General features: G+C 40.5%; 2 protein-coding genes across 4 annotated transcripts in view; one reads left to right on the top strand and one right to left on the bottom strand.

Moving 5' to 3' along the window:
* Positions 1–1,485, bottom strand: part of MGST1 (microsomal glutathione S-transferase 1) — a 5,465-nt gene extending 3,980 nt beyond the window's left edge. Inside the window, exon 1 of the mRNA XM_040062139.2 lies at positions 1,378–1,485. The gene's annotated coding sequence lies outside the window, so the exon portion shown is untranslated. The remainder of the gene's footprint in view (positions 1–1,377) is intronic.
* A 25,718-nt stretch (positions 1,486–27,203) lies between these two features.
* Positions 27,204–58,577, top strand: SLC15A5 (solute carrier family 15 member 5). 3 transcript variants are annotated; one of them, XM_040062345.2, is made up of 10 exons: positions 27,204–27,356; positions 28,985–29,493; positions 31,106–31,328; positions 35,386–35,555; positions 37,414–37,634; positions 40,099–40,285; positions 43,869–44,057; positions 48,218–48,349; positions 56,265–56,373; positions 58,090–58,577. In XM_040062345.2, exons 2-10 carry the CDS (start codon positions 29,178–29,180, stop codon positions 58,232–58,234), a joined length of 1,692 nt encoding a protein of 563 aa, XP_039918279.1. In that variant the 5' UTR covers positions 27,204–27,356; positions 28,985–29,177; the 3' UTR covers positions 58,235–58,577. The 3 variants fall into 3 exon arrangements, with proteins under 3 accessions (XP_039918279.1, XP_039918280.1, XP_039918281.1); XM_040062346.2 differs by having other exon boundaries at positions 27,210–27,356; positions 29,121–29,493; XM_040062347.2 differs by having other exon boundaries at positions 27,216–27,356; positions 28,991–29,493.
* The last annotated feature ends 3,877 nt before the right edge of the window (positions 58,578–62,454 follow it).

Genomic DNA, 62,454 nt, shown 5'->3' on the forward strand with positions numbered 1-62,454 from the left:
TTTTACCACCACCAGAAAGTTAAGAGGTGCTGAGGAACGAATGCAGGTGAAAAAAAACCAAGCACATTCAATTTTTGTCCCACATAGACTCCAGCTTTTGCCTCACGAAATGCTTCAACCATGCATGCAGTAGGAATCCATACAGCTAGGATGCCTTAGCTAAGTCTGAATAAGTCACTAAGACTGATTTTTTTTTTTTTTGTTACAGCCAACTTACTTCCTGCGATATAATTTTAACAATAGTAATAAAAATGTTAATATTCACTTGATTGCAGTTTTAACAACCTCTCATCTTGCTTTCAGCACAGTCAGCTATTGCCAAACAAGGGGAACTTGATGAGCAAAGAGCAGAAGACTTGCTCTCAAGGCACGTCCTCGGTGAGGAAGTGGGCAGGATGGAGGTACGCAGAGGTTTGCTCAATGAAAACAAACCCAGCCTTGCCTGGACCTGTCTGCTGTGGTGATGGGATCCTGCTCCCTTTTTATCCTTCCTAAAACACTGCTGGGGTCGCTGGGCCTAGCACAGGGTCTGTGGACCACGGGAATTTAATTCAGTATAACTCTCCCTCCTCTCTCATCATAGCACAGCTCCCAAGATAAACAGCGACCGCTTTTCCCAGAAATGGACACTAACTGTTTCTATTCGTTACAACAATCTTGTTTAAAACGATGTAACAGAACTGTCCTGCTACTTTTATCTTTGTCTCACAGCACAAAAAGCACGCAGCGTTTCACACAACAAAAATAAAGTAAATCCACGGCGTCAGAGCATTCTTCCCTAAGCTACGCTGAAAATACATCCAAGAAAGACGCCAGGTCACTGGCATGGGACACTGTTCAGCAGCAGCTTCGGCCGCATTTTTACCACTTTCCCCGGCTGCCCTGTGACCTCTCCGAGCTCCCAGAATGCCCAGGACCCGCCGTCAGAACAAAATGGATGGGAACCGGCAAACTCGCGATTTCAGCACCAGCAGAGCTGCTAAAAACAAACCCCAAACGCGCGAACAGCGCGGGGCTTTAAGGCAGATATGTGCTCATCACTCTTACAAACAGCCTGATATACATGTGTAACAATAACGGAGTGGCTCTGCAAGCCCGCCGCGGGGGCTCGGACCCTCCCGCCGGCCCCGCCACGCGTGTCCCGGCACCGCCGGGGCCACTCGTCTGTGCGTGTTTCAAACGCGATTTCTCCGAGCGCCGTCTCCCCGCAGGCTCCGCTCCCAATCCAGCTGCTGATTCCCGGCCCGGCCCCGCGGGCGGTGCCGCCGCCGCTCCGGGTCCCCCCCCTCCCCGCGCCCCCTCACACGGAGCTCCCCGCTCCCGCACCCGCGGCGGCTTCGGCTCCCGGGCCCCGCCGCCCCCTCGCAGCGCCCGCACCTCGGCCGTGCCCACGGCGATCCGAAGCCCGCCGCTCCCCCGCCGGCACTGCGCCTAGGCCCGGCCCGGCCCCGCCTCGCCCCGCCGGCCGCGGAGGCGGGTCCCGCCCGGGCCGCCCTCACGGAGCGCCGCGGGCTCGGGGCGGACACGCGGGAGCGGCGGGGCAGGCCCGGAGCCCCTCAAAGCAGGCGGAACGAGGAGGAGAACGAGTGAAAACCAGCGAGAAAAAAGCCCTGCTGTCTGAACGCCCTCGGGCAGGGGGAAACCAAAGGCTGTGGCCCAGACAGGCGCTCGTAGTGATAACCAAGGGCAGCGGTGGTGCAAATTCCCAAGAGGGCTCGAAGCTTACCTGAAAGACTCAGTATTTCGTCCCCTCCCTTGTTTTGTGGGCCTTAACTTGGAAGACTCCGTATTTCCTCCCCTTCCTTGTTTTGTGGGCCTTAACTTTTACCAAGGGGCAAGAAAATTGAACGTGCTTGTATTGCCGAGCCGTCAGCGCCGTTCCAATAGATAAGCATCATGCAAAGTGAAACAGAAAATTAAGGAACGCCGCAACCGGCCACAGGCTTCTCCTACCAGCGTGCTACAAAGTGATGAAAGGGGGGAGCCTGGTGTCCGAGCTTCCCGGGGGCTTTTCAGGGAGAATTACGCTATTCCCGCAGCACTCCTTATCATCATGCTTGTGACTAAGCAGCTCATGATAAACAAGACAGAAAAAGATAGAAATAAATGTACTCAGATGCCCAGCAAAGGTTTCAAAACTAGTCCTGAAGAAGTGTGCACAGTCAGAAAGGGATGCAGTTTTTAAAGCTTCATCCTTATGGAAAAATCTCTACTCTTGGGTAGATATATTCAGCGTTCACTGATGTTACTTCTGTGCTTCGTGTCGTCTCCTGTCATGTCATGTCCAATTCCTGTGTAACTCTTCTTAAAAAGTCATAAAACACAGGAAAACTCATTTGAGCAAGGACTGTAGTATCAGAACCCTTTTGAAATGTTAGTAGGAGTTGGGTTCAGCAACCTTCGTTCTCACTAAGAACACGGCAAATAGTGTTTCTGCTGAAGTCAACAAAAAACTCACTGGGGCATGGGTCCATCCCAGGGAATGGGTTTATTTCAAAAAACATGCAAGAATTTCTGCAGCTCATGTCTCAGTTCAAGGCAGGAATTGTATCTTCGTAGTTTCTTTACCACATCTAACACATATCATAATCACATGGTGTGACTGAAATAAAACTGTAATTATCTTCTATTACCAGCTTTTTGCTTGTTTGACATCCCAATCTTTATCTGCAGTCAGTTTAAAAAGCAGATAAACCTATTAAGTTAACAGTAAAACTAAACACACATTATTATACTTGAGAAGAAAAGCTGGTAATTGATTTACACAAGTTCTCAGAACTACATTCAGAAACAGCCAAAAAAAAAAAAAAAAACAACAAAAAACACCAAAAAAAACACAACAGGGAAAATGTGGTTTTCATTCATTGTAAGATATAAAAAGAAGCATAAATGTATGTAGGAATTCTACTGTTTCCATGCTTTACTTTGGATTTTACATTCCAGTTTTTCAGATTCTGGAAATTTAGATGGATTTATGTGACTTTAAAAAAACCACTTCTGAAACTGGGAAAGCTGCTATATACCCATTCTTTGAATTTTGAGACAAACACCTGGTTAATTTTTTTCCTATCCTGTTTGAATACCCCTGATTCTGAGAAAGAAGTTGAGGAGGAAGGGAGAAGGACAGGAAGGGATAAAAAAGAGGAAAGAAGGGGAAAAGAGAAAGAAATTTGTTTTTTAAAATAAAGCAAGGTAGGGAAGGCAACAGAAGATAATAAAAAGGAGAAAAAATAAAGATCAAAGAAAAGAGAGAATAAAAAATAAAAAATATTAGAAAAGGAAATAAAATCAGGGGAGGGAAGAAAAGAAAAGAAAGAAAAAAAAAAAAAAAAAAGGAAACTCCAAAGGAGAAATTAAAAGGAAGACTGAAATAAAGGGGGAAAAAGGAAAGAAATGAGAGAAGCCAAGACTTGCAGATCCTGAACCACTTAAAAGGTTCAGGTTCTTAGAGGGGAGACTCTTCGAGGGCAGAGAATATGAAGAGCGCCAAAGTGGGGGCCGTAATCTGTAAAGCACAAGTGAACTTGTGCCCAAGGTCTGTTTTCTTCTCTGCAGCACAAAGTGCCTGTAGAACATTTGGAAACTGCTGTGATCCGAGTGAGGTTGGATACATAACCGTGGTGATAGTTGCTCCTGAGGGGCCCATTCCCACGGTTCTTACTCATGTGAATTGTCCCTTGGATGCTAATGGGATTGCTCTTGTAAATCAGAGGTGCCATATCAGCCCAGAGCCCAGGGTTATACTCATCATGAAGGGCTTGATCTTGCAAACCTCATTCATGTGAGCAACCCGTTTTCATGACAATTTTCCCATCGACTTGAAGAACTATCCGTGTAGTCAGAGACAGTAGAATCGGGACATGAGTTTAGGGTCAGCATAAAAGTTGGAATAAAAGAGTTTTTCATTTAACCTCCAGCAAGGAATGGATACTCCCCAAGAAGCCCAGATAAGTGCAGTCATTCTCTTTTAACTGCAGGGAGGGCAAAAGACAGGCAAGTATTGATCAGACTTGTTCTGTCCTGTCTCCTTCTCTGGCTCCATTTAGTCACCATAATTAGAGTGGTAAAGAAGGTAGCAACTAAGTACATTTTCACCACACCTCAAGCTTTTGTTCATCACCCCCTTGAAAATATAAATCAGGTTTTTTTCTTCAAGTAAAACTGGCAGATTATTTCTGCTTCATGAAATAAACCAGCATTTTACAGAGTAAAACAGATTGTGAACACTAACATTCAATCCATATTTTAACTTAAAATCTGAAATGCTGTTTAAATACCATGAGAAAAGTGTTGCAAAAATGTTTAGTATGACCTACCAGAGTCATTTTTTGTGCTGCTCTATTAAAACCTGCACCTTCTGGTTAGGAAGCACTTTCACTATATCAAACGTTGACACCTCTGTAATTTCGCTGTGATTCACACACTTCCTCTTCTTCATAAGACCTCAAGCTGCTGTCTGGTTTCTCCAGGGAACGGTTTCAAAAACAGCAAGAAGGGATCATTGTTCCTTTGGGAATGCTTCCTGCTGGATATAGCTCAGTGAAGGCTTCTCTACCTTTTGGTAGAGCTTCTAATACGGAAGGAGCAGTGTCCATCCAGTCTTTTATCCATGCCACTGTTTAGAGGACAACGGTCCTCAATATTGGGATTATCCATTTCCACCCATTTCCAGATGCTCACTTGGGAGACAGAAATGGTAAGAAATTATTGAAGTGACCAGTCACAGTAGGTGGTGACCATCAGGCAGCAAGAGAAAAATACACAAACTCCACAAAGCACAGGAGTGGTTACATCTGCTGGTCCTATGCCCAGTTATGCATCATTTATACATTGTGCAGAGACCTCACAAAGCTCATTTACTGGTCATTATCATGTTATCATCTAAAGTTGCTTAAAATCTTCCAGATCAAAAGTCAGGTGCAGAGGAATCATACGAAATAATACAGCACAGGAAAATGATCTGTAATCTGTGCCCTACCGGCTTGATATCTCACTTGAGGAACAGCTCAGAAAAGGATTGGTGGGCTTATAGGAAAACCTTTTTAGTAGATCTCTACATGGACCTTTTTTTCTTTGCCTTGATTCCTTTTTCACTGCATGAGAATGCTGCAACAACCACCTTGCTTCTGAAAATAAGCGCAGCACAGAACCACCTTTGCAGCTGGCAGTAATGCATGAGTGGTGAGGTGAATGTTTAAAGCCCCATGCTGAACTGAAGGGGAAAGCTACTCAGGTTTTGTGATGCTGTTTGAGCTGTGCAATTGTTTTGGTTAGGAAAGCAAGATATTATTACCATCAAAGGACATAATGATGATATATGGCCATAAAACAGATTTTGCAGCCAGAATAGTAACTTTCTTTTAAACTAGGGCAACAAGAGAGTTATTTGCTAAACATTATTACATACAGCTCACAGAAAAAAAATCTGATCCTTTAAAATAACACTGAAGTAGCAGAAGGAGAAAGTATTCACTATGAAAGCAGAATGCTTTTCAAATTTCACTTTTCAGATGGAAATGACAGCGTGTAGAGAGCAAAAGGATTTTTAAGACATTGAGGTTTTGATCATTTATATAAAAGTCCACTGGGTTCTACTTGTTATTGTACTACTTCTCTCCTCCAGAGACACAAGGAAATTATAAAGCTGGAGACCAGACTGGAAGATTTCTTGCCACGGTGACACTCCAACTGCACACAGAAGGCTTGAGTGAGCTGCTGAGAAGACAGAGATGATAAAAAGTGTATAGCAAGAAGTTGCTAATTTATCTCTTCAGACAAGATATTTCTGTAAGTAAACAACAGACAGACCTTGTATGCCTATAGATAAACTGGTTAAGTTATAAAATTGATTTCTGAAGCTCTCCCTGATCCTACGTTGTACTACTTGTGTAGATGTACCTATTTATGTAAGGCAGTGAAAGAACTTGGCCCTGTGGATTGAAGCAAGCTCATTCTCTCATGAGGTTTCTGTGCTACTTTAGGATGATCTGAACCTTTGGTTTCTGTTAATCTTAACTGGATTCATACCACAGTTGAATGTCAATAGGCTAAATGATCCTGTTGCACTTTATTAGTCATCCAAATTTGGAGTTTCTTAACATTTTATTTGTGTATATATATCACTGATGGGATGTGAACCATGCTTAGCTAATAGAGCAGCTTCTGTCTGGCATTTTCATAATGATTGTGAGAGCTGAAGGCAGGGAAGGAGAGGGGTACTATTGCCCAGATGGTTATTTTTAAGGAGTAACCATCTGAAAGAATTAAATGTTCCATCTAAGCAAAATGTTGATCAGTAGTAATCACTTGTCCTTCCAACAGGCAGGTATCACTGTCTGGTGGACTGTACGTGGGATTCAGTGGAAGTTCTGCATCAGAGGATGTGGGGAGAAGAAACGAGCCCCCCAGATTTTCTATTTTTATCCTGCAGGAAAGGAAGACAGGAGATTTCTGCCTTCAACCATTCAGCTGTGTCCAACTCCCAGACTGAAAGGAGCTGTGTAATGAATGCAAAGTGAGTAGATTTTGCTAAGTTAGAAAAGAGTGCCTGGAGGGTGCTCGTCTGGGAGTTACATTTGTGTGTGAGTTGTTCCTACATAAGGGTTAAGAGGCAGGTAATGCAGTCAGTGTGAGGCAAATGTCACTGTTTTAAAAAATCAATTATCTGCAATCATGGGGCCTGCTCTAACAGTACCTTTGCAGTATGCAGAGCTTCCCCAGGTAGCACAGCTATTTTTATTAGTAATCTCCCCTCCTCCAGCTCTCTGCACAGAGCCAAGTTTAGAGTCAGCAAAATTACTTGGAACCAGCTCATTTTACCCCCAACAGCTCAACCAACCACAATTAAACTGTATTACCATACATTAGGCTTTAAAGGGGTTCCTTTAGTGCAGTTTGTAAAAGGCTTTAAGGAGAGATAGAGGGGCAAAGGGGAAGGCAAACATTCCATGTGTAACAGGTTGAAGTCCTTCTCCATGACTGTCCATTGACTTCAGTTGGCCGGGGGTGAATACAGACAATTCAATATTTAACAATCAGCAGCTTTGCTTGGTCAGCAAGAAAAGAAACAATTTAAGGTCCAGAGCCTTCCCTGTGCTTCTTCTGCCTTCCTGAATCTCCACTCAGTTGCACTAGCTCTCTCCTAACAGGAATTAGACTCCTCAGGGTTGGCTCTTGGATATTTTCTGCTGTGGTGCAAGATTACTCCTCGTGGTTTTATGGGGCAGCTGCAGACTTTAATGGTCACCAGAGACAATTATTCAGATACTGTATTGTGCAGTAAGATTGCTTTTGAACAGCTGCAGAAATACTTAGCAGAAACACACTCCCTAAAGCCCTGGGATGGGAAATAAAAACAAACAAGCCACAGTAGCGAGACAAGAGTCTGCATCTTACTCCAGCTTTTAGCTCGTAGAAAAAAAAGGAGCTGTGTAATTGATTTAAAAGTTAATTGGGACAGGCACCATTTTTCATTTAGTGGTCCTTATAATGCCTACAAATACATACTCAGTCACTACTCAAACACAAATCCTCTTTGGGCAGTGTTGTGACCCAGTGTATGGCTCTTTGCAGGGCAATTCTCGTTAAAAAGATAAAAAGGTGATAAGATAGGGGTGCAATTATTCTCTTCAGCAGTGATGATATTCTTTGGAGCAATCCTGTTTACAAAGAACATCACAAAGATCATACATTCCTCTGGTAAATATGGGCAATTTCCTTTCTCAAAGCCTTGCTATTCTGATGAATACCATGCCTTAACAAAAATGCCATTTATATTTTTTCCCCTCCAAGACGCTGTAACCAGTGTTTCTCTGTTACATTCTGCTGCAACTAATTAATTTCCTTGCCATTGGAATCCTAACTAGTCCTGGTGAAAATCTTTTGGCTGTTACAATGTATCGTGGCTTAGCTTGATGCTCTCTGTTGTTCTAAGTCTCAAAATACAAAGGGATTTTCATCTGCACTGTCAATTTTGGTTGAAGAGTGCTCATAAACACATAAAATTTTATGGAATCTCTCTCTGAACAGGTATCTGGTCATCAAAACCTGCCTCCAGCTCAGGACTCAGGAGGATCTGAAGTACAGCAGGGGAAGAGAAGTACACTTGCTTAGTTTAGACTCTGAGAGGTTCCCTGTTTCTTTTTAATTCAGCTGGGCAACTGCTGCTGGGGGCTCAGTGGGCTCTGCTGACCCATTCCTCTGCTGGATCATAACTGCTTCTCTCTTAAGACACACTCTGAATAAATCCTCACCATTTTGTCCCAGGATGCCATGCAGGCAAAGTCAAGCTGGGACAATGTTTTGTACAAAATACAGCGCATGATATGTTGGGAATTTAGTGGCTGAAAGGCTGCTTGTTCACTTTTTACTCATGTGTGCTTCAGTGAAGTTGCTCTTGATTTATAGGTGGATCAGCAAAATCAGAATCAGACCCTTGCTGCTCATTTCTGTGGGAGCAGGACCGGGCCTCATGTGCTCTTGTGCTCATTATGTATCTCAGCACCAAGTCTCTCAGCTTTGATTCATAGAGTTCTCTTTAATTTGGTACATGCAGCCTTCCAGACTAGATCACATAGCAGCAGGATAACAATCCTCAGGAGAGCATTTCAGTTTGAGAAATTCATGAAGAGGGTGACTTTGCTGCTTACCTTCAATGACACTAGTGGAATAGGAAAGAGAAGAGTGAATGAAATGGAATTGCCAGCCTGTTTCAAAATGTATGTTCTGTTGTACAGCAGATGACAAATAGCGTCCTCAATAACATAATTCTGGGAGCTGTGCAAGTTTTTGTTGGGCTGTTGTTTTTTTCTTCACTATAATCTGTCTTTTCACACTTAGGCCAGGTTTTTCTTACCTGTGTGCGCTGCACACAGGAGCTCTGATATGCTTCCTTGTGCTTTTCTGCAGAGAAGGTATCCACAGGCCTTGCCTGGGATGAAGGCAAGCAGAAGGAGCAGACCTGCTTTTTACCATGCAGCAGGGAGAGACCTTGAATTCACCCCTTTTTCTATTCCCAACTCCAGCACTCCAACAAGGAGTGTTGAATTCAGAGCTGGAGGGAAGTCATCACCATGTGAGATGTTACAGATCTGAGGCAGGTCACTTCCTCCTGGTGCAAAACACGCTGCTTTTCCGAGCTGTGAAAAGCCATGTCTGTGCCTCCTTACATTGGAGGGATGGCAAAGCAGTAACCTTGACTTCTTCCAGCAGGAATGAGCCACTTTCCTACAGGAGAAGGCATTTTACTATATATTTGGGTGTACTGAAGCTGAAGGGAAAATGTGTCCTTGACAGTAGCTCAAGTGAATCATCAATATATGCATATGTATAGAATGAGCTGTACAGCAAGAGAGAACAAGAAAGGGTTCCTAAAAGAAAAGTGAACATCTTCCCATTTTAAGAGCAGCAGGATTTTTCTCCTTTCTGTGGAAGATTGGCTTCCCACCCTGGTAGCTACACTAAGACTATTTGGAATTGAGCTTTTGGGGCTTTTCACCCTATCCTAATTTCCACACATGCCTATTTGCAAAAGGAAGTTGGCCTCCAATGGTAGCATTAACTGCCTTTGTACAAGAAAAATTACTTTCTTGAGAAATGTAGTAAAGGATTTTCATGGTATTACAGGCTGAAGAGAGTTGGAGAAAAGTGCTCAGCCGTATCCTAAGAAAAGATCAAAGTGAAGTTCCCTGACATGCCACCTCCTCCCAGTCCATACCACACTGCCTTGGCAAAAGTCTCCCAGAATATGCAGATCACAACCTGGACTCCTACCTCAGCAATGACGTGAATGATCTACGAGGAGAGGTGAGAGAAGCCTTTTGAAGAGGAAGCTTCGGATGAAGGATGGAAGCCGAGTTCTGTCTTTTCCTTGCGCTGGACCTGACTGTTCCTCCTGGGCAAAACTGCAGGATTTGCCCCTTAACTTTAAAATGTACTTAATTAACTTTTAACAGAGTTAAATGATTATCCTTGGTTTGGAAGTGTAGACTTTTTCCATCCTTTTACCATTTTTTTTCCCGCAGTTAACATTGCACTTCATGATACACTCAGACATTTCATTGCCTTCCCAGCCCAGAGCAGCCAAAACCAAGGGCTGCTCAGCAGCATAAATGAGCCCCTTTAGCTGCCCTGCATAACCTTGCAAGCCAAGGGCACATTCTAGCCCTATATTCTTAGATTTTATACATGTTCACCAGTACATTTCATTCATGTTTTCTTTAAAACTGTCATGAAGCTATCAGTCATTTAATTCTGAAATTTCGGGTGCACCATCTCATTTTTAGCCTCTGAAAAGCCTCTCTGAAGCTGTGCCCCCTCTACTTTTGAAACCAGTTCAGGGACTCCTATCACTCATTCTTGCCTCTCAGTATTCCCTCTACTCTTCCCTTGACAAGGCAGATAAATTGATATTAATGCTACATAAGGGAGGTCAAGGGCACACTAGAGTGTCCTGATTTGCCTGAATGCAGAGTTTCTGCTATTGGCTTTCCAGAGAAGGTGCTGTTAAAATCTGTGGACATTGCATTAATTCCATGAGGAGGAGTGTGCAAGTTTCCTTCCTTCACTAAATTTTATTGAATAAACAAGCCACCTACAAAGTTTCGTATGGTTTTTTTACACTATGTTCAGAAACATCTAAAATATAGCTATCGCTTAATGAGCCATACTGACTTGAATTCAAGGTTTTTGACTACTATTCTTGCAGAAACAAGTGTAGTTTTGTTTCTTCCTCTGCAGTAGACCCAATCCAAGTCCTATGGAACCCAACTGATTTTTTTTTATTATTTTTGGGACATGGCTCACATCCAGCTTAGGTGACACACAAGGATTTCACTCATTCTCAAAGGTTTGAGAAATAACGTCAGTCACAAATAGTGGCACCTCCTTTAAACCTGAATTTTCCTGTTGATGAAGAAGATTAAGAGTAGATGTTAAATGAGTAGGGCCTGTCTGCAGCTCACCTCTCACAAGTGCAGAAAGCAACAGCAATGGCATATGTTTTCTAAGAACTTTACCCTGCAACAGCTGGAGATAACTTATCAGAATAAACACTGATGGGCCAAAGTTTCCAGCTAGTTAGTCCATGCCAACCAGTAAATTTGGCACCTCTGATAAAGCAGTGAACTTGATTTTTTCACTCCTGCACTTCTGTGCAATAGTTTTAACAAAGAATAGTGGGTGGCTCCCTGTGCAAATTCCATAGAGGATCAAAGTTCGTTATGTGGCACTGCAAGGAAGGAAAATAGCATTGTATTGTATTATATTGTATTGTATTGTATTGTACTGTATTGTATTGTAATGTCTTTCTACAGAATGAATGGTTAAACAAGAATTTCTACATTTCTCCAGAATGATGGTTAAAATGTGCTAGCCAAAAGGTTTTCATAATGTTTTGTCAGATTGATTTACGTATTGGGAATATTGGAGGTTTAAGGCTGGTTGGAAAGAAACAAGTTTAATTTCTTTATTTTTTGGTGATATCAATGCTCTAAGTGTAGCATGCTGTATTAAAATAATGTGAGTACTGTTGTTTGTTGTTTTTTTTTTTTTTTTAAACTGGAACAGTACCTACAGGTTCCAGTTTAGAAGTAAGAGAGGGTGACGGGAAGACTCAAAAGTTATAACCTGGTAAAGTCTGATTATGTATTGCATGACCTGGTGATGATTCCTGTTACACTTGTGGAAATACATGAAAGAAACTGCAGAGGGATTTGGATAGAAGGAGCCGAGGAGGAGGAGGAATTATGGAAGCTCCCTGTGTTGGCCTTATGGGGGCTGAGTGAGGTGAACTTTTCCCACAGTGCTTAACTTCTTCCTTGTAACCTGCAGGTGTTGTCTCATGCAGCTCAGCGTTGCTGATGCCTGTGATCACGTTGCAAGTTCTTTGATAGTCAATGTTTTTCCTGAAATCCGAGTCCTTCAGGAAGGTGAATCTCAGAATTTCTCTTGGTAAGCCTTTGTGCTAGCAGGGGAGGAAGGAGTTAAGAAATGTGGCTGAGTACAGCCCTAAAGATCAAACAACACCACACACAATACTGAGAAACAAATTCTTAAGAGAGGGAACATCCATTATAAATATTTTCACTTAAAGACTTTGCTTTTTCTAGACCTGATCAGATTTAAAAAGATTGGTTTACTTCCTGAATCAGTTCCTTTGGTTTTAACTTGGGTCAAAGGTTTGGCAACTGTTTCCCCATATTTTTATTTTAATGAGATGATCCCTGATTTTTATATCATCTATTAAAACAGTATTTAAAACCAGCAAAGTCTGCAAGGCCTACTTTTCTGGCCAGTTCAGAGTGTCCTCACATCACACTGCTCTTAATGAAAATTAATTGTATCATGCCTATAGACCTTGGAGCAGTTTCGCAGATATTAGATTCTTAGACATCTGTGGTGTTTTATTATTGATTAAAGAATGAGAGGAAATCTCATGGTTTAAGACCTTGTAGTGGGATTTATGAATTAGTCCTTTTCCTGTGTGACCCTTGGCAGGTTGTTGAATCTGTCTTTCAGTTTCCCATCCGTGAAGCAGGGAGTAATGATGATTTTCTGCTGCTGCTCTTTGTCCATCTTGCCTGCTTAAATAGTGCACTCTTTGGAACAGGACTTGCTACTGGGTAGTGCAGGGAAATTTCATCCTGAGTTAAGATGTGCAGCTGTAATACAAATAATTAATATCAGCATTAAACAGTCAAAGGTATTACATCCAAGATGCATTTGGCCTGAGGCCCGCATAGTTCTTAAAATGATGGATTTTTAATTGATTATTTGGAATGAGACCTTTCCTCAGACTAGCTAAATCGCTTAAGACCCACGCACGGCAGCTATATTTAGAGGTGAGGAGGTGGCAGAGTAATTCTTAAAGCGCTCTGTTTCTAATAACCCAGGTGAGTGACAGTCTGGGAGCGCTGCCTCTTTTAAAGCAAACTTGACTCACAGCCCCCAGGCTGCAAGCATGTGCAGGGTAGAAATTGTATTGAACTGTCCCTATTCGAGGAGTGAGGAAATGCAGCCAAATTCACAAACATTTAATTTAATAATTTCAGGTTAGTACAACAGAGTAGTCGCACTAATGGCTTAGCATCTCTAACAGCAAAATGCAAAAGGACTGTGTAAAATTGGGGCAAGGTTAAGGTGAGTCTGGAGTAAATAAGGCAGTATCTTCATCCCACAGCACATGTTGATGCTTTCAGAAAGCATTCTGCAGAAATTACGTTTTTGTAAGAATATCTCCAGCGTCCAAATCAAAGACAAAATGGGAATGGCCTTTTTGATGCACTGATATTTAATTTTTGTTGCAGTGGGCACATGCACACACCATTGGCTGCTTCCCAGGCGTTTTTTGTCCCAAGCAATTCCCAGCACCCATGAATGGTGTCTGTGTCCCTCAGGGAGTGCACATGGTGAAATGAAACTGTGCCAGCAGAAACTGCCAGGAGGGTGCACGGGAGGAGTGAGCACCGCCCCACGCCTTTTCACGTCTCTGACCAAAGCTAAAATAAGCTGCAAAACAGGACAAAACTGGTTTCCCAGTGGGAGAAGAATATTCTGGCTTCTTGAGAGATGCTTCATGTCACTTGGGCTCCTGGACACAATGGACCCAGTTAATTCTTATTTTGTGTCCTAAGCTTGTCACTGACCTTGGCACACAGCCACGTTGTGCTGTTTCTTTTTCTGTGAGATTACCCAAGGCAAGCTCTTCTCTGGGAAACTGAGTATTGCCAGGAACTCTCACTGATGCAACAGGTTTTTTTCATCACAAGCTGCAAAGTTAAAAGCACACTTCAGTTTTAAATGCAATAGCAATGCTCATCCAGGCCTTGGAATAGCTGCATCTTTGTTCCAGCAGATTCTCATTAAAGAAGTTAATGGCTACATGGAAAACTAAGCTAGTTCTAACTACTTTTCTTCTAAAGAGAATATCACTAGAAATCAAACATGGTCCTTCTTCCCTCAATCACTGTCTCTTTTTAAATGGTCCCCACGTTTAATTCCCAAGTATTTGAATTTAGTAAGTTTGAAGATAGGTGGATGACATGATGCAGAGGTTTTGCCTCTGAGTTTCCTCACCTCTTTTCTTCCTTTAGAGCAAACACAATATTGGCTTTGTAGTTGCCTCCCAGTTCTGTTTCCTGGGCATTGAACCAGGAGTGAGAGGTGAAAGCAAGGCACAAAATCTGCTTAACAGCCAGTGCACACCCAGCTCTGCTATGTATAGCTCATGACAAAAAAGATAGGTAATCATTACTCGGGGGTTTTGCACCAGACTAGGAATTTCTGCATTTTACATCATCTCCTTCACGTGGACCTGAGGGAACCTGACAGGTCCAAAAAATGAAGACCAGTGCCATGCTGCAAGAATCTGGTAATGAAAGATGTTCAGTGCCCTCCCACCTACCTGAAAACACGCCCTCAACTCTGACCCACTTTGCTGAGTGGTGTCTCATGTATTCCTTCGCCTCTTTAAGATTTGTGTGTGTAAATAACTGAAAAATTTTTATATATACACCTTTCATCATTGTAAAGAGGCTGCCAAGTTCTGAAGCTACCAGGGTGTACTAGATATAAAGTTCATCTGGTTCCTGGGGGTGTTGTACAAGCTAAGATCAACCCAATAAAAATATGGGGAAGACTGAGAACCAGTAACGACTGCAGTGTGCCGTGCTTTGTGTCACATCTCTTAACTGGAAGTATTTTCATGCAAGTTATTGCCAGAGATTCAGATTTTGTTCTACTTTCAGAAGTTCCTTTATTTCCACAACACTACAGTTAACTATTTAGTTGGGGGAACCAAATTAACTACTCTTTGTCTCTGTCACTTTAAGCTGCTCAGTTTATAGTTGCCAAATATCTGAAGCATGAAATTTAATATCTTTTCCTAACATTTGTTCCTCAAAATTAATAATTCTATAGATAATTTTCATTGTCTGCATAAATATCCAGTTCCTTTTTGTACCTTGTCAAGTCCTTGGCTTCCAAGAGAAATTAATCCCAAAGTCCAATTATAAGCTGAGTAAAAAGTATCATTTTCTCAGGGCTGGATTTTATTCTTCCTAATGGCATTGAGCTGAATTTGTCTTCCGATTCTGTGTTATGAGACAGTGAGAAAATAAGCTCCCTATATCTTTGTTACTGATACTTTCAGGATTACCCTTTTTACAAAGGACAGTCTTATTATCCTCATTTAACTAAGAGACAACAATTTCAGGGAGAGATGGAGTGATTAGCGGATGAATCATATTTATGTTTCAGGCTAATATTCTCAGGTTTTTCCTTCCTTGATATTTGCTTCTATCACAACCAACTTCCACGAAAAGCTTTCCATCTGCTTCCTGTGCTGCCCCCTCCACACTTTTCCTGCTGTTGTTAACCCTTTCTCTTCCATGCACTCTGCCCCCAATGGCCAATAGAAACAGTGGAAGGTCCCTCTTGATTGCAAAATGCCTGTAATCAGGTCATGAGGATGTGAGGTGTTAAATTGAGAGTTTTCTTGATTTTTCTTTTCTCTTCTGACTCAGCCTGGGAAGATGTGGCACCATTTCCAGGCTGTTTCAGCCTCTCTGAGAGAGGACTAGGATTTAGTTTTGTTAGTTTACGTAGAAAAATTATAATACATAAGCTGACCTTATCTCCTAAACCCAGGATTCTTTTGGTGTGTGTTTATTTCCTTTAAGATTCTACTTAATGGGTTGTTGCCCTGAGTTTTAAGTTCTGTTTACTACAAGATCTAACTTCATTTCTCTGCCTCCACAATACACGACTTTAATGTTGAAATCATATCCCCTATAAGCCATTAGTTTAATCAGTCCAGCTCTTGAGGAAGCTGATAAATCAACAGTAATCTGAACCCTGGGTTCCCTTCAAGGACCCTGTGTCAATGGGCTTTGGCGTTCATGTCATTCCGTGTAATGAGCTCTGCCCTGGAAGGACAGAGAAAATATGGCTTGATAGCTGATGAATGTTGGAGATTCTTTCTCCTGAGCAGGGCTGTGATCCTCCTGCATTTCAGTAAAATACTTACAAGCTAATTTAGTCACTGTGTTGGTGGTGGTTAGATGTGGATGCTTGACCACTAAAAACTGAACTGGCAAGCTACATGCTCCTTTCTGCTTAAAGTCACTTAAGAGAAGGGGAAGTGATTATCTAGAGTGAGCTGTCAACCTTTATGCCAGCTTTCCTCCTGATATGATTTATAAAACAGCTAAGATAACCTCTGGGGGGGAGCTTTGCAATGGAAATAGCAAGTGATTTTTATTCTAATGAACATAACACTGTCACAAGTTTAAAGTTCAAATCTGAGGTACGAAGGTTTGGGGGAAAAAAAGAGCCCGTAAAATAGCACTGTGACAGCATATGTGTTCCTTTTCTGCACAGGGTATGAAACAGGGGAAATAGGCAATCTTTTTTTTTTTTTTTTTTCTAATGAGATTTAAAGTATTTTTTCAGTATTTATCAGGCAGAAGGTCCTCAATACCAGTCGTCTTTTCGTGGCTGAGTTTTTTGGGTTTTGGGGTTTTTTTTTTTTTTTTTTTGGTTTTTTTTTTTTCCCTTCACAAGCTTCCTGATTAAGATGAGGCATTTTTCTCGTAGCAAGTTGTGCTGTGCCCTTTGGTCCTTCAGCCTTGCAAAATGTCCTGCCACAGCTGGCACTCAGTAAATAACCCTTGGTTGGCAGCTGTGGCCAACAGGCAGAAGGCTGGATGGACTGCAGGAGTTTTAACTGCTGGAGGAGACTTGTCCTGACCAGCATTTAAAAACACTAAACGACAATTTTTTACAGAACCTAGTTCTTCCCAGTCTGTTAAAAAAGAAAAAGAAAAAGGCATCAATTACTGAGTATTTGACAGCTTTCATTATTATCTAGCTTACTTCAGAACTGCTTTAAAAATTAAATCAAACCCCTTCCTAGAAACTGTTACATGCAAAACAAAACAACAGCAACAACTAATTAGAAAGTTTATACATCAGTGGCAGGTTAACCTGCCCCTGAACTTACCCAGCATATTTCTTATGATGAGAGCTGTATGAATGCAATTTAGGCAGTGAACCATAATGTCTGCAGGCATGCTGAGGCTGATAGCTTTTCACTTTCTAGTCAGTACCTTTCTGTCTCAAGGCTAGAGTTCCACTACATCCTTGCTATCAGCCAAAGTAGAAAGAATCAGCTGAGCAAAAATAGAAAGTGAACTAAAACTTTCACAAAGCTCTAAAAACGCTTAAATTCTGTTTATTAGCCTTACTTCCTGAAGACATATCTCACCCTGAAACCTTGTGTTAACAGGAAGCTCTCTTGTACCAGCTTTGGGGCATGGTTGGAAATGAGGTGGTGGTGACTCCTGGGATTCAGAATTTCCATGTTGGCCTTTTCCTCGGTGTCACTAGAGAACACGAAAAGAATTATACTCACACAGTTAAGTCATCAGGGCAAAAAGAAGGGAAGTTTATTTTCTTGACCTCACTTATATAGATTCTGGACAATGACCAGGGATTGGAGGATAAGGTTTCCACCTCTCTGACCCCACTGGTCAGACTAGAAGTCTATCAATTGCCCCTCCTCCAAGGAGGAATGCAAAACCAATAATTTTGTTTATGTTACAATCTGTGAGAAGACTCCACTGCAAAAATGTAAACAATCAGAAGGCTAAAAAAAATAGGGCAGCACCTCGGTGGCCCAGCCATCCCCTGCCAGGTGGGGAAGGGGACAACGGGCATGTGGCAAACTGCTGCTCAGTGGAAACCTGGAACTTCTCAGTGGGACATCGGTGGAATGATTATGACCCGGAAGAAGCAATACTGAATATATCAGAAATTTAAAAAAAAAAAAAAAAAAATAAATCCTTCTGGTGGTTTGGTAAAGTTGGTGTGAGTTGTACAGAAGTAGGAATAGCTGCCACTGCCATGCACTTGCTTGCTCTAGAGTCCTTCTGTGCTGAACTTCCATAACTAGCAGGAATATGAATATGATCCCCTTATTTCTCTTTCTATGTAAGTGCAAGCTGTACACTTACAGAAAGGTACTGAATAGCCTGAAGACACAAGGAGTTAAAAAAAGAGGAAGTACAGCTGAGCTTTCCTATGTATCCCATGCTTCAGTTGTGAAAAACAGAACAGAGACTAAACTGCTTTCAAAAAATGAACAAACAACAAAAAAAGCATTATTGGGCAGTATTTATTTTCTTAAGCTTTGTTTGTTTGAGAAACTAACTTCTGGGATAGATGGTAGATTAAAAAAAAAAATAAAATAACAATCTCCAGGAAACCCCAAAATCCCCTTTGAATTTTTGAAAACGAAGAAAAAAGCAAGGAAAATTAAGAGACCTTTTCATACTCCAGCTGTTCCATCCCAGATGATAGACACTATCACACTATTGGGAAGTTTGTATTTACCTGGGGAAACTGACTGCATGAGGGACCTACCTGACACTCAGGTGACAGTCTGTGGCGAAAAATTCACACTGAGTGTGGACAATGCAGCTCAGTTCTCTTCCCCCCATTAATGTCTCCTGAGATATGGCCAGCACAGGGTTGGGTTAGGGAATACAAAAGCTCAGTATCACAGGTTGTTACAAAAAATCAGGAAATCACTAAGAGTTATTTCTTTCTTTTTCAGCAAAGTTCCAATTTCCAAAGGGAGAATAAAATCAGTAATTTCTGATACATCCAAAGCTTAGTACCACAAAAAACTTTGAAGGCAATAAAAATAAGCAACCTCTCAATCTTCCATTAGCAGGTGTCTGAAGCTTTGCTGAGATTCCTACTGGCACAGAGAGATGCTAAATGTAGTATTTTGCCACCGTCACGGGGTGATTTATCTGTGGAGTATAATTTTTTATGGAGCTGTTATACCTCAAGTGGTAAATAAGGCTTTGTCTGCACTCCAAAATTGTGCCACTTTAAATATACCGCTGTAATTAAAGTGCTACAACCCATTGGCTGTTGTTACAGCCCTGTAAAACATCATTCTGTCATGTACTTGTCCCTGTACAGCAAGGGGAGCAGGGTGATTTTGTACTGTATTGCACACTGAAGCTTTCTATTGATGTTACAGTTACATCTAAAAGGGAAGAGAGGAAAAAAAAAAAAAAAAGGAAACTAAAATGTTATGCTGGGAGAGGTCTTGAGTGTAGATAAAGTCTAAATCAGAAAGACGGTGAGCAGCTTCAGGTACAAACGACGTTTTTCTGGGGCCAGGGATAATGGCAGCACATTACAATCTGCATTAAATACTAATAACAATGACAAGAATGTGGTAAAAACATTTCACCAAGACAGGAAAAACACAAGGTTTGTGGCAGTAGCATCAGCAGCCTTACCAACAAGCACAGAAGGATTTCCTAGCACCCAACTCATGTACAGAATTAAGAGCTTTTTACGTTTTCTATCAGCAGTCACATTGTCATCGTGTTACAAAGTCACTTCTGAGAACTGAAGTCTGGCCTGTGGTAAAAAAATTGCCAAATACCTTGCAATACTTGGAGTATTTGTTTCCTGATTTTGAATAAGCAGTGAAAAGCTGTTCTTGCCAAGGCTTTCCAATAAGGATTGCAGCTGGGTAAAGCTTATTTTAATGTTCTATTTCAAAAAAAATCAGATTCACTTAAATTAATTGCCTTTTTGCAAGGCAGAGCAATTCAGAGAGTATCTGCCTGGAAAATTTCTGTGGGCACTGTGGGTTATTCTCCCAGCAAGACAGATATCAGTATAGTGTTCAGTGTTGTGACAGAAAGGCTTTAAATGGTGTGCCCCATACGTAAAATCCGATTGTCACACCGTTGAATATTTTGAAAAGGCTTCTTTTTTTCCCTCTCCCATGTAAAACTTGTAGTGGCTTTGATTCATCCTTATGTAAGTAGAGTAATTATTTAGGATCTTAGATTTTCCTGTGATTTTATTTAGGATTCTTCATTTTATATACAGCCCCACTGTTAATTTGCAAGGGAAATACAGTTTCTGTGTACCATAACTGACCCATCGCTAGCGCGGCAAATAACATTCCTTGCCTATCTGACAGAAATGTGCCAGACTTAATTAGCAACAGACAATGTTTTCAGAAGTGACTGGTTCGAGACATCCTGTGAAAATTGACGCTCTTCAAGACTATCAGCTTGAGCCTCTGGATACACATTCACACTGAAAATTCACAAATGACTCGAAAAACAGTTGGTGCACTGATAAGACGCATTTTAAACACATTAGTGCATATCACAGCAAATACATTAATGGTTACTTTGACGCACGTATTTTGAAACCTAATTCTTTCCTTTACTCAATGCCAGACTTGAATTCCTACCTACTCTTGGTTGGTGTATTCCATTTTGTCTGGCATAGGAGGCCAAACTCAGCCAGAGGTGAAACACACTGTGGGCCATGAGAAGAGAGAATTTTAAAACTTCAATTTTAAGCTTAGATTTGCTCAGGATTTTACAGCTCCGTCAGGATTTTACAACTCCATGGAAGCATGCTTGTGTGACTGCCAAAATCCTTCACCGTGAAAAATGTGTATTGTGATTTCTTCACCAAACTGGAAGCAGCAGCCACTCATACAGCGCACACAGGTGCTATACAGCTGTTCATGATGGATCTCTTGCTTGCTGACCTGATTTCCACTGGTGTTAACTCAACACAACACTGTAAACTTCTCTGGATGATTAGAAAACATTCCTCTGAAGTATGAGAACAAACATGAGCTACGAGTGCTGTGCTGGAGATTATCTTATAAATGTAACATCTCTGCAGTGGGACAGTATAACTCTGCCATTTTTTTTCTTCTGGCAGCTGCATGGATTTTAACAGTTAGTTGCAATCATATTAAACATCTCCCTGCCATTTTTTTTTAGCTGGAAGCATGATTCTTTTCTCCTGGAAGGAGCCAGACCAATTTGTGTGCTCCATCATCCATAAGTAACTGTAAGAACTGATCTGAATTCAGTGTTTATTTTCAGGTAGCTCAGTGTGGTATTCTGAGAGGCATAAACTCATTGCAAGTCTTCCGTGTCCACGGAATGGGAACTTGAAATTGTGAAAAGACACTGGAACCAAAGATGTCTTCCTCATCCCTTGAAACTCTTGCCAAACTTTCTTTTTTTTTTTTTTTTTTTTTTTTTCTGTTAAGACTTGAGGTCTTCTCTCTGAAATCGATGCCCACTGTTACACATGGAGAAAGGCAAACATTTTAACGACACGGCTGTATCGCTGCTAAACACTGCAGCCCCTGTGGTCTTCTTGTGCATCACTTGGCACAAAGGTTTCTCCTTCACCATTCCAGCTCAGCCAGGGGAGCTGGGCGAGGAAATCAGGGTGTCCTTGTGTTTTTCTTTTCCTTTCAGATCCTAGTGCGATAGCCAAAACTTGGTTTGCGTTCCTCCACCTTCATCTCTCCTGCCGCAAATATAATTATTTGATCGTCTCGCTGAGAGATTTCATATCTAAGATCTTCAAAAAGTCTGTCAAGGAGAAAGCAGTAGGGAGAAAAGCTGAGAAACTCAAATGTAGGTTTAGGTCAATGTGCATTATGAATGTGACAAAACTACTGATGTACAAACACTTATGTATCTAACTGTAAAATGTGAGCACCTGATACCAAATTCATTTCTCTATTATTCCCTTTCTTTCTTTTTGAGTTAAGGCTTTCTTCCTCTAACAGTATCAATTATTTTTCAATAGTGTCTCACATCCCATTCTTTCTCATCTCTTTTTCAGTACCACCCTTTTTCTCTGCTAAATCATCAAAGATATTTTTGTTCTTTTATTGTGGCAGAGTCTGTAAACACGACCTTAGAAAGAGAATTTCTAAGTGCAAGCATTTGGGATGCATTTGCACTAAAAGCTTTGAATTGCTATCTTTGATAAAGCTATTTGGTCTGATTATATTGTTTTGGAATCACACATTCAGGTGCACCTCTCTAAAAAAAAAAAAGAAATTTTTAAAATGTAGTGTATTGCACATCTCAAAATGGAGGAGGATTATTTTTAAACTCAGTGTATTCCATGTAAACAATTGCATTTCTGTCCTGAAATTCACACATCAGCACTTAAACTGAAATTTAAAGTCCAGTGTTTAAAAATCAATAACTCCAAGTTGTAAAGGTGTATCAAATATAAATAAAGGTAATAATTATTCTAGTTCTATTTTTCTTAAATTGCTTCTATGCTTTCAAAACTGCCTGGGCAGATGTTGCAGACACCTCTTGTATGGAATATGACAAATACTCTCTGTGAGCACTGAATGGCAGGTGGAAGAGCCGTTGATGGCTGTAGTGAAATTTTTAAGTGGAAATTGAAAACAGCACTTCCAAATACAAATTCAGATCTCCCAGACTGCAAACTAACTGTGCTTTGGGAAATTCAGTGATGTCTTTAAAGAGCCAAATGAAGTTATGGAAAGGTGTATTCATATAATCAGAGGCCCAGAGGTGCTGCCAGCTATAAAGTTACGTGCTGTGCTGTTATCAGGGTTTGAGGCACGGGAAAACCTCCCCTTCCTTCAGAAACCTCTGCAGCTGAAAGCATCCCAGCACCCACCCACCCATTCCATCAGTGGAAAGGATTGTGCCAGCCTTCTGTCATCTCTTTGGGTCTGAATCAGCCAGGTTTAACAGTAAATGGAGGTGAAAAAGTTAATCTGGTGTATTCCTGTTTAAGCTAATTTTGAAACGGTTCTGCTGTACATCTCCCCAGATTAGGAGTGTAGCTTCAGTTTCGCTCATTTTAGACAAACTGCTGACAATAAAGGACATTGTACATGGAAGGATCACCTCCCTTAACCTGCTGACCATGCTGACACCTTTCATAAAGACCAAAAGAGGGATTAAAAATCAGTTCTAACGAGAAAATATTGGCCATTACAAGAGAAGCACTTTAAATTCTTCCAGTTTCTCCCTCAACCAAGACACTCAAGGCACTGTAGACAGGGTCTGTAGTGACTCAGAGTTTTCTCAGCTTGTGGACATTCAAGTTTGCAGATGAATAAATAAAATTATGTCACACTACTTCCTGTACCAGTTTACGAGGCAGAAATGTGCATGAACAGATAAGGGAAATAAAAAAGGTTTCAAGATGACTGTCTGAAATTTTCTGCCATCAGCTTTTATGGGATCATCTGTGTCTGAAAATTTTATATGGGCAGACAATCTGGGGTTCATGTGACCATTGTCACATCCCATGCAAATTTGTGAGATTCCAGATGTTATTTTGTGAATCAAAACAAAAAACTTGGAGGTAATACTTTTCCCTTTGTAAAAGGATACTCCGCTGCCTCCAGCATTCAGTTTCTACTATTCTTGGGCCAAAACCGTACTTTTCTCAGACAGTGCTTTCTCTCTTCTCTTTGTTGAAGAATTTCTCTTCTGTAGACAAAATTAACTATTCACGGACATGGAGCCTTGCATTTGCCTCTTCCCAAATTCCAGGAGAGCAGCCCTAATCTCTAGGTTACAAAGTCAGTCCCTGTACAGCTCACAAAGCTTTACACAATGTAAAACCCCAGCAGGAAATAATAAAAGACTACCTGGGTGCTGCAGTTCTTGGAAATGTCTTCACTGAGATGGGAGATCTACTGTCAATCTCTGATGAAGATTGCCTTCTAAAAAAGATGCTTTTCCTGACTTCTTTGAAACCAGTTGTGTTGGATCAGGGATGAATTTAGAGCAGAAACTCCACCACACAGGAGTTATATATGTATTTTAGAATACTAACCACAGTCTACTAAATGGACTTGAATATAAATGAACTGTCACTGTGGGAGAATAGTTGAAATCATCTTGGATGTACAGATAATATTGTCTCAACTGTGAACTCTGCTTTAGAATCTCATTTCAGCCTCTACCTAAAAATCTATATGTCAAAAGAAAATATCCTGGGTGCCATCTACAAACTATAACATGACACAAAAAAGCCATCTTTCTATATGATAGAGCTACTTCTAATTTTCCCATTAGACCAAACGACACCATAAAGAATTCTGCCAACAACATGATATAAAACCACACCATGCATCATGAAAAATAATTGCAATTCAATTACTCCTGAATTATAAAACCGTCAGCTAGGTGCAATAAAGACAAAAGCCTTAGAACATATGATAAACTGCTTAGCATAGATAATTATATATGTTTGAACAAAATCCCCAAAATAAAACATGTGAGGTTTGAAGGAACGGGGTAATCATGCCAAAATAATTCTCATTCATAGTAAAAGTTTGAGGATCAGCAATTTTAAAACCATCTCCCTGAAAAAAAAAAAAAAAAAAAAAAAAAAAAAAAAAAAAAAAATTAAATTAGCGCTCATTGAGTGTAAAGTAAATTTCTCACTTAGAGAGGTCATGCCCAGCGACTGGACAACTTTTTTCTTCTATCATCTTGCTTAGGGTCTACTTTGCTCAAATATTTTGTGTTGCTGCACAGCATCACAGAATGGCTGAGGTTGGAAGGAACCTCTGACAATTTTCCACTCCACCCTACCTGCTCAGAGCAGTCACCTGCAGCAGCTTGCTCAGCCCTGTCTCCAGTCAGGTTTTTAATGTCTTCAGGAATGGAGATTCCACTTCCTCCTCTCTGAAGGGCGACCCCTTTCAGTATCTGACAACCTCACAAGTTTTTAGTTATTCCTAAATTGAGTTCCCTTTGTTTCATTGCTCTTGAAGGGCACCACCGAGGAGAGCCTGTCTCTGCCCTCTTTGCAGCTTCCCTTCAGGAATTTCTATACATAGATAAGAACCCCCTGAGCCTCCTCTTCTCCAGGCTGAGCAGTGCCAGCTCTCTCAGCCTCTGGTTGTACGAGGGATGCTTCTGTCCCCTCAGCATCTTCTTGGCCCTTCACCAGGCTCACTCCCATGTGTTCATGTCTCGTGCATTCTTGTACTGCTCTAAGCACTATGGAAAAAGCTGTGGAATTCTTGCTTCCTGTCAGTCCTGTGCTTTTGCCATGCTGCCTGCTTAAATAACAGAAAGAGAGAGAAAGGAAAAAAGTCACATGGGGGGAAAAGTGGGATTCAGGAAGAAAGCTTTTGCAGGACAGGCAGAGAAAATAAAGCTTCTAGCAGAAGACGTCCTGTCTACACTCTCCACCAGGACCTCTGGGGCATTCTTGGAGTGGGATTTAATGCTCATTCTTGGTGTGCTGCATTTCAGCAGAATGAAGAAAATGGCTTTCACACATTATTTTTTGATTGTTACTTTATTAGGAAAAAACAAATACACAGCTTTTCCCTAAATTTAAAGCCTCACCTTGGTCATGCACTTTCACAGACAAAAGTGGCCAAGGAAAAAGAGATATAACATCTCTCCTTCAGTGAGACAGAACTGGGTAAGTTTACCAATTAACATTGGGTTAAAATGTTGAAACTTTTGCAAAAAACTACTTACCAAAGGGAGAATAAAATTATTCAAAGTTGATGTGTTCCAGAACTTCTCAGAGAGTCTCTCATATAATCAGTAATTTTAAGAACTGGTTATTTCATAGATGCATTTTTTTTAGCCTTTAAAATGTCCTTTCAAAACAATTGAGAGACCCTTATAAAATTATTTTATTTCAGTAGATTTGCTAACATAACAGATTTCATAAATTGGCTTTCTCAAACTCATGATGACCACATTTCAGTTTCTTAATTGACCTTTTACATCCCTCACAAGCCTTGGGGTTTGTACATTTTCATTCTTCTGGTACGTAGTCAGACAGATATTAGGGAGCACTTTTACTGATGCTGATGAAATTCCTTAGAAGCATCAGATATGGGTTTGAAATGCTGGGAACTCCAAAAGAAGCACTGCCATAATTCTGTCACAGTTCTCCTTCAGTCCAGAGTACTCTGAGACTGCAGTGACAGGCGGTGCAGGAATCACTAAAAAAGTTGTCTGAGGTAACAATTTCAAGAGAAGAAGTTTCATTATTTACATGTAGGGCACAGGAATCAAAATCGACACATTGTCCAATGTGACACCTAAAGATGAAAAGGGAACCAAAAAAAAAAAAAAAAAAAAAAGACAAAATTTGCCCTAGAAGCTAAATTTTTGGGTTTTGTTGTTGTTGTTGTTGTTTTCTTTTAACTATGAACCTTTTCCTCTGTATTTTTTCTGTCTTTTAAATTGCAGTCAAGTCAGTGGTCATTGAGCCAGCTACTCAAACCATGTAAGTTCATGGGAGTCCTGGTGCTAACTAGAAAGATTGGACCCACGTAATTTTTTTATTTACAAGTGTCAAAATTCTTGTGTTGCATTGTCAGTCTTGTCAATATCAATTATATTTGCACCCCAGATATTTAACAGGAACCACAGCCACTGCTAGGATGATGGGTAACACCTCTCACATGCTGTTAAAAAGTAAGAGTAAAGCTAAATTAAATTTACTAAAAATTAGAGAGACTGACTTTTAGAACACAAATGGAGGTCTAAAACCACTACCAGCTTTTAGCTAGAAGAACTGTTGTGCTGGACACTGAAGTTCTGCCCCTTCAATTTCAGTAAACTACCTCTACAATAAAAACCCTGACAATTATCCCTTGTCAGAGAAAATTAGTAGAAAATTTCAGTTCCAACCTGACCAGCTTAATTCACTTGCCTAGTGTGTAGGTTCTAGTATGAGAAGAAATAAAGACCTTTAACCTGGGGTGGTGGGGCACCAAATAGCAACTCTTTTATTAACACACAGACCCTCTAGTGGGCTGACAAGTATTTTTATAAACCTCTCTCCAAGATGTGACTGCCACATTTTCAGGTCTTTAAAGATTTGTTTAAAAAACCTGCAAAGCCCTTAGTGGCAGACAGAAGTACTGGCAGAAGGGCTGGATTTTGAAACAGCAGTTATTTTGTGTGTCCAGCTTCTAGGAGCTTCAGCACATGTAAAGCTCTACATATGTTAATGCAAATAACAGAGGTTTTTCCTCAGGGTTCATGCAGTACTCTTGAAAGAATAAGTAAGAATAAGGCAATTAAAAACCAGATGATTCAACTAGAATTCGCTTGAAAACATGTCAAGTAAACAGACTGCCCAGCTATAATTGCCGCAGAAGTGATTAAAAAAGGCAAATCAATAAAGACCTTACTGGTACATGGAGCTGTATGTTCTCTTAGCATCGAACATGTTAATCGGGTCCTGATTGATCTCTGGCTGTCACCACCACACCCTCGTTGATCCCATGCAAAGGCAATTCAAAACTAATCATGAAAATCCCTGCTTCCTGCTTTCTAGGGTATTTATAGGGCTCAGTCAAGCATTCCTTTTTCCCAGCTTGTAACCCCAAATTTGGGTAAAGGAAACCACATGAGGGCTAAGAGCCATCTCAGCTAGGAGCCCTGCTCTCTGTGCTGCTTCCCGTGACGTGAGTCACTGTGAACTGCTAGTAGCACCCATGAGAACAGGTAAACTTGGCACTCTAAAAGAAAACAGAGTATTTTACATTCAAATATCTATTGGAGCAGGAGTTTATTTGTCCTTATGTTTTCTATCTGATGTTAAAATACAGTTTTATTTACTTAAAAAGAGGAAAAATCATTTTCTTTATGAGCAGTTAGATAAAAGGATTTTCATGCAACAGAACATGTGTGCAGCTCTGAGGTAAAATATTTTTCTCTGACCTGTTTTGATTTGAGATTGGCTTCTTTAGGCTTTGGTGAAGAAACTAAGCTGAGTTATGCTTTTGATTTCTCTGGTTGGTTTGCGCAAAAGAGGATCATTTTAGCTATCATGGACCAGAAAACAGAAGTAGTTCTTGGTACAAGTCACAGCTGTTTTCATCCCCAACTGAATGTCTCTGAAAATTATGAGTTTTTTGCTGTCTGAGCTCATGCTTTAGACTTGCAATGGATTAAAGAATGTATTTCATTTTAGGAAACAACTTATTGCGACTTAGTTTCAAGCTTCAGAGTTTTTAGGCTGTGTGTTTGAATCATGGTTGCATTTTTTGTTTTGTCTTTTGTTCTTTAGGGTAATCTTGGAATCTTTATCCATACTGGTTATACACTATTGTGCTTCTGTTTCGTGATGTAGTAATTCTCATATTCTAAATAGATCTGAGGAGGCCAAATTTGAGTAGTTATAAGGGCAGATGGAAGCAAACAGCAGAACCCAGGTCTCAAAAATGCCATCAGAAACACTGAGAGCTGTGTTTAGAGAAGCTGTTTTCCCCTTGCTTGTAACACGTGTATGTATTTACATTTGCACAACCTGGATATGGGCTGCTTCCTTCTGTGGGTGGGAGTGTTTTGAACAGGTCTCTGATCTTAACGAGCTCCACAAAATGGAGAAGCCAACCTGGGAAATCAGCAAACTTTGCTGTGGATAAAGTAGCAGGAGCATTATAAAGCATCGTGAGCTTGGCTCTTCCTAATTCCCTTTCAAGGCTTTAATAGTTTTTGTTTGATATGGAAAAACACTGCCTGTGCCCCTGCCCCTTCTGGTAGCTACAGGGCAGAATCTGCCTTAAGAGAGAGTTGTGGACTAGGCTGGTCCTAGGATGCTCTTTTTACTTTTGATAATAAATTCAACTTGCTTTATTTTAAAATTTGTTTTTCTAGCTTAAACCTAGTAGCATTGCTTATTTTTATAATTACCTTTATCTGAATTTCGACCAGAAATAGAAAGAAATAGCACAATCATTGGATAATGTTAACCTTATAAAAAAAATTCCCTGTCTTTATCAACTTGCTGTTTTTCACTTGTTGTCTAATTAAAGTGTTGGATTATTTTAACCAAATTATTTTCTCAATCTGTTATTTGAATTCTGCTGAAAATGTTAGCTTTCATGTGTGTTTAAACCTTTATCTTTAACATACAGATTGAGTTTAGCATACAGTATTGGATTCACATAATTTAATAGGCAATATAATTCTGGGGAAAAAAATCTCATTCACCCCCAAGTGAACTAATTAAATAAACTACTTAACTTCCTAGTGTTGCCACATTCAGAAGCTCAAATGTTCATGTAGTTCTTTGATTATTTTGGGTTTTTTTTAAATACTCTTTGATCCTACATGTAATATCTCAAAAGTGACAGGTGCCCTAAGAAATTGTAGTAGCAGAGTGTGGAATTCAAAGCGAGAGTCTTACCAGCCTGCTAATGACAGTGGAGGAGCACAGAAGTATACCTGTAACTCAAGCTGATCGTCTCAAAAAATAAAAACCAGACAGGCACGCCTGACGCAGACAGGAGAGACACGCAGGAGAAGGGATTCTTGAACCACATGGCCGACAAGGAGCAGCCACCAGGGAGAAGTGGCCGTGCTGGGAAGCTCGTGCCTCGAGCTGAGAAGAAGCTGCACGAGGCTGTTTGCGTGCTGCTGGTGGAGCTGTGCGAGAGGTTCACCTTCTTCGGCATCGTGTGCAACATGATCCTCTTCTGCACCGCCAAGCTGGGCTACCGCAGCTACCAGGCAGCCATGGTCAACATGTGCTTCGTGGGCACCTCCACGCTGACACCCGTGCTGGTGGGCTGGCTGGCAGAGTACCTCGTGGGCAGGACCAAGCTGGTGTGCATCTGCATGTTCCTGCACTTCCTAGGTGGGTGGCGGCCTGGTGATTTTCCGTCGTGTTTTGCTAATTCTCTCGCAGAAACGCGCTCTGGAGCGTTGTGTTTGGCGTCTGTTTTCCCCAGCCTCCTCTAACACCTGATTACTTAGCTCCTCCTCTGCAAAATGCACTGCAGTGTTTTCACCTCTGGAGTTTTCTGGGGCAATGATTTCAACGATGTTTGCGTGTGCATCTCATGTAGCTGGTGCACAAGCTTGGCTATAGACAGCGGGGATGCTCAACTCTTAAAATTGGTCCCTAAGGTTATTAGTGCTTGGCACAAATGCAAGGCTTCAGTCAAAGGGAGTTCAGGAGCTGCTTCCCTGCTGTCAGGACTAAGATTATATGTAAAGGTACAAGACTTTTGTGTTTGGGAAAGAGTAAAACTGTTTAAGAACACACAATTACAAATTTTGCCTTAAGTATCCTAATACCTGCACTGAGTGCCTGCTTTCTATTGGCACGTTCTGAATCTTCCCTGGGTATTATTCTGAGCACTTTTTACAAAAAAAAAGCCCTGCTCAAACAAAATCCACCTGTTCTGTAGCAGGTAGGACATCTCCCATGCACTAGTTTGGCCTCCTACAGTAAGGAGGCTCTGTTAAATTAATTCTTTCAAATTAAACTAAGTTGATAGAAATGCTTCTTGCTTGAACCAGTTGTTGAGTAAGTCTGATTTCTGCCATAGCCAGCCACATGTTTGTTTAGACACACAACAAAGCAAGTAAAAAAAATCAGAGACATTCCTGAAATGTTCTTGAGCCAATTGCAAAGCCATTATTCAAGCAGTCTGGAAAAAATGCTTTCTGTTGTGTTCCACTGTTTCTCCCATGATATTCCGGTTTAAATCTATTTCTGCCGCTTGTCTTCTCAGTGCATTTCTTAAAGTAAAAGACTGGAAACACACAATTTGATGCATTTGGGTATTGTTTTAACTAGAACATTTCTTCCTTTGGTGATAAATCATTAAACATTCCTGATATGTTAAAGTTTAATGTGCAGTCATAGTAGTGGCTAATACTGGTGGTGTTGAAACATCAATATATTTTAAGCTTAGTGTCTATTAAAACTTGAAAAATCTATGGCTGACTAAATCTGAAAGACTTGCTTTTCAGACTAGAAGCGGCAAATGCAATTCATGGCCGTGATTCTATAGTTAAATTTTCTGAAGCTGCTACCAAAAAAAGAATAAAAAATAATGTTTTCCACAAAACTTTTGAGAATTTATTTCTTAAATTATGTTTCCCATTACAGTTCTGGGATTTTAGATTAAAAAAATAAAGCTGCATACTGCTGTGGGATGTTGTGGTTAATTGGTGGTTCAGTTGATGGAAGTCCCTGAATCCTTACAAGCACTTCAGAGGAGGTTTGGTTTCTCAGAGGTCCATAGTGGTATTGCTTTACAGAGAAACATCCAAAAAGTTTCTGCCTCTTTATAGAATTATGCCTCTCCCTCTTTATGCTTTTCCATTGTGTATCTTTGATTTTCCATCTGTCTTTTCAACGTACCTCCTCTAAAAATATAGATATCTATTTATACAAATATAAGTCCTATTCATCCGATTCTAATTCCTTTCAAGTGCCGGTTTTCTTTCCGTTCCAGGCACGGCACTGTTACCTGTGGTGTCATTCCCCTTTGAAGACGTCTACATCGACAGACGGCACATTCTTCTCACCCTACCCAAGAGGGAGCAGAAAATCGTGTTCTACTTTGCACTCCTCACAGCCAGCCTGGGAATAGGAGGCATAAGAGCTATCGTGTGTCCGCTGAGTGCCTACAGCCTCGAGGACTGTGGGCCAAAGGAGCTGCTTTCATTTTTCAACTGGTTGGTAATTTCACGTTGGCTAAATCTCTGTTGGGGATGATAGAGCGTTGCCTTAAAATACACCGCTGAAATTCAAAGATTCTGTGGATGGTGGGTTTCATGTTTCAGTTTCAACGGCAAAACTTTGAGATTTTGGAAGAGTCTCCAAGAGTTAAAACTTTTTCTTGACTTTTTCCTTTTGCTAGTAGATGATAATCTATTTTGACCTCCTAGAGAAGTGTTCAGTCAGAGTTTTCAGGATTAAACAATTTCCCCAAATACTCAAAAGACTTGCTAACCTTGTTGCTGTTGGAACAACACACTCCATTTGGTTTTCTGCCTTTTAACATGGCTATGCCTTGAGGATATTTTGCTGTTGCTCTCCAACAGTGGCAAAATTCAATGACATTGGGATTTACATCAGGGTAAATTTTTAGCAGTGACAGGCAGCAGTTGACCACTGGTTTGCTGGAAGTCAGGACTGCGAGCAGTCTCGCTAAACTCAGTGGCTAGGATCTGCTGCATTATTTCAGCTTTGTTGCTGCAAAGTTCTGGCATCTGGTAAACCACTTTGCATTTCTATCTTGGTTAAATTATTTTTCATTCTTTAGGAAAAATTGTTCTTAAAAATCAGAGTTTGGAGGGGTTTTTGGTTGTTGTTGTTTTATTTTGGGGTTTTGGTTGGTTGGTTGGTTGTTTTTCTTAAATTAATATTTCCTTCTCCATGCATTACCAGGGAGGTAATTTTTGGTTATTTGGTTGCCCTTATTTGCCCCTTTTGTAGCCCTATAGAGAGTTCTGTATATTCTGGTTAAACCATGCAGTGAGGAAGTTGCAGTGGGACTCTCCATATTCAAGGCCAGGTGAAAGAAAGCCCTAAACTGCCCCCTTTTTTCTCCTTTGCACACATGATTATTAAAATAAAAACTGAGCACATTTGCATATTAACAATGCAATGCTGAAGAATCAATGAAGATCTTGGTGAATCAGATCTTTCTTCCTTTGGGGATGACTTTCCTGGCTATTCTTTTTTCCTCCAATTATGTTAATATCAAGGAGTTGTGAATTAAATTCAAACTTCAGTGAATAAAGTAGCTTTACCAAAGGTGGATGAGACTGTTTTAGTTCCTTAGAGCAGATTCTGCCTCCTTGACCTCTGCCCATAGGAGAGAAGAGGAAAAAAAAAAAAAATCCTTCCTTTTTACTCTATTCTGAGTTTTAATCCTTAATTAGCAACATCATTTTGATTAAGTAAGACTCTGGGGGATTAAGACTGGAGAGCAATCAGTTGTTCTGAAAGATAGCTCTGGAGAGTTTATTGTACTGTGGTCTTAGCCATTCAGAATTGTGTTTAATCAAAGTGACATTTCTCAGTGTTGATTACAAAGGAGATATAATACGGATAAAGAGTTCCTTGGGGGAATCCAAATGGGTCAGTTCTTGGAACTTTGGAAATATCAAGTAAGACACATGTGCGATTCAAAAACGTTTAATTTTTACAGTGGCACCCAAGGAGGGGCTGTTGAAATGCAGTCTCATAATTTAGAAAAATGGGGAGTTCATTCTAGGTATTTTTAATCTCATTAAACCCCTCAGAATATAATCACTTTTCCTTGGTAGCCTCTTCTCTCTTGGTGAGTGTTTGTCGTGGGCTTGAATTTTAAAACTATATAAAATGGGTTTGCATACTCTTGATGAGTTTGAGTCTGGTCTTAGCCAAGTTCTGTTTAAACAATCAGAATTATTGAATTAAAGATTGGGTTAAAAGTCCTGGTTTCTAATTCAATTTTCAAGAAGATTGCTTGGTATATCTTAGAGCTTGGTTTCAACTTGCAGTATGTACTATGGCTCTGACCTTATAAATAAACAGAATATACCAATCTTAAGTGAAGAAGAAACTTGGATTCTGTTGGATTAAATTTTCCTAGGGCTTTCTGCATTACCAGGGTTACGGTTATGGACTGTTAACATTTTTCAGCAGGAGAGATGCATTGTCTGTGGGGGCAGAGAATGAGAGCAAAGGGTGCAGTGAGAATGAGCAGAGCTGTATCTTGTCTTACAGACTTGAAGTAAAAAAAACTGCAGAGAACATGGGACCAATGGTGTTTTCCATCCTCACTCTGTTTTGTTTACGCATATTGCGGATCAATTTCTGCCATCTTCCTCAATGCACTTTACTTGGACTTTTTGAAAAACTTGTCCTCTTTGGGATTTTTCCCCCCCACTTTGTTTTCGCAGAGAACTCCATAGTCATTCTGAAAAAACTAACCTCCTCCTACAAGGATGTATAAACATAAACAATAATTTTCAATAAGAATCAACTGGATGTTGCTTCTTTAGAGTTTTCACCACAAATGCATTTCTGTGAAATGTTTTAAGAAGAGTTTTAGGTTTATGTGGGCTTGTAGCATTGAAGTTTGTATCTGGACCTCATTCTTAAAACGAGTCTCTCAAGCTGGCTTTTGGCTCTCATTGTGAAGAGGCCTCAGAGTGCTGAAGCTTCAGGAAGGAGCTCTTCCCTGGAAAGCTGGACAGGATATTCAGTTTGATGTATCTAACTAATCTGCCATGGCCTGATGTGAGCTCTGGGACTCTGCACGTAATAAAGGCCAGAACCCTGATCTGCTGCTGTCAGTATGATATGAACACATCCCAGGATTCTGGTATGTGTCGATGTTAGTTCATCTCTCTTGTTTTGGCCGTAGGGATTGCTAAACACATTGGTTGGGGTTTTCTTTTCTTCTCACTTTTGTAAGAGGACAGGAACTTTACATTTCAGTCTTAAAGTACGTTGCTAAGCAGCAGTGAAAAATGAAAGTGTTCTCCTGTACTCCAGGGTTTTCTTTGGATGCTCCTGTTTCCAGTCAAACACTCACAGAGTCATGAAGAATGTCTGGACTTGAGGTAGCTCAGGCACACTTCTTTAGAAGGTTTGGAAAACAGCCACTGAAGCTTCTAACTCAAAAATTGTCAGTTAAGAATTGATTCAAAACTTTTGCAAGAGTTCCAGCCAAATGAGTCATGTAATTATATTTTTTTAAAAGCTTTAGTTGAATGGGTCAATATTTTTATGTACAAAATCCCTCCAACTGTGTCGTCATCGAGTAACATAACTCCAAATCTTTTGTCACTGAGAAGATAATACTAGATTCATTAGCCCAAATACTCAAGTTCAAACAGCATGCATGAGGCAGAAGTGGCACTGAGCAAGAAAATGAGCTTTGCTTCTTCCAGTAATATGCATTAAGCTTTGTAATTATGTATTGATGCTTATTTCACCTTTAAATGAAACCATTTTGCTATGGCTCCAGCAAAGGCAAAGGAATCTCTTCTTGCAGTTGCTTCCAAACTGCAGTCTTTGACACATTGGGACAGTACTGCTCAATAACTGTGCTATTTTCAGGGGTTCCAAACTGCAGCAGGCCTGTCACTAGTGTATGCCATCTGCTTCCAGGAGTGTGTGATTTATCCTTTGGATATCTTCTGTGATCAGCAGGGGCACAGTACTTACTTGAGAAGCACCTCGGCAACCAATTACAGTCTCAGAGAAAATTGTGTTGGGGAACTTCCTTGTCAAGATATTCCAGAAGTCAACAAAAATTCAAACTGAGCCTTCCAACTAAAAACTGATAAATCAAATTTTAATGTTTCTTACATTTTTTTAACATTTAATATTTCTTAACCAAAATGGTGGTGGCATTAAGATATTTCTCTCTTAAGCTTGAAGCATATGATTTGATGATATTTCATACATAAAACTTGTTACCAGATATTAAATGTGAAAATGGTAAATGTTGATGTATGTAATTAATGTCACCCACAAGAATATTTCCAGTACTAGACTGATAATTTGTTCAGCTCTACTGCTTTAGTACACTTACTTTAATCATACACCTCTTGGCGCTGAGACATTTGAGTGAAAATCGGTTTTAATTGCTGTGCTAATGTGTGCACGGTACTGATGCTGTCCACGATTACTATACTTAACCATGCCTTTAATTGGATGCTTTAATCTTCTGTAAAGGCTTTTATATTATTCAGCCTCTCCACTTTTCTCTCTCTTGTCTCTTTGTTACAGGTTTCACTGGCTGGTTAACCTGAATTCAGCAGTGGTCTTTGTCAGCATTTCTTACATCCAGCAGTCCGTGGCCAGGAATCTTGGCTTTCTTATCCCATTTGTGTCTGGGCTTATGGCTATGATCACAATTCACATGGTTCGGGGTGAAATGATTTACAAGCCCAAAGCAGGTAAGAGACAACTCTGTCTTAGGAAACCTCTTTAGAGATTACTTTTACAAAATAAATCAATTTGCATATCTAAACTATTTCTTCTGTAACTCTGCCCTGTTTGGTCAGAGATCCTTGGGTTTTAGCCCTCCAAAATCTGCATGTGAGAAATGATATCCATCCTCTGGAGATTCTGGGTAGGTTGTAAAAGTGGGAAGCAGTCTATGATAACCAAACCCATGTTTGTTTTCTGTCGTGTCAGGGCATGTGTCGCAGTTCTGCTGTGCAGGAAGAGGTGTCACATGCCTGCTGCTGGTGAAATTCATTTTGTCACATTTTGCTCAGCCTTTTGTCTGCCCAACCCCTCACATTCCAAAGGAGAGGAGATGGCTGGGACCATCTTGGAGACCAGGCCAGTTGAGCCAGGCCACAGAAGTGCTGCTGCTTTATTGAGCTCTCTGCTGAGCTTGTCATGGGGCACTCGGTGCATCTTCCAATTTCAAACCCCTGCAGAGCAGTAACACCACATTACTGCTTCTTATTCCCTTTTTGTGAGCGTCCAATCTCTAGTGTAGGGCAAAGCAAAATAATGTTCCTCTAACTTAAAACTTCTCATTACAAGCTCTGCCAATGAGTTGAGCTAATACCAAATTTCCTGTTATCTTTTATTTACTTCTGAAATTACTCTGCTTTGAGAAGAGCCCCAGGTCGGTTCCACTTGTTTTCTGGTTAGCTTCTTAGTCAATTCACTCTGGGATTCTGAACTTTTTTTGTTTTCTTTTAGTCTTTAGATTTGTCCATAAATAATCTAAGTCTGAAACTTAAACATCACTTATGATGAGCAGTGAGAATAATTGCCTGGTACAGTCCTACAGAACAATAAAAACTCTACCAATTCTCTAGTTTCAGGTTTTGATATGCTATTTCAGATTTTATTCTATAGTGGCAACATTCTGTGGATTAATAACACAGCCAGAGAGTTTTAAATGTTAGTTTATCTAATAAAATGCCATTACTTTAGTACTTTAAAGCAAGTGCTTCCAGTAGGTGTCAATGGATATTTCTAGAAAATTATTTCCACATCTGAGATAGTAGGGAGATATTTTCATTCTGTAATCTTAGTTCACTTTGGGTTTTGGAAAGTATTTATTTATAGATATTCAACTTATTGTCGTGCTTCAGCACTCAGAAAAGCATAGAAGTGCTATAACCCCTATTTTCATGGATGGCAGTTTGCCAAAGGTAAATGAACCTGCATTTCCAAGCCTGAAGCTAACAGCTTTGTGCTCATTCTACTTCTGTTTCATCTGAGAACCAAGCTGGCAATTCCTGAACACAGTAAACAGTCAGTAAGTTTTAATATGCCAAATATTAGACTGGAAACTCCTCCTTTGTCCTGCATACTGCTTGGAAGACCTGAGGTGATAATTCTGGCCTTGAAATTCATCTATGAAAATTTTCTTCAGTCATCAGCTGTTTTTGAAACTTGTTTTCCTCCCCACTTTGCTACTTTCCTCCCCTTGCTGCTGGACTTCAGCAAGCATTCAATAGACATTCAACAAATGGAAAGAAAAAAACAAAGGAAATTAATATTTTACCTGCCCAACCAGAGAAACCCATTGTGGTGTGTTAAATAACTGGTGCTGAAAGGCACTCTTCTCCGTGGCTGTTGGACAGGATTGCTTTTGTAACAAACTGGGTTCAAAAAAGAATTTTTTTAAACAAACCTAGAGTTCTTACCTTTCCTCTCCTGAAAAAGACATGAAGGTGAATATACCAGGTTATATTTTTCCCTCCTGAAATATTTTGTCTTGGCTTGTTTATCTTGACAGCAGGTAAAAAAACCGTACCAACGTCTAATGTCTCTGATTGCTCGCAGACAGTTCCCTGCTGACGACTTTCGGGGTCATTTTTAGCGCCCTGAAAACGTGCTGTGTGCGGCACCGCTACCTCAGCACAGCCGTGGCCAGCTGGCTGGACCATGCCAAGGAAAACCACGGTGGTCACTACAGTGAGGCTCAGGTGGAAGGCACAAAGTCACTCACCAGGCTCTTCCCGTTGTTCGCTTTCCAGATTCTGTACAGAATGTGCATTATGCAGGTGGGTGCACGGCTTTTAAAGAAAAACCTCGAAATGGACTCTGACACGTGTTTAATGCCATCTCTCTAGGTGTTTTTTTTTCCTAACTGTTGCTTTGCCAGCCGAGCAGCCTTGCAAAGTAGCTTTAATTGCCTAAGAATATAGCTTGATGTAGCCTCTGATCTCCTCAAATAATGAAAATTGACTTGGTCAAGACTCATTAAGAAGCTTGTGTGTGTGCTTGCTACTCCTTTCTTGGAACCTTTTAGCTTTTGTGTGAGAGTCCTGCTCCCCTTGCGATGCCGTGTCACAGTTACCAACACTGAGACTCAGGCTCAGTGTTCTCGAAAAATGCAATTTTCTTATTTCTCACTTTTGGGGAGGGGTAGAGAATCTTTATTTGCTGTTTTGGTTGCATGTTTCCCCTCCTGTTTTGACAGGATTGTGTGGCTGTTGTACCCACAGTGGAAGTGGGTGGGTTTCCATTTGTGGAGAGCAGCAGTCCTTTCACAGCCCCTCTGCCAGGCTGTGTGGTTCTTTTCACTTCTGAGCGGGTGTGTGTGATAGAAATGTAAACGTGTCAAGAAGCTCCCTAAGCTGACGCGATTCCTTAAGATTCCTTTCTGTCTGGATGATCCCAGCTGAGCAGGAATTGGAGGTGGATTACCCTTTGGCAACTGGAATGACAACTTTATGAGCCAGCGCCGAAATTCATTTTTTACCCATTGGTGTTAAAATGTTGCGTAAGGAAATTCTTACAAATATGTGGCACGTACTTCTTCATTGACACTTCCTCGTGCCATCATTCCATTTTCCCATCCATCTGCCTCACTCTTTCTCCTCTTAACTCCCCAGTTCCTCCCCTCCAAAACACAAAAAATCTCAAGCAGACAAAAAAAAAATTCAAAATCAACAAACTCACGTACGTGACCAAGGTTACGCATTAGTGGCCAGATGAAAATTCAGCAGATATTATCATTTATCAAGTTTATAATAAAGTATTTATCTAGAAAATATGGATGCCTTTCCACTGTTGAAAGATGTTAATCCTTTGGCAGAATTTCCAATAAGTTAAAGGCGCTTTCTCAAACTCAGAGATAGATCAGTATCTTTTCTGTAAAAATTAAGAGTGTTTTCTTCATATTATTAAGTTAACAGCTTTCAGTGCCTGTGATTCATGTTGATGATATTTTAATTCCTATTAAGAAGTCAATTTTTATTTGCAGTAGGCATTGGAAAAAAGGAACAAACAAAATTTGACTCAGTCCTAAAATAACATAGTTCTGTTGCTATTTATTCTCCCTTTTACAATTAATATTTCCTTTTGGAGGTGGGATTAAGGTGAAAAATATTTTTTGTTAAGAGTAATTCTTGAGGACTGAACAGACTCACAGTGGGGAAGGGTTGACTAAAACCATGGATGAGAAACCCTACACAAGGCTCAGTTAACAACTATACACTGATTTTTTTTCAGGCAGCTATAAATCAGTAATAGTCTACCTGGGTTTGAAATTACTGATCATGTTGAAGAGTGTGCAGGATGCTGCAACAACCCAGAAGTCAGTAAAAACAGAGACAGAATAAAGAAACCAGTTCTAGGTTGAGTTCTGTCATGACTGTGCTCTGTGAATTGCTCGAGTTGGAGTTTCCAGTCTGCAAAATAGTGGATAATGGCTCCCTGCTGCTCATGAAATTACTTAATCAAGCTTCCTCAAAAATATACCAGACAAACAAAAAACAAAAACACGGAAAAATCTGTGAATCTGTTGGTAGAAGCCTTCAGGGTTTTGATTTTACACTTTTTTATAAGCTCAGCAGCTCTTCTGTATAGCCTCACACAAGCAGGAGGAATTATTTAATTTTTGTAGTGAGAGAGTCTTAAAAATCTATTTAATTAAGTACTCTGACTGCCACTGGGAGGTTCCTCATCTGCTTCTTTTTGTCTTTGGTTTTCAGTTCCCCCAGGTAAAAGGAAGTCCTCTACAGGTGCTCTGACTGAGTTGCATTAAGCTGGTTCTAAGGCTGGACCCAAATCTTCATTCCTTGTAGCTTTTAAAGTGCTCCTAACCTGAGCACACAATCATAAGTCCAAAATCACTCTGTGTTTTGCAATTCTAAAATCAGATCACTCTGCATTTTGCTATTTTGAGATTCTGTTCTGTTGAACACTGTCTGGGTAAAGTGACTGAAGTTTTGGGTGGAATCATTTAGTACATTGGCTGATGGCTCTAATTAGAGGTGATCAAATAAACCTTTAGGCTGATGCTTAATTTGTTAAATGTAGGAGAAAATCTTATAAAAGGGAAATGTTCTGGGAGAGAACAATATTGCCACTCTCTGAAAAGCTTTCTTCACGAATGCTCATTTCCTTTTTCGCCAGCAGGTATTTGGTTTAATGTGACTTCTTCAGAAGGAAGAACTTGGAGACGTTTCCAAATATAGTGAAAACCTTATCCATGTCTTGTGGTTTTATCCTTCAATACAGATTCCTTCAGGATATTATCTCCAAACCATGAATTCCAACTTGCACTTCAGTGGATTTGTTTTGCCAGTTGCCGCAATGAACGTGATAAGCATCGTGCCACTACTGATTCTTGTTCCTATTTTGGAGTGCATTAACTCATGGCTCTTTAGCTCCAAGTACACTGGACATTCTCCAACAATTTACATTGGTATGTAAAAAATACAGGTGTTTGTAGAGCTTTAATATGCTTTTTGGTTTTGAAATAGAAATTTCAGTGTGATGGATGATCCTAGACCATTATATCTTACTATAAATGTTAAGAGGGACTTGTTTTGGGATGATGCTCAAAAATAAATATATTTCAAAGGAATTCTTGAGGAAAAAAAAGTCCTGAAAACACTTACTAGGTAGTAAGAAAAAAGTATAGGTTTTGTGTAGCACAGACTCCTCTGACCAATAGAGATTTTGAGGCACACTCACAAATAACTAGAGGTCGTCCTACAAAATTGGTATTGGAGAGAAGCAGTATTAACTATTTTTGCTTGAGAATTACTTTGACTTGGTTATCTTCCATATGTTTCTTTATCCATTAGCTTTTGGAAAGTTAATTTGCAATCCAAGTCTTTTTTAGAAATTAAAAATCCTTTCAGTTCGTTGCTCTGTGATACTGGAGAAATGTGTTGCTCAAAATGATGAGTTTGGATTCAGATAACTCAGTTAGGAATAAAGGCTTTGCTTTTCTATGATTTTTTTTTTTCTTTTTTTTTTTAATGCTGTAAGCGCATTGTTGTTAGGACTGCAGCTCATAAGAGGGAAACGATATTAGAACAGTTTCTTCCATACTCTGCAGTGGCATCATAAATGAAATTAAAGTATCTATTCTAATTCTGTATGTGCAATAGGATGGGTTTTTTGTTGTTTTGTTTTGGTTTTTTTAATGGATGAGCAAAAGAAAACATGCAGAAGACTGTGCCAAACAAATGGGTGTGTATCACTGGCTGCTGTTCCCACTGAATATTTCACAGGTAGACAGTTACTTGGAGAGGTACCGCCTTCCTTCCCGGCACTAGAATTTTCATTAGAATGTCTAATATGAGGTAATTGTTCAAGTGTTTAGTATTTTCATTATTAAAATCCTTATTGTACCCTCAGTCACAGCAAAGAGAGATCTCCAAAGGTGAAGCGTTACCTTTGTCTCACAGAAGCGGCAAAATAAAATCTTCCCTGTTGTAGATTGACACCCATTCCAGGGAAATTCATGGTCTAGAAGAAATGATAACTTTAATAAGAGTTGGATTACCTTCTTTTGATGCTGATATAGTTTCTTTTATTTATTTGTTTTTTAATTACCCCCAAACCTCTTATGTTCTAGGGTCTCTGCAGCGCTCTTCAGATGTCAGCTACATGTAGTACCAGCAGTAAAGCAGCTCCCATTCTGTATTCACTTAAAACTGTTCCCTCTCGTAGATACTCTCATTAAACTTCCTGCATTTTTTATCTTCCAGTCTGCATTGCAAACCTCAGATGAAAATATTTATAAACCGCTATTTTCTCAGTGTGCTGCTATTAATTCAGTGCCCCATGGCAGGCAGCACAGTGAGTACTGACACACACAGAGGTATTAATCTGACTAAATTAGCCTAATTAAGAGTGTTATTAAGTTTTATACAAACCAGAAGCATATAACACAGCAGGTTGCAATTAGCCTAGTTTTTAAAATAACATCTGCATTAAAACACAAAAAGCGCATTCAGATAATCATTTTCCTTTAAACCGTGGAAATTTCGAGTTAGTATTAACGTTCCATCCTGTTAATGTTGAACAGCAGTAAAATATATGCAGTGGTTTATTCTTAATAGGTTCATTTATCAAAATAGCCTCCTGTTAGGGGTGATAAACTACCTGAGGCACAAAAATACCTGTGAGTGCAGGCAATGGCTTTAGATATCCAAGTATATGACTGCACCTGCAGGTATGGTAGACCTCTAAGTGCCAATATTTTTGCCAACAGTTAATTAGGTTCTCAATTATTTTCAGCAACAAAATTGGAAGTATAAATAGGCAGTTGGTGTTAAGCCAGCCTATAACTATATTTTAATTCAACTCTTGTAAAGAAGAAGAAATTTAAATAGTTTTCTGGAGAATTTCAGCGTGTTAAGGATAACAGTTTTCAAGGATGAACTACATATACAACTGAATTATCTGATTGCTCTGTATTAAAGCTCTACGTAAAAACTGTAATTTGTTAGTCTCTATAGTTGTTGGCTTATTCATAAGGGTCCAATACAACTTTAGTCTCTAGATAATATAAAGAACCTTGTCTCAGAATCACCCCTAAATATTACTAAAACAGCTTGCTCTCTTGCAAAACAACGCCTCAGACAGTCATTGCAAGCCCCTTGTTTTAAAGAGGCCTGAAGGGAGCAGAGTAAAGATGAAAACCATATCTCCAAAGCTCTTGGTTTCTTCCTCTGCCACATAAAGTCTTGGGGGGGAAAAAAAAAAAATGAAATTTTTGGGCACCTGGAGGTTACCTTTACTGAAATGTATTGGCTTTTAGTGAAGGAAAATGCTTCAAGTTTGTTGCACTGATAGGAGTACTGAACTGCTGGAGGTTTCTTTAGTGCCAACATAATTTTTCACTAGGAGAACTCTCGCTCTGGATGACTACAAGAAGCTCCTTGAGGGCTTTATACCTGGCTTTGATAAGGTGCATTGGCCAGAAGACGCTGTTGAATTCCCTCCCGTCATCAATTTTCCAAAAATAATTAATCAATATTCTCATTAAGCACTGGAGGAGCCTAAACAGCAAAACAGCTTCCAAGGCTCAGATTAGGCAGGGTGGGTAAGGATATTTAAAGCTGTGAACATGCAGGAAAACTCTGCTGGAGGAAGGATGTGAGACTTTGGTGCTGAGAGAGGAAAACAGAGGCTGCAAAAACACAACAAGGCTAAGGCCACTTAGCTATATGATTTTTTTTCATCTCTGCTGTCCTGACACTGAAAAAGACAGTGTATATATGTTATATTTGTACTATGAAACAAAAGCTTTTGGCTGTTGGTGTCCAATATAATAAGTGTAGCAATTACCAGTGATGAAGGCTTGGTGAGAAAAGCACAGTCCAAGCATTTGAGCCAAAACTGTCAAAAGCAACCAAATTCTCCTCACACTGTGGCTTAGAAATGCTGGAAAAGTCAGAATTTTAGTCAAAATCAATGGGATCTCAAACCATGAGAAGTATGGATAATTCAGGTTCAGAGACTTGCTTGGAAACTTTGCTTTCTTTGTGTTTTTCTTTTCTGAGAGGATATAACAAATTCATACTGCCAGCATCAAGAAATACAAAATAATATATTTTAATAGTACTCTCTATGCAATGGGTGAAGTGTGGGGTAGTTATAATGCATCCTAATTATTTGGAAAAATTTCCTGCTGCCTGGTAGTTCCCTTGTATTATCTGAAAGGACATTTGCCTCTTCTTTCTTTTCTTCCTTTTCTCCCTCAGTCTTCAAAAAAAAAAAAAAAAAAGGAAAAAAGTTGTTCTTTGTGACTTTGGTCTTCAGAAAAGTTTTTCCTCTCTCATTTATTCTGAAATCTGAAACTGTGGGGTTTTTTGCCATGTATACATAGCAAGCACTCTTTATTTATGTTTAGGTGTTCAGAAAAAATGATTTTGGGGTGGGGGGTGGGAAGTTTCTTTTGCGTTTCTTAGGGGTTTGCTCCTCTCTAAACACGTGCTGCTCCTGTAACTCCAGCCCTGATGGATGCTCTCTCTGTGCTCTGCACCCAGTTGTAGGTCACTTATCCGCTGCACTTTCCGTGATGGTCGCTGGCTTCTCTGAAATGCACCGAAAGCACTTCCCGCAGGTGGAGCAGACTCTCTCCCAGGAGGTTCTGCTGGTCTCCTCCATGCCCTGCTTCCACCTGGCTCCTCAGTACGTCCTGCTTGGAGTGGCTGAAGCCTTGGTAACTCCCTCCTGTGAGTAAAATCAAACAGGCTAAAGCGAGGGTGTCCTGATTCTCAGAGAACCGGATCAGCTTCCTAAAAATAATTACTGTCATCTGATATTTTATCCCTGGCGCTCTTCCACGGGCTTAATGAGCAGATCTGTGCTTTACCTGCTTCAGAGAGGCGTAATTTGTCTTGCTGGCTGTAACTCAGGACGAGCAGTGATGTTCCCGATTAACTGGAAGGGAGCACGGTCCAGTCAGGTCCCTTGGGGGGAACAATTCCCTGTTTGGTCTTGAGGATGAACCTGCCTCGAGCTGGAGCTGGGCTGGATGAGCTCCTGAGGCCCCTTCTGACCTGAACTCCCCTGTGATGATTTTACTGAGATGGAACAAAACCACACACGTGAGAGCTGAGCTGCGGTTATGCTCTGTGACCACCTGAAAGGCCACAGCCAGAGCAAGGTGAATACTTTCATTTTTGGGCCCAGCTGATGGAAATAGGACGTGTTTTTCACTGGCACGGAGCGTTGCTGGCAGGTAACAGTGACAGGTTAGCCTAGTTAATGGTGTAGGCAGCTGCAAGGTTTTTGTTGGTGCTCCCACCAGGAGCCATGAGAACATGCCTGCGCAGATCACCACGTCTTAGCGTGTGACATGGAGACAGAGATGAATACTCCTGTTTTCCAGAGTTTCCTGTTTTGCAGAGCCTCAGCTTGTGCCTGCTATCCACATGTTACGTAGTCATACTCGTGATTGGGAGTCTGAACCTTTTCTGCTTTCCATAATTTACTTTTCTGTGTCTACACTGACATTTTTGAGGCTTATTTTCTTCTGAGGAGCATGCGGAGCTCTTACCAGTGTTTTACTTGGCAGAGCTTAAAAAAAAAAAAGAAGTTAGTATTATAAAAATAATCTAAGCATCATTCACTTAGAGACACAGGTAAAGTAATTGACTGGCTGATCTCTGCAGGCATTTAATTCTATGGGTTGAGTGTCTCTTGTTCCAGTACAACCCCAGAAATGTTCGGGTTTTTATTTAAGAGCAGGAAATAACTTCAGTGTCTCAGCTTCATTCTTATACTCTGAGACTTACTGAGAGCTGTGGGTCACAGACTGTCACTAAAAAGGTAATTTTCCCTAGTTTTAAATACTTAGCACTTTCATAATGCCTCTTCATCTGATAGCTCTCAAGTACTTAACTGCGACAGGTTTCTAGGCAGGTAATTTGGTTTCTAGGTTACAGGCTAAGTGTAACTGAAAACTGTGACCTTCTCTGTTTAGCTTAACAAAAAAAAAAAAAGGTTAGGAGGTGACTTGCTTACAGTCTTCTCATGCAAAAGCAAGAGAAGAATGTTGCTGGTAGAATAAGGCATTTTAATCCAGCACAAAGGGACACAACTGGAGTCCAATGACTGGAAGATTACATTAGCCTTTAGAAAAGAAATAAAACTCCATCTTAGGGGTTTTCTTCCCTTTTTTTTTTTTTTAAGTTCTTTTTTTTTTTTTTAAAGGATGGTGGTTAGAATTTCTTTGGAAGAAAAGCTGTCCTTCCCCATTTAAGCAGGGATTCAGCATCGTGCTTGGAGCTGCAGTGAGAGGAGTGAGTTATGAACCCAGCTAGATGGGGCTGGGTCTGAGCATGAAACTTGCAGATAAAAAGCTAAAGGGAGGTGCCTAAAGCAGGGCATTGCTGTAGCTGGTGGGGAAGAAGGGCTCCATTCCTTGCACAGGTTGGTGTCTGGCCCTGTTTGGCAGGGCAGGCAGGCTCTCTGCAGTCCGTGACCTCCAGCTGCTGCTGGAGAAGAGCCTGGTTTTCCCCCAGGCCTTGCACTGTATCAGACAGCCAGAGCAGGTGGCTGGGGTCCATTGAATCATCTCCAGCAGCTCTCAGGCTCTGCATGCAGCCTTCTGAGCTGAGCTCTGGCTTTCTGCTTCAGTTTGAACTGAATTGCTGCTCAGGAGCCATTTGGTGGATCTCCGTGGATGTTAGTGACAGCCTAGACACTTACAGAGCTGTCTCACCTTTCCTGACATTTTACTGCCTTTCTTATGCAGGAGGTCAACTTCAATTATCATAATAATTTGCTGGACCTGAAAGTCCATGATCCAAGCTGGAGAGGGAAATATTCACTCTTTTAAGCAGAGGCAAGGAAGGAGGTACCTCATTTCTGAAGAGCTTGGTTAGTGAAGCTCGATTTGGCACATTGAACTCTTTATCTTCATTAGGACCTCTCTTATTGAGGTTGTTCAGCCTGGAATAGAGGAGCCTTCAAGGTGACCTGATTGTGTCATTTCAGTACTTGACAAGAGCCTACGAGAGAGAGATTATTTACAAAGGCATGTGGTGACAGGACAAACGGGAGCAGCTTCAGTCTGAGAGCAGGTTTAGTTTCGATATCAGGAGGATATTATTTACTGTGGGGGTGGTGAGGCTCTGGCAGAGGTTACCCGGAGGAGCTCTCCCATCCCTGGCAGTGTTCAAGGCCAGGTTGGGCTCTCAGCAGCCTTCTTTAGTGGAAGATGTCCTTGCCCAGAGCAGTGGGGTCAGAACTGGGTGACCTTTAAAGTCCCTTCCAACCCAAGCTATTCTATAATTTGGACCCTGATACTTAGAACTGCTTTTATACAATATACTTCATTATCTTACTGATAGAATTTTGAATAACCATCTGCTTCAGGGGGGCACCAGCCTTTCTTAGAATAATATCTGTCACTAAGGAAATCTTAAAGATAAAACAAAACAATGGTGTTGCTCTCCTCCACAGTGCTACAAAGGTCTCACTGGCCTTTGACAGGCTGAATTTGTAACCCTAGCTTGGCTTAAACCAGGAAACCGCAGCTCTCTTAGTTTGAGGATATATTGGGGATGGCTTTGGGGATGCAATAGTCTCCAGAGAGAAATGCAGCAGCTGTTTAATAGTTCCCAGCAGCACCGTGGGGGAAAGGGAGGATTGGAGCAGGCTATTGACACAGCAGGGGTAATTTAGGTAAGCAGGATGCAATTACCCAGGCTGAATTTGACCAAGATGCATGTTTTGCACCCCTGCTTTTAAAAAGGAAGAACAACCAGAAACTTTTAAGACTTTTAGTGTCTCAAGTTAGCAGTACAATGCTTCAGACTGCTGCATCTACAGATGGTGTCCCAGGCTCGCCTGCTCTCTCTCTTGCCCTCAGGTTCCTATTGTGAATGAGGGAGAAAACACTGTCCGTGGCATTTTATATTTCATATGTTTTCCAAGCTCTCATTTGGACATCCAAATTAAAAATGGTGATTGCAAAGTTTCATTTGTGTTCAGAGGTGCTTCAGGCAGCTCAGCTCTGCTGCCAAGTTTTTCAAGCTGGAGGTCATTCTAAGTCAACTAATAAAGCAGGTGGGGAGACTCTGGCCATGAGAGAAAAAGTGTGGAGGAGAACTCAAGGAGAGAAATTAGGGAACAAAAGTTCTTGAAGATCAGTGAAAATTACACAAAAAGAACAGCTATCATAAAGTCTTGCTGTCACAGCCAAATTACAGCTGGTGGGATTATTTATAGTCTTCCATGCTACAGCAGTGCGCTGCAGCTTCCCCTCTCCACCAAAGCTGTTGCTGCTTTTGGTTTTGCCTTCTGGCAAGAAAGTGAAGAACGAGGTCTTAGAAATGAGCCAGTGAGCCTGGGGGTTGCACTGGAAACAGGAGCATTGTCCAGCCTAAAGGTGTAAAGCAAGCTAAGTGTCCAAATTAAGGCAGAGCTCTAGGTTTTGGAAGTATTTACTGGTGGCTGCACTGGCTCTGAGCTAGAAGGTCCTGCATAATCCTAAATAATTCTGCATAATCCTAAATATCACATCCATTGTCTTCATGCTCACTGACTGTGGTGGGGTTATCTTGCTCTTGCTCATGCCTGAGGTTTTAAAAGGTGCAAGCAAACATCTGGGTGGAAGATCTTTCTGTGTTTGTGGAATATTGGATGGCTGTGTGTGGATAGTTTATTCCAGATCTTCATTTCAGCAGTTTAGATAATGCTTTGTTATGGGGTGCATATTAACATGTTATAGGGTACAACTGACTGCTTTTCTGCAGCAAGTGCATTCTCTGTATAAAATATGGAAATTCACTAATAAAGATGCTTTGAATTTTTTTGTTATCTGTTTTGCCCCTTTTCCTTTTTTTCTTTTTTAACTTGTGAATGTATCTGCTTCCTTCCTAAGGTTCCTTACTTTCGTTCTGGCTTGTGCCTGAGAGAATGAGAGGGATTTCCATGCATTTTTTAGCTCTCTTTAATGGAGCTGGCTGCTTTATGGGAGCTCTCTTTGTTCAGACAGCCCACGCAGGCACTCAAGGTAAGACTTTGCTCATGACGGGTGTTCCTGAGCAGTTTTTTTTAATATTATTGATTTGGAGAACCAGGCAGCAGAATTAAAAGGGATGCCAAAGTTTTATTGATTTGCTCTCACAATTAAGATGGAATTAAGATAGGAAATAGCCTTCCAGCTGTATTCATCCAATTTTAATGAGTCATCTTAGTTTTGATAGTCGGAGTAATTAGAGGATGGCATCTTGCAGGAAGTCCTCCTGTCCAATCTCTGTACTTCTGTTCTGGGAGACTGAAAATAAATTGGCTAGGAAGCAATTTTTGGTGTTCATGAAGTACATCCATGTTATTCACACTTACATGGAAGCCTCTGGCCTCAAGAGCAGGATCTGTGCTTTAAAGAATGGAGGATATTCCTTTCTGTCTGCAGGGAACAGGAGGTTGGGTTGAGGGTTTCAAAGCTCTCTGAGGATCTCACTCTCCTGGTTCCCTCTGACTTCGCCCAGCTGTTGGAGGAGCCAGAATCTGTGATGATGCTGTCCCACTGTGGGCTTGCAAATCCCAGAAAAGTTCCTGTTTCAAAAGGAGTTACTGCAGGCTCAGCCTGCTGAGGTGTATTTAGTGGAAGCTCTGAACTGGAGCTGTTCCTGGGTTCAAGATAAGACAGAAATTTCTTAAAGTCATTTTTCCTTTGCTGATAGATCTTTGTTCAATGCAGAAAAGGCTCGTTTCACAAGTTAATTTAGCAAGTAAAATGCTTTTGAGTTCTTGAGCTGAGGCACAGGGATCCATCCCTTTGTTCCCAAATTTGAAATAGCCCCACTTGCTGATGGAATATTTCTAAAGATGCCAAGGAGGAGCTCTGGTGGAACTGGTACAGAGAACTGTTCTTCAGAGACCACAGCTGCTGGCCCTGATGCAGGACACCACTGCAGTTGCCACAGCTGCAGGATTTTGTTTAGGGTTAAAGTTTTGGGTTCTTCTCTTTCCTATGTAATTTAAAAACAAACAGAAGTGGATGTTTTGAAAGAGCAAAAATAAATTTTTATTCCTACCCACAAGATCTGAACAAGCAAATGATGCTTTGACACGCAGTCCTGTTTTTAAGTTAAAAATTCAATTAAAAATTTATTACGAGGTATAAAACATCACCTGGAGATGGGTAAGAAGCAGGAATGCTTACACAAATGAATCAGGCAAAAAACTATTAAGCACCAAGACACATCCAGTGTGGAGAACTGAGCTCCTTGAATATCCCCCAGTGGAAAAGTTGGTTTTCATTATTGAGAGTTCAGTGTAATAAGGGGTAAATGAAACAAACAGTTTAAGACAGACTGTGTTGATGATTTTTTTTTTTCTTCCCCTGCCCTGCAAAGTATGGAAACTATTAATTTTTATGAGGTTTGAAATATTTAGTAAAACTGACATATTTTACTGTGATTTGACTTTGGAAATAATTAAATTGCAAAATAATTAAGCATCATGTCAGCACCAAATTATTTTGCCTATGTTCAGTCATTATTATGTAATTAACTTCTTTACAGAGTATTTCTGTACTCTGTGATAGAAGAAACCAGTTTTTGCATTTGATTTGCAAATTCAGTAGATTTTTGTCTGGTTTTCTATCAAGGTTTATTCATCCTTTTTCTGTGAGCCCGTATGAAATCATTTAATTGATTCAAAAAAGCAAATAGTTGTGGGTTTTTTTGTTGGTTTTTTTTTTTTTTTTTTTTTTTTTTTTTTTTTTTTTTTTTTTCCAGAAATACTGTTTTGACAGAGATTGTGAGTTCTTATCCTGGCTGAGACCAAGACTGAACTCTAAATTCTCCCCAGGCTGCAGTTGCCACATTCTAACCCCTTTTGCTCAGGATTCTTGAGCAAACTGAAAAGTTTCCTGCCTAAAATATTCCTCACTCTTAGAAAGTTTGGTGGCAAACTTCTCAACTTAGCTTTTCTTTTCTTTTTTTCCCCTCGTTCCAAAGCTGTAACTTATGTCTTTGTTTAACTTTGTCAGACCTGCTGTTCCTGTAGGTGGAATTGACTGCGCCATTATCCCGAGCAAAAGTCACTCTGAAATTTCCAAGGGAATTGGTGACAGTCTGTGTTCAGATTAAGATGCTGTAATGGGAATAACTGCTGCTAAGCAGGAAAAGCCCTCTGCAAAACTTGAGAAGCTTTAGAGAAAATAAAGTGGAAAATGCTCAGTGATTGCTCCGTTGCTCTCGTTTAGAAGTGTTAGAGATTACTTGCCCTGTTAATATGTAAACAACATATTACTGGGCTCTCACTTTTTATTTTTAAAAATAATTGGGATCTCACTGGGTGTCTCTTTTCCCAGTGTCCCTTGCTTGAATAAGATGAATAATTCCAAGTTACCACAATTCACAGCTTGCAAATGATGCCGGTATTCCTGTAAGTTCATTTGTGTTCTCTCGCTCCTCTGCTCATCCCAGGCTGTTGTCCTGCTGGCTCCTAAATCAAAGTAGGTTTGGGATCAGACTTAGGTGGAGATAAAATGAGCCTCAAATGCATTCTTTGTTTTGCTGTAGTTTTGATTTTTCTCCTTGTTTGGCGGGAAATGTCATACGCACAATTTTTTTTGTTCCGTCTGTATTTCTTCCAATTGTTCTTACAGTGGACTTTGGTGCTCACGACAATTTGCAAAATAATACTATTTAAAATTTATTAAAACCTGAATTTATGAACCCCCTGAAGATGAGTGCTGTAGGGGACAAATCTGTAGCCTCTCTTAAGTCAAATTTCAGTCCAGTGACACAAATTGAGCTCTTTTTTTTACTTTTTTTTTTTTTCAGATCTGTTTAAAAAGCTTGTAAATATTCAGTATCTGGACAATTTATGAAACTGGGAGTAAAGCAAACCAACCAGAATTCTTTTTTTTTTTTTGTTCCCAAAAAAAAAGGCTCAGCTTATTTACTAACTTATTTATGTTGGAAGAACAAGAGAGAGGATAGTGTTGTTGAAGTGATCCTGTAAGATTTAACAAGGTTTAGTGAGTGACTCTTGGGCTGTGAATGCTTTTGTCTTGTCCCATGATCCTTGTTTCACTAAAACCTGAGCCAAGACTATTTCTGGTTCTCCCATCTCTAAGTGAGACCACGTTTTCCATGTTCCTGCGGCGAAGTAGATCCTCCACCGTGTATTTTGAAGTGCTGAAGCACACAGAGGGTGTTGACAAAATTTAAACAATTTTTTTATATATATATCTTATTTTATTTCGCTCGTTTAGAATTTTATTTGGGTTTTTATTGGCAAAGTTGATCAGATATCAGTCACAGTCAAAGCTGCATTAATCATTTTTAACGCATCTATGGAGGATGGTGTGAATATGATAAAATAAGACTTTTTTTAAAAAATCTGACGAGTGCAAACAGATGATGGGTGACAGTGATATTTTCAGTACAAGCTGGGAAACTGCTTTCTTTTGGATCTCTTACCTCTCCTAACATTTTAACGGAAGAAGATGCAAGACAAAACCTGTCCTCTTATGCCAATCATTTCAGAATATATTGCTCCAAAAATATTAATATAAATATGTAAGAAAGAAATAAGAATTTTAAAAAAAAAAAAAGGTCAGAGGAAGGAAACTGTCCCAGACACAGTTTTCCTGCTTGCATTTAGAGAATCAGTGTGGGGGGGGTTGTGGTTTGAATTTGGTTTTTTGGGTTTTGTTTCAGGTTGGGTTTTTTGGGTTTTTTTTATCATTTTAGTCTTGTGTGATTCTAAATACCAAAGATGATAAAGCTAAAGGATATTTCTTGCAGTCCAGATGGTGGTGGCCACTGGTGCCTACTTAGCTAATAGGGATTAGAGGCAGAGTGAGACTTTAATTTGGATATGATTAAACACGAAATATATGCCCACTAAGTTGACGAAATGAAGGAAGGCAATGCAAACGTGTTTTTAAATCTGAATTGAATTTTTTCCTATAGTCATAGCACAGGTTGCAGGATAGCTGCAAAAACGCAGGAATGGTACAGGATAGAGTAACTTCTGGCACGTCACTCTCATTTTTTTCTTCAAGTTTTTCCCCATAATAAAATAGGAGAGTGTTATTCAGCAAAATATCCTGGATGCCTCCCTGTGCAAATTTCCCTTGAGCTCTCTGAGGGTGCCACCAAAGCAGCAGATAAGTTGTGTGCACCAATATTTGTCAAAGACTGGCCCTCTTCAGGTTTTGTTCAATGGCTGGTATTGCCAGCAGCTCCTTGCTGTCAGTCACCCCCCAGAAACAGCCCAGGAAAGTTTCTGTCCGTGTCCTAATCTCTGCTTCACCTCCACCTCTGCCTGTTTTGGTGGCATCAGCTGTTTCCTCTTGGTATTGTAAATTATTCCTTCTTCTTGAGCTAACTGAGCAATTTTGGTGTGAAATTGATAGGAGTCCAAAATGTCAAAGTTTACCAGGTGTTTTATTTCCATGACTGTAGAGCAGACTTGAGGAACAGACTCTGCCTAGGCTTCATTTTATAACTTGTTCTAAACTTGCCATAAAATACATAAACAACTCACCTCCAACCAGTGGAGAAAGTCTATTTAAAATAATGCACCTAAAGGAAACTTCTGTTTCTTTGTGGTGATTCATGCTACTAAGTATTTCTGTTGTTGGAATAAAAATGGAAATCAGGAGCTCACTGCAGAAAGTTAATTCCCAGTGAGCAATTATCTGTGTGACAAACCAACCTTGTAATTGCCACTTCTGTTGGCAGTCTCCACAGAAAAAGAAAGGGTGCACAGAGCCCAAAGGCACTATCTTTTGGGGAAAAGTGAGTTGTTAGCATGTTGCATGCTGAGGCAAGGATGGGAAGGTGCTGGACTCTCCAATCCCAGTGGTACCCAATTCCAGCAGAACAAAAAAAACCCGGCACAGGGAGTTCCTGATGTTCATGGCTGAGAGTATGAACCCCAAAGGCAGCCAGTGGACGGTGCTGGAGTCTGCAGGCAGCTTGTGGGAGGTGTTGGTGGGGTCGGGGCTGAGCATCCAAGGGGAGTTTTGGTGCTTGAAACACGTGAGTGGACTTTCAGAGCTGGTGACTCTTCTCTCCAGACTTCCTCCAAGCAGTGGAGGGGATTCTCTGTGAAGTGAGTATAAGTCGATGTTAATGTAGCCCAGGTTTATCCTGGTTTATTATTTAAAAAAAAAAAAAAAATTAAAAGGAAAAGTAATGAAAGAAAAAAGAGTGAGAAGTTTTTTGTTTTGTGGGGGGTTTTGTGGTTTTTTTGCTTGTTTATTTGCGGTTTTGGGGGTTTTTCTTTTGTTGTTTTAGTTTTTGGGGGGGGTTGGTTTTTTTGGGTTTTTTTTGGGGTTTTTGTTTGTTTGTTTTTGTTTTGTTTTTGTTTTGGGGGGGTTTTTTTGGCTGAAACTCAGAAGTGTTTCTATTAATTTTTGCTGCATCCACTGATGGAAATGTGTACTGGGAGGATTATAGCCTGGATATCCTTAGAACTGCTGCCATCCTTGTTCTCTGCAGAGGAAGGCCTACCCCTAACAAACCTTGTCCCTCTCTGAGAGGAAAAGAAAGCCTTGATCCTGCCTCTTGCTTTGGACAGGGCAGGAAACTAGAGAGAAAAAGTGTGCTCTGTGGCAGCTGGAGCTGATTTTATCCCTGCCCGTGCTGTTGATCATTTGGGTTTTCCAAAGGCTCTCTGTCATTATCCTGGCCTCGCTGTTTAAACACTTCCTAAAGGAAGCAGGGAGGAGACAGAGCAAGGATATTTGACCCAGGCCAGTGGGAGTAGACTCCAAATCTCCTGCTTGCCAGGCTGCCATCCTACCCTCCCAGTACCAACCAGCCCCAGTTTCAGCGCTTTTATCTGGTGCCTTTCTCAGTGATAAGACAGAGAGTGGTGCAAGAGGACCTTTGAAACTCAGAAGCTGCCAAATTGTTTTTATTAATTTTTTTTAAATGTATGTTTTCTGTTCAGGTTCCAGTGTAAATTCCATTGGGAGGCTCCTGCTGCTCCTGTAACCCTGTGCATGATTTCTCTTTCATCACATCCACAGGCTCTGTCTCTGCCTTCTCTTGGCCCCCGGGGGATGCAAAATTAAAAACTACCTGATTGTGAATGATGACAGTAAAAGTTTATAAGCTACTAAAATGAAGTTATGGCACCTAGGAGCTCAGTTAGCTTGCAGTGTTAGGTGATAAGTTTTTAAAACTGGCTCTGAGGTAACGCTGCAAAGGGAAGGGAGCAGGCTGAGGTGTGGTGGTGCTGCTCTGTGACAAGCAAGAAGGTGACATGGCATGGAGAGAGCTGTGGAGAAGCTTAGGAAAACTGATGGCAGTTGTTCTTTGTCAGTCCCAGGAGAGCTAAAGGCAGCAGCTCTGGAAAGAAATGTGTTTATAACTCTGAGATGTGGAGAGAAGAGGAAAATGTAAATACGTGAATGTGTGTTTGGCAGGGTGTAATCATTTGACTGGTGTCTCTCCCATGCTGTGGAACTGCTCTTTGTCTCTAACCAGAAAAATATTAACAGTTTAGGGATGGCAATCAATGTGTAAAAATGGCATTTGTGGCCCAAAGGTCTGTCAGGTTTTTACCATAGAGCTGTGGTAAGGCTGGTTCTCCTTCTTTCCCCATCACCTCTTTCAAGGGGTGAACAGCCCCACTGTTCAGATGGGCAGGATTTGATAGCAGACTTTCATGCAGCAGAGAAAGGTGACTTTGGGCACACTGATGCTGGTGTAGTTCAGATCAGGGTATGCTCTTAATCTAAATCTCCTAATAATCTCTGATTTGCATCACAGAATGATCTTGGAAAACAACTGAGCTCTTTCTAGAGGGAACTTAACAAAAAAATAAGCTCATGTCTGATATGTTCCAGCTGTTAGGGGGAACAGCTCTGGTGTGAACCCCCCGAGCTGTGGAGAGTGTGGACAGCACATTCTCAGCACCAGCTGTTTCACACTCTGCATTTCTTCATTAATTGCTAATGAAGACAGTCTATCTGCCTTCTTCAAAGGCAATAAATATCCTCTATTCCCAAATTGTGTATATGGTCGTTACAGCACTGTGCAGGCGTCTGATATTCTGTAAATTCAGTTTCTACTGGAACCCTTTTTTTCCCCCCTGCCTTGGTTTGAGATGGTTTTGCTGTAGTTGATCATGACACTTCAGGTACTGGTTGCCTTCAGCTGCAAACTGACTGAGGCTGGCTTGGTTTTTATTTTAATTTCTGTGGTTATTTGCCACCTGAGCTTGTTTGCAGACTGGTTGCGGTGAGCAACACTGAAAGCAAAACATCCACAAACTGGAGTGCACAGGAATACACGGGCAGGGAAGTCTCTGTGTGCATGTAGGTGCTGCTGTCCTCTGCTGAGTGGAGTGCCAGAATGGCCCAGACACTATTGTCAAGAGCCTTGGCTGAAAAAAGGTCTGATCTGTGTAAAGAAACGCTGAATGAGAAAAAAGGACACCTTACAGGCTCATGGCTAGAGGCAGCTGTAAAGAATGTCAGGTGGTATCTTGGTCATGGAGCACTATCCAAGGCATTGAATTAATGCTTTTAATGTTTTGAGTGGTAAGAATATTTCTTTAATTCTTTCTGTTAAAAGCATGAGAGATACAAGTAAGGATTTCTATGGCCCATCTTAATTCTAGCTCTTCCTAAAATTTTCACAGCTGACTTTGATTTAGCTGTGCTTTGCACAGGGTAATACAGATGGAAGAGGGTTAGGTTTTCCAGCGCACTTCAAATTTATTAGGGAAGTTCTTTAGTTTCTTTAGACCTGTCTGCAAAGCAAGAGCAGACTCAAAACCCCCTATGGATGCTGTGAGAATGAAATCTGTATCAACAGCTACAGGAGGGGGGGTCAGAGCACCTGAGGGGATTGTGTCTCACACCAAGTTATCTTCATGTCTTCCACGTGAGCCACGTCTCGTGCTGCAAGGCAAACTAATTCTGCTGCAAACGTCTGCTTTACCAGGCAGCTGGTTTCCACACTTGCTGCGTGAAGGCAAATTGGAGAGATTCTTCTTCTTCTTGGCTTCCCTAATGATGGTGAACGCCCTGGGGTTCTGGACCATTGCACACAGGTACGTTTGAGAAAATGAGAACTTGATGTTTCATTTGTAGGTGCAGGTAGAAATTCTTGTGAAGCCCGTGGACTGGTGCGTAATAAAGAATTGATAGTGATAGATCATACGTGGAGAGAGATTGCACAGCAAAAAATGTTGTGGTGGGGTTAAAAAATAACTGCAACAAACAGATGTCATTAACCTTAAATAGTTAAGGGGTCTTATTAGTATAAAAAATGTCTTATTAATATAAAAAGAGCATCATATTATTTCTAGAAGGGTCTAAATATGGACTTTAGACGGGAACACAAATGGGAACATGGAACTTGCCTCCAGTGCCCTTGGTTTTGTACCCATTTATAGAAATCCTTGCTGCTCTCCCGGTGAGCTCACACCTGGGACAGAGGGGTGGTGAGAAAGCAGCATTGCTGCAGGTTAATGCAGTGGTGCAGCAGATGCAACAGAACAACCCCCAAATACTCTGCTGGGCGTGGGAGCAAAGCAGCTTCCTGCTGGAGACGAGAGAATTTCTCAGCCCACTCACAGGAAGCAACTTTATGCCACCCGTAGAGCCTAGGTTTAATCCTTGTATTTTGCCTGTAAAATGCAACGAACTCGTAACTCTGGAACATTTAATCTCAGTTAATTCTCTGTTGTCAACATAATAAGCCACCCTTGAAGTCAAGAAGAGGGAGGGAAAGCAGCCCGTGCCTCCAGACGTGGGAGGGGTCACCTCAAAGTGGCTCTTAGGCAGCGGGAGGCAGTTCTGTGCAAATCCTCCAGGAGCCTTGATGAAGCAGGGATGTGATGATGAGAGCAATAGAAAACTTCCAAGGGCAGTGCATTTCTAGAGCCCTCAACAAAAACTGTAATTTTTTTTTTTTTTTTTTCTATTTCATATAGCACCAACTTTGCAGCTCCAAAGTTTACCGTAGCATCTTGTTGATTATTCCAATGTGATTCTCTTCTTTAAAATGTGGACTGGGTCACAACGAAAAACATTTCCCCTGAACATACTTTGCACTCCTCTATGGGATTTTATTCTTCTGTAAATTGAAATTTCCATTTGTGGCATTTACTGCTGAAAACTAAAAGGTTTTGATTGTCAAAATGTTACCATAAAATTGGTGTGAACTAAAAAAAAAAAAAAAAGCCACAGCTTAACATTTTTATGAAGAAATCTGTTGACCTCCAGTATTCCTAAAAATAGAAAACCAAACATTTAAAAAAAGTTTATTTCAAATCAGCATTTCACTTTAGAATCAAGGTACCTCATTTTTCAATAATACAAGTTTTGACTTTCTAGAAATACGGGGTTTTTTAAATCAATTGTAATTGTTTCATTTGTCGATGAATAAGAATTCTCTGAGCGGGGAGGAAAGAGTGAGGACTATTTAGATAAACACTGATTTTGGCAGATGGGGAAAACAGACTTTAAAATTTGGAATAAGAAAAAATACACTGAAATTTCTCTGAAAAAAGCATGTTAAAAAGCATGTTGATTATTAATTTTTTTGTAAAAGGACGCAGTACAGGTATTAATATCTGCACCCAGTTTGATACTTCTCATCTTGAAGTTCTGAAATGCTCTAGGAAAATGTGTACTTGCATACTTGGAAGGCACTGTAACTTAAAAAGTATTGTGTATAAACAATGGGTGAAGCTAATACTTTAAAAGATTTAAGGTTTACCTAAAAAAAAAAATATATTTTTCTTCTATATCATCTCTCCCAGATACAACAATCTGCATGAGGATTGTGCCAACGAGTTCAGAGGAAATCTTCCCGGAGAAAAACTTTTGAAGCACGAAAAAGCCATCAAGCATTATAATGCTGTCCTGGAAAGTTCTCCCATTTTGTCTCCCGTGGAGAAAACCTGATCAAATTTCACCCTCATCTGACTAAATTTTGATTTTTTTTATCCACCAGCTCTCTAATGATAAATTACCCAGCGCACTTAAGTGGAACTGTGTCCTGGTATTTATGAATTACCTGATGAATGATAATGTTATTTATAAGTTAACAAAATAGCATTCTTCATAGGAATTGGCCTTGAAGGAGGCTGCACCGTCATAATTCACATTGAGGCCAAGGAGAGCTCACTGCTTGCCACAGCTGATGGAGAGAGGCCTTTTTAATCTTTATATGGAAATAGGTATCCACATACATTTGTATTTAGGAGTGGTCAAAAATTAATAAACATGCAGACATTTGTTTAGCAAATTGCTTTGTGACAGTATAATTTCCAAGTGGATTTGAAATCTGGTTTTGGCTGGCTGACATTTGCAATGGTGGGAGCCCTGTGTGCTGTTCTTGGCTCCTGCTGATCCTCAGCCTTCAGCAGGGCGCTGCTTTAGTTTCCCTGTCAGTGAAAGGGACACAAGCACATCAACTTTCTTTGGAAGTTCCTTTGGGATCTACCAAAAATACACTAGAAACGACAGCCCAGCCATCAGTCCATGAGGTGTGTCATGAAATGTTGATTCTCGAGGCATCCAGTCTCACCTGGCACCCACACCATGAGGTTTGCCATTCCTAAAGGAATGTAATGAAAAAGGGATGTAAAGAAAATTGCTAACAGGAAGAGGGGAGAGTGGAATAGATCAGCATCAACATCACTAATTGCACCTGAAGAGGGGTGAAGGGAATTGGGAGAAGATTGGGGAAATGTAGATGCAGCTGGTGATGGGGGAAATAATTATTAGTGAAATGCTTTCCAGTTTAAAGATCTACACAGTGTTAAACACTCCCAAAATTGGCTGATTTTTGTTATTGTGAGGGATGATAATCTCGCCCTTTTCTTTTTAAAAGTTGTATAACTAAAAAAAGTGATGAGAGAAGTGGGATCTTTATGTGATAAGGAAACATTGAACCAAAAAACTAAAGGAGCACTTTGATACCAAGATGTCCGTAAGGGAAGGGGCAGTTAAGCCAGAATCCTTCCTAGATATGAGGGATGCTCCACCACAGGAGCAGCTCCATTAAAAGGATGTAACTCGCTGAAGTGCCACAGTTTGTGAGCTGGAAACTCTGAAAGAGCTGGTGGGGGAAATCTCTTCTGCACCATTAGCCACACTTAATGCCGTGGCTTTAGGCTGGGCATTGTGGGAGTGGGAGAAAAACGTGAATGCACCCTTCCCAGCAAGGGACAGACTGTTTCTCCGAAAGTGGCTGCTGGAGCTGGGGCTGTGAGAGGAGAGGCAGCAAATGGCTGAAGGATCTCTTCTCTGAGGGCACTGGAAAGTGTGAGGCAGGCTAATTTCCACATATTTCGGTAAATTTATCCATGGCACCTTGCAAGGTATTATTTTCTAAATTATGCTTGTACTGCAATAGACCCAGGTTTAAGCCATGAAAAATACTCTTTTTCTTCCCTAAGAAATTCTTGAATACTTGACCTTTGTCCTTGCACAGAAAAGCTACAGAAGTGCCGGTTGGAATCTGCTGACAGGAGGGCTGTGATTGCTCTCAATGCATTTGAGAGTTATACACAAAAGGAGAACTATGTAATAGAAGGCCAAAATTTAAATTTTTGAGCAGGTGAATACGGTTGGGCTGTAGATATATTTTATTAACTAATAATTTTCATTTTTAGCTGAAAAAGTAACAACAGTTTGGAACCGTTTTAAATCGAGAACAAGAAACTTAACTCTATTTTAAGGTAAAATGTTTAGTCTGCTGTAATCTCAGCCTGAATGGCCTCAAACTTCCCAAGACCACTTTTTTTTTTTTTTCTTTTTTTTTTTTTTTTTCCCCTCAGAAATTGTAACATGAGAATAGATGACAGCAGATAACAGAATGCAGCCATTTGAGTTGAATTGTCTGATGAGGATAATTCTGCAAGGAAAAAGAGGGTTAGTTAACTCCCTGGATAGGACTTCCTTAGAATGGGCTTTGGGATGAAGAGTTGAATATTGAAAGCTTCCAGCCTTCTTCACACAGACAGGAAGAACGTTTTTTTCTTTCAGATTTCATAAAGTTTGGCCTTTCAGATGGATGGCAGGAGAAAAGGGGGCACAGGTTGCTGAATTTGGGCTTAATTCAGTGGGTGGAGCAGAGGAATCTGCATGCAAAAATCCATCAATCAATCTCACTGTTATGACAGAGCACTTTAGCACTCAAAACCAACAGACAGATTTTTTTCTTGAACTGCAGCATCTAGGACTCCATTCAAAGCTGATGGAATCCTTTGTACGTGCAGGGCACTGCCTAAATTATATAAATCTTGTGCCAGCACGCAGTGAAATCGGTATAAAGGACTCTAAAGTCTTGGTCTTTACTTGGAAGGAAGCTGCTTTTCACTTCTGAAAAATTTAGTGACTTTTTGCATCAAAAAAAAAAAAAAATTGGAGGCCAGAAAAAACAAGGGTGTGTGTGTGCATACAAAATGATGCAATAAACAGCTGGAAAATGTTAGGAGAGCCCTCTTTTGTTCAGCCTTTTGTTGATCTATGGTAGTTTTCAGGGGAGATAACAAAGCACTCAGGTCTGATTGCTTGTGTTTTAGGTCACCTCTTGCCATTCTGGACTGCTTTGCACGAAGTAAATTTAGGATACTTTGGCATGTTTTACTCCTCACCATAAAGGTTGATAGCTTTCAAACGCATTGTGGAAAAAGTTGACTCCTAGATGAGATTAGGAGTGACCAGAAACATCCCAGTTCTGTATTTTGTTTGATTACTGCCTAAACTTTCTAGCTGTTCTCCCAGCACAGAGTGAAATTAGTACAAAGGACTCTAGATTCAGGGCTGACTTTGGAAGAAGTTGCTTTTGTGCAGCTCTGGTTATAACTGAGTAGGTGCTGTGCTCATCAGAGGTCATCACTAGCCTTGAACAGCCAGATGTATTTCTGATTACTTGATACACCTTGGGGGGTGTCTTTTTAGTGGTTAAACGTGTGTTTTACACTGTATTCACGGACACACACGCAAAATAAAATTACAAGTTCTGCCCCAGACAGTTCATGGACCATCTCAGTTCAGTCTGAATGCATGGGACACCATTTTGTGCGAGGGCTGGGGGGGCTGAAGAAAACTCGATGGAGAGGATTAAGATCTCCATCTGTTAAGTTTGCACTGATGATAAAACACATGCTCCCAGTTGGAACAAGACGCATTAAAAGAGCAATTTCACTTCTACTGCCTAGCAACAATGTCATTGAGCACCTGCAATAGTTTAAACATTAAGCATAATTGGCTTTGCTTGACATAAATCTGTAGTTTTGTAAATAAGAGCAGTTGAGTTACTATGTAATACCAATTAGCTTTAAGGAATGCTTTGTTTGCTGAAGCCTGCAGCTCTGTGGAGGAAAGAGGGAGTTGTTAAGGCTCAGCAGTGCTAGTCAGGAGGTAGAACCCAGATCTCAGACAATTACACAGGCTTTGAATATCCTTGTGCAAGTTACTTAATTTGTTTCAATCAGTTTCCCTAAGTACAAAAGAAAGAGTAACTTTTATATATATATATATATATATATATATATATATATATATATTTTTTTTTTTTTTTTTTTTTTTTTTTTTTTTTTTTTTTTTTTGTAAAAAACTCTGAGGATGTCTGATCAAAACACCTTGGAGGTAATTTTACAGCCCTAAGCTGAGCTGTCTTCCTCTAGGTTGGATTTCCTTTCCCTTCTTTTAGTGGAAGCTACTTGAAAATTCTTGAAGCATCTCGAAAATTCTTGTAAATTTTCTAGAATCGCTTGTTTTTTGCCAGGGATGGAGGAAAGAGGTGTGTGATCTGCTAGACATGAAAATCAGTCTTGTTCAGTTCCTGTGGGAACTGTGAGCTGGAAAGGTGAGGTAGGAGAATCCCTTCCTCGTGGTGTTATAGAGCAGAACTAAAGCTTTTAACTTAAGCTTGGTGTCTCTTTGCTGTAACATGTATTACATTTGTGTTGGCAAGGGCAAATACAGCTGCCTTCCACAGGATGTTTTGAAAGACTGCCCTTTTTTAATCTGGGAAAAAAAAAAAAGAAATTCACAAATTTCCTCATGATTTCTCTGTTCTGAATAAAATAAAAATTATCTTTTCCTTTCTGTCTACCTGGTCTCTAGAAAGTCTCACCATAGAATTCATATTCTGGTGATGTAGTACTTAA

Source organism: Hirundo rustica, chromosome 4 (assembly GCF_015227805.2).
Source record: "Hirundo rustica isolate bHirRus1 chromosome 4, bHirRus1.pri.v3, whole genome shotgun sequence".
NCBI lineage: Eukaryota > Metazoa > Chordata > Aves > Passeriformes > Hirundinidae > Hirundo > Hirundo rustica.

Bases quoted from the DNA above. Each gene is read 5' to 3' on its own strand.
- SLC15A5 (XM_040062345.2), top strand. From the start codon at position 29,178: ATGGCCGACAAGGAGCAGCCACCAGGGAGAAGTGGCCGTGCTGGGAAG. The intron at 40,286-43,868 runs GTATGTAAAAAA...CTCTGCACCCAG, and splicing joins TTCTCCAACAATTTACATTG to TTGTAGGTCACTTATCCGCT. The intron at 56,374-58,089 runs GTACGTTTGAGA...CATCTCTCCCAG, and splicing joins TTCTGGACCATTGCACACAG to ATACAACAATCTGCATGAGG.